The 71,245-nt window shown below is 48.3% G+C and overlaps 3 protein-coding genes, 1 non-coding gene and 2 pseudogenes across 4 annotated transcripts; 2 read left to right on the top strand and 4 right to left on the bottom strand.

Annotated features, from left to right (window-relative positions):
• Positions 1 to 2,928: 2,928 nt before the first annotated feature.
• LOC119923559 (olfactory receptor 1361-like) lies at positions 2,929 to 3,994 on the bottom strand. The gene has a single exon (XM_038742917.1). The coding sequence runs from the start codon at positions 3,991 to 3,993 to the stop codon at positions 3,028 to 3,030; it is 966 nt and encodes a 321-aa protein (XP_038598845.1). The 5' UTR covers position 3,994; the 3' UTR covers positions 2,929 to 3,027.
• Positions 3,995 to 10,959: 6,965 nt separating this feature from the next.
• Positions 10,960 to 11,652, bottom strand: LOC119923520 (annotated as a pseudogene).
• Positions 11,653 to 33,674: 22,022 nt separating this feature from the next.
• Positions 33,675 to 33,813, top strand: LOC119923583. Its single transcript, XR_005448894.1, has one exon. It is a non-coding gene; the product is annotated as a small nucleolar RNA SNORA7 (small nucleolar RNA).
• A 7,704-nt stretch (positions 33,814 to 41,517) lies between these two features.
• On the top strand, positions 41,518 to 49,070 carry LOC119923519 (olfactory receptor 1468-like). Its single transcript, XM_038742888.1, has 6 exons — positions 41,518 to 42,461; positions 44,021 to 44,074; positions 44,271 to 44,491; positions 45,369 to 45,476; positions 48,512 to 48,601; positions 49,045 to 49,070. Exons 1-6 carry the CDS (start codon positions 41,518 to 41,520, stop codon positions 49,068 to 49,070), a joined length of 1,443 nt encoding a protein of 480 aa, XP_038598816.1.
• Positions 49,071 to 49,189: 119 nt separating this feature from the next.
• On the bottom strand, positions 49,190 to 51,229 carry LOC119923518 (olfactory receptor 1361-like). Its single transcript, XM_038742887.1, has 2 exons — positions 51,220 to 51,229; positions 49,190 to 49,911 (listed from the first exon to the last, which is right to left on the bottom strand). Exons 1-2 carry the CDS (start codon positions 51,227 to 51,229, stop codon positions 49,190 to 49,192), a joined length of 732 nt encoding a protein of 243 aa, XP_038598815.1.
• Positions 51,230 to 68,677: 17,448 nt separating this feature from the next.
• Positions 68,678 to 69,799, bottom strand: LOC119923571 (annotated as a pseudogene).
• Between the last annotated feature and the right edge of the window lie 1,446 nt (positions 69,800 to 71,245).

Here is a 71,245-nt window from a genome sequence, read left to right as displayed (position 1 = left end):
GCCCCACGTGCCACGTGGGACCATCTGATCACCTTGTAACCTCCCCAGCGCTTAGAACATTGTTTTCCACATAGTAAGTGCTTAAGAAATCCCATCATTATGAGAAGCAGCGTGACTCAATGGAAAGAGCCCGGGCTTGGGAGTCAGAGATCATGGCTTCAAATCCTGACTCTGCCAATTGTCAGCTGTGTGACTTTGGGCATGTCATTTCACTTCTCTGTCTCTGTTCCCTCATCTGTAAAATGGGAATTAAGACTGTGAGCCCCACTCGGGACAACCTTATCACCTTCCATACTCCACAGTGCTTAGAACAGTGCTATGCACATAGTAAGCGCTAAACAAATGCCATCATCTTCCTAATTATTATTATTACCCCATTAGTTTCTCCTGCTAAATTGTAAGCTACCCGAAGGTAGGGATTGTATCTCCTATGTCTACTGTACTCCCCCAAGTGCTTAGCACATTGCTCTGCACTAGATTCTAACCTGGTCAATAAGAGAAATCTTGTCTATTTACTCTACTGTAATCTTCCAAACATTAGCAGTGTTCTGCACCTTAGTAAGTGCAAATGAAAAGTACACCACTTATGTAAATATCCTTACACTCTACTATTTCCCCTATCAGTAATTTTGTTTCATGTCTGTCCCCTCTGTAAACATAAGCTCCTTGTAAGGAGGAGTCTTGTCTACCTAATCTATCATATGGTACTGTCTCAAGCACTGAGTGTAATGTTTGGGACATGGTAAGTGCTCAATGAATAACATTGATTGATTAATAATACTAACAATAATAATAATAATAACAATAATGACATTTGTTAGGCAATAACTGTGTTCCAGGCACTGTAATAATAATAATAATTATGATATTTCTTAAGCACTTGCTATGTGCCAGTCACTGTACTAAGCGCTTGGGTGGACACAAGCAAATCAGGTTGGACACAGTCCATGTACCACATGGGGTTCACAGTCTTAATCCCCATTTTACGGATGAGGTAACTGAGGCTCAGGTAAGTTAAGTGACTTGCACAAGGTCACACAGCAGACAAGTAGTGGAGCCGTGATTAGAACCCACAACTTTCTATTGTACTAAGCACTGAGGTAGATACAAGCAAATCGGGTTGGAAAGAGTCCTTGTCCCATGTGTGGCTCACAGGCTCAATCCCCATTTCACAGATGAGGTAATCGAGGCACAGAGAATTAAAGTGACTTGCCCAAGGTCAAATAGCAGGCAAATGGTGGAGCGGGGATTAGAACCCATGACCTTCTGACTCCCAGGCCTGTGCTCTATCGACTATGCCATGCTGCTTCTCAAATGTGATTGACTGAGCTGTGACCTTTTACTTGCCCCTGTTCCCTGGGCTGGATACCTTCCTTCAGACTCACTGAGGGTCCTCCTGTCCCTAGGCACTAAGTCAACTTGGAGAAGGGCCTCAACCTGCTGGCTGTCCCCAAAACTCCCTACAGAAGGGCACCAGATCCAGGGAAGGGTCGGGAACCGGCCAGTGAGAAGATCCCTGCAGTAGAAACCACAGAAAGGTCCGAGCACCATTTCCCATATTAGATGGAAAGTGATGACCATCTTGCAGTTGCGCACCCCAAGGAAACGCTGTTCATCGAGAGGGACCACTGAGCATATGGAGGGTAGGGGGGCTCTGAGCACAGTGGAGCCCTGGTCCATGGATGGAGTCCAGTTTGTGTGGGGGTGTGGTGCATGATGACCGGCCACCCAGGGAGGAGCAGTTAGGGTGTCCCATGGGGAAGAAGAGGACACAGTGAAAGACAGAAGAGGAGAGTGTGTGGAGCTCCACCCTGAGGCAGGAGTCTGCATGAAAAACAGAGCGGGCCACTGGATTATCAGAGAGTTGGGATGATGGCCATCTGGGTTGGGAGTTAGGTGTGGGACTGTGGCAGGGGGCAGAAGAAGACCAGAGAGGCCAGATGAGTCGAGGAAGAGGTGCCCAGGAGGATATGGTGTAATGCCCAGTGAATTTCTAGGAAATTGTGCACTTTGGAGTCTTTGTGAAAGTTCCCTGGCTTCATCAGTGTTCACTCCCTGCAGAGAAGCAGAGAGCTCAGGTCCGGGCACTGTGGCTGGTTCCCCAGTGAACTAATGATAGCTTCAGATGGTCCTTCTCTTGCTTCCCCTTACCTCATCATCACCATCCAGAGGATATAATCCTCCACCCCCAAATTGAACCTTTGTTCAACCCCATTCCCCTCCCCATCTCCTGCAGGCCTGAAGCCACCAAGCCTCACCCCTCCTGAATATGGAGGGGAAAGGGTGAGACCCAAAAGGGAAATGTGATCCTGGGAAGGTGGTCCAAAACTCCAGAGCCTTTGGAAAATCTGAGATCAAAGCACCAGAGATCTAAATCCAGCTCCAGAGAAGCAGCACAGCTCAATTGATCAATCAGTCACGCAGACGATCAATCATTCAATTGTATTTTTTGAGTATTTATTGTGTGCAAAGGACTATACTATGCACTTCATTCAGTCGTATTTATTGAGGCTTACTGTGTTCAGAGCACTGTACTCACTTGGTGAGTATACTATAACAGAGTTGGTAAACACATTCCCTTCCCACAAGGAGCTTATGGACTATCAGGAAAGGCTAAATTAATATAAATAAATTAATTGCAGATGTGTACATAGGAGGTGTGGGGCTGAGGGTGGGGTGAATAAAGGTGAAAATCCAAGTGCAGGGGTGAAGCAGAACGGAGTGAGGGAAGAGAAAATAAGGGTTTGGTGGGGGAATGCCTCTTGGAGATGTGATTTTAATGGAATGAACTCAAGGCAGTGAGCACAGGATTGTGAATCACCAAGCCTGGGTTCTAATTTTTGCTGAAGCACTTAGCAGATGTGAGACCTTGGACAAGTCACTTAACTCCTTATGCCTCAGTCACTTCATCTGTATAGAGTGGATGAAATAGCTGGTATCACTTACCCCTTTAGACTGCAGGCTATTTTATTTACCCCAGTGCTTAGTATGGTGCTTGGAATAGAGTAAGTGCTTAACAAATACATTCTATTTAGGGGCCTGGAATCTCTCTAACAGGATAAAGGGCATTCCCTGGCCGAAGAGCTTGTTGAGGGCCCGGTGCAGGTCACGGTTGCGCAGGCTGTAGATGAAGGGATTGAGGAGGGGTGTCACTACTGCATACACCACTGCAGGTTGGCTGATCTCATCTGTGGAGCCAGGGTGCGAGGGGCAAAGGTACACACCAATGACCGTACCATAGAAGAGCAAGACCACAGCCAGGTGAGAACCACAGGTGGAGAAGGCTTTGCGCTTGCTTCCCGCTGAGGGCATTCTCAGGATAGCAAAGATTATGTGGGCATAAGAGCCCAAAATGCATGTTAGCGGAATTAAAATCACCATCCCGCCCATGGACATTAGCATCAGCTCATTGATGGTGGTGTCGGAACAGGACAGAGCAAAAAGCAGGGTCAGGTCACAGAAGAAATGTGGGACAGTGTGGTCAGCACAGAAGGTTAGCTGAGCTAGCAGGATTGTGTGTAGCAGGGAACTGAGTTGAGCAATGATCCAGCAGGTGGCCACCAGCAGGACACAGCGCCAGGGACTCATGGCTGTGGCATAGCCCAAGGGCCGACAGATGGCCGTGAAGCGGTCAAAAGCCATCACGGCCAAGAGGAATTCATCCAGACCTCCAAATAGAGATAGAAAATACACTTGGCTCAGACAGCCGGCATAGGAGATGGCTGGGTTGCCAGTCTGCATGTTGGCCAGCATCTTGGGGACGGTGTTGGAGGAGAAGCAGATATCAACCAGGGACAGGTTGGTGAGGAAAAAGTACATGGGGGAGTGGAGGTGTGAGTCGGCGCTGATGGCCAAGACGATGAGCAGGTTTCCCCCCACGGTGACCAGGTATAGAGTCAGGAAGAGCAGGAAGAGGAGCCGCTGCTGCCCGGGGTCGCTGGACAGACCCAGCAGGACAAATGCCGAGTCACCCGTCTGGTTTGCGGAACCCATGGCTGTGATGGTTCTGCAATGAGTAAGTCATGATTGAAAGCAGCGACATGTACATACATAGGCACAAACATGCATATGGATTACTGCATCAGCCTTCTCTCTCATCTCCCATCCTCCTGTCTCTCCCCACTTCAATCTATACTTCACACTGCTGCAGAAATCTTTGTGCAGAAATGCTCTGGGCATGTTACTCCCCTCCTCAAAAATCTCCAGTGGCTACCAGTCAACCTACGCATCAGGCAAAAACTCCTCACTCTCGGCTTCAAGCCTCTCCATCACCTTGCTCCCTCCTACCTCACCTTCCTTCTTTCCTTCTACAGCCCAGCGTGCACCCTCTGCTCCTCTGCCGCTAACCTCCTCACTGCGCCTCGTTCTCATTCATTCATTCATTCATTCATTCATTCATTCAATCGTATTTATTGAGCACTTACTGTATGCAGAACACTGTACTAAGCGCTTGGGAAGTACAAGTTGGCAACATATAGAGATGGTCCCTACCCAACAGTGGGCTCACAGGGTTCTCGCCTGTCCTGCCATCAATCCCTGGCCCACGTCCTCCCCCTGGCCTAGAATGCCCTCCCTCCTCACATCCGCCAAGCTAGCTCTCTTCCTCCCTTCAAAGCCCTACTGAGAGCTCACCTCCTCCAGAAGGCCTTCCCAGACTGAGCCCCCTCCTTCTCCTCCTCCCCATCCCCCCCGCCCTACCTCCTTCCCCTCCCCACAGCACCTGTATTTATGTGTGTACAGATTTATTACTCTATTTATTTTACTTGTACATATTTACTATTCTATTTCTTGTATTTTGATAATATATTTTGTTTTGTTGTCTGTCTCCCCCTTCTAGACTGTGAGCCCGCTGTTGGGTAGGGACTGTCTCTATATGTTGCTAACTTGTACTTTCCAAGTGCTTAGTATAGTGCTGTGCACACAGTAAGCGCTCAATAAATATGATTGAATGAATGAATGAATTAATATGATTGAATGAATGAATATGCCCATTCTTAAATACACAGGCATGTTCACATGCATATGCATAAATATGTTCACATATACACCTATAAATAATGTACATATGCATATATATGCTTTCACACATACTATTCATGTACATATATGCAACTATGCATACACATATGTAGATACCTAAGCATGCATGGATATATACACAAAAACACAAATGCATCTGCTTATATATACTCAAACATATGTGTGCCCATATACACCCCCCCCCCCCCCAGCTCTCTCTCCCTCCCTCCAGGCTCGCCTCTCCTCCTGCCTTCAGGACATCTCTATCTGGATGTCTGCCCACCACCTAAAACTCAACATGTCCCAAGACTGAACTCCTTGTCTTCCCTCCCTAACCCTGCCCTCTCCCTGATTTTCCCATCACTGTTGATGGCACTACCATTCTTCCCGTCTCACAAGCCCGCATCCTTGGTGTCATTCTCGACTCCGCTCTCTCGTTCACCCCTCACATCCAAGCCGTCACCAAAACCTGCCGGTCTAAGCTCCGCAACATTACTAAGATCCGCCCTTTCCTCTCCATCCAAACCACTACCCTGCTCGTTCAAGCTCTTATCCTATCCTGTCTGGATTACTCTATCAGCCTCCTCTCCGATCTCCCATCCTCTTGTCTCTCCCTACTTCAATCCATACTTCACGCCACTGCCCGGATTGTCTTTGTCCAGAAACGCTCTGGGCATGTTACTCCCCTCCGCAAAAATCTCCAGTGGATACCAATCAACCTACGCATCAGGCAGAAACTCCTCACCCTCGGCTTCAAGGCTCTTCATCACCTCGCCCCCTCCTACCTCACCTCCCTTCTCTCCTTCTACAGCCCAGCCCGCACCCTCCGCTCCTCTGCTGCTAATCTCCTCACCGTGCCTCGTTCTCACCTGTCCCGCCTTTGACCCCCGGCTCACATCATCCCCCTGGCCTGGAATGCCCTCCCTCTGCCTATCCGCCAAGCTAGCTCTCTTCCTCCCTTCAAGGCCCTACTGAGAGCTCACCTCCTCCAGGAGGCCTTCCCAGACTGAGCCCCCGCCTTCCTCTCCCCCTCCTCCCCCTCTCCATCCCCCCGCCTTACCTCCTTCCCTTCCCCACAGCACCTGTATATATGCATATATGTTTGTATGTATTTATTACTCTATTTATTTATTTTACTTGTACATATTTATTCTACTCATTTTATTCTGTTAATATGTTTTCTTTTGTTCTCTGTCTCCCCCTTCTAGCCTGTGAGCCCACTGTTGCATAGGGACCGTCTCTATATGTTGCCAACTTGTACTTCCCAAGCGCTTAGTACAGTGCTCTGCACACAGTAAGCACTCAATAAATACAATTGAATGAATGAATGAATGACCTTATTCACATGCACATGCATGCACAAATTCACACGTTTTATATATATATATGTACTGATCTTTTGATCTGCTGGGAGTGTCTTCTTCCTCTCCTCCCTCTCTTCTGTTGCCCACCTCTAGCCAGCCCTTACCTGCAGCCTCTTGGATACCATCTCTGCTTAGTTGGGTGCTTGGAATTGGGCGGGGTGGGGGACATTGGAAGAGGCTAAGTTTGTCTGTGAGGGTAGGGGGCCTAGCCAATTTTTCTTGTCCAACACCAGAGTCACTGAGAGAAGGACCTCTGTTACACAGCAGTCACTACATGTGGAAGGACACCGGCTGGGTCACTGACTATCACCCCAAACCCCTCTTCCTGCTCCCGCTCCCGGACACCAATCTCCTGGTCCAGGGTCGGGAAGATGCTCAGCTGCCAATGGAAATCTAGGCCAGCGACCCCTCTCCTCCTCTGCCCCAACTCCAGCCGCTGCTTTGCCAGGACCCCAGCCCCCAGTCATTCCCTCTCCCCATTTCCAGGGACAGTGTGCCTGGAGATTTGGAGCCCAGGACCAGACCCACACTGAATGGCTTATTGGAAACCCATTGCTGGCCAGGACTACTATCCCATGGACCCTGCCCCTCTCCATTGAACCTCTGGGGCCAGAGTGGGTAAAGGAAGAGGTTTGGGCAGCAGAGACCCAGCCTGGCACCATGGGCATCTGTAGACATTACTCGGTTGGGTTCTGCCCCTCTTCCATCTCCTCTTTCTCACCACCTCTGAAATGAAGACTAGGATTGAAAGTTTTTCCTGACACTCATGTCACCCCACCAACCTACCCTCCATGCCCTGCCCCATCCCTGCTGCTATCACCCCCAACCTTCCTGTTATTCCTCCACCCACACTGCCCCCTCCTTGATAGTTCATTCATTCAATCTATCTTATTTATTAAACACTTACTGTGTGCAGAGTACTGTATTAAGCTCTTGGGAAAGAACAAAACAACAATAAACAGTGAAAATCCCTGCCCACAACGAGCTCAAAGTCTAGTTTATACACTCTTCAGGCTGACACACACACATACAAACTCATGATCACCCAAACAATAACATAAACCTCTCAAGGGAATTCCTATTTTTGCTCTGGCCCACAGATCCTTTCCACCCCCTTTCACTATTCTCTTCCCTCCTTCACCACGCTGGCCCCCTGTCCCTTGAGCTCCACTATGGTCCCAGAGTCCAAATCCTGCTCTTGCCACTCCCCTAATGCACCTCTCACTCAGGATTCTGATGGGCCCGTTCCCTGACAGCTCTGTAAATAGATCCAGTGACTTTCAACCCCAAACTTCCTCGGAGGGAGCAGCAGGTTGGAAGCTGCCAGAGGAAAGGGGCTGCATTGGCCAGGTAAACCTGGAGTCCCTGTCCTCTACTCTGCTACTTTCTGGAATGGCCACTGTGCCCTGTCTGCTGTCCGAAGGATTTTGAGCATGACTGCCTGGGAGATGATGCCCACAGGAAGAGAGGCAGTTGGTTGTGGTGGAGAGAGGGCTGGGTTAGGAAACAGTCTGTGTGTGTGGGTGTGGGTGTGTGAGTGTGTGTGTGTGTGTGTGTGTGAGTGAGTGAGTGAGTGAGTGAGTGAGAGAGAGAGAGATATTTCCCCATTTCCCTTCCCATCCTTCATATGTGATCTCACTGGTCAGTCGGGATGAGCTCAGTGACCATCACGGAGGGCCCTGGCTCTGATGCCTCCACTCTCCCCTGTCCTGTGGACCAGCCAGCTGGGGTGGGGGAAACTATGTATCCCTGTGTGAGATACTTCAGTCACTATTCCTGCAGCTTCTATATGGCTGGTCAAAGCCACCAACCCGAGACCTGATTAAAACCACTGGTTCTCCTGCCTGATGCCATTTTCGATGGAAAATTCCAGACAAGGTGTGGGTCTAAGGAGGGAGACAAGAGATAGTTGAGCCTTTCCTCTAATTCCAGAGAACCAAGGAGCTGAGGGATGAGGTACATATGAGAGGAGAAATTGGTTTATGAAGGGGACAGGCACTGCACCTGAATCTGCATCTAATCCCCGATGCTCCTAATTAGGGCCCATCCTCAGTTTGTGCTCTGGGCTCTGCTCCTCTCTGGGGAGAACATTGCTTCAGGGAGATTTTGATCCAGGGGTGTTCCCATTCTAGCAACCTCCCTTAACATTTGGGTCTAGTGAAAGTCGTTCACATCTGGGGCCCCAGGGGCCGAGCAGTGGAGTTACTCTAGGGTCTCTGTCTTCCCAGTCCCCTCTTCTCACTACTTGTAATTCATTTCCTTGGCCATCACTCCTGCTAGATTGTGAGTTCCTTAGGGCAGGGTTTGCATCTACTAACTCTACTGCATTCTCCTAATGCTTAGTTCACTGCTCTGCACTAAAAAATTTGAAAGCTGCTCCATAAAAAAATCTTGTCTATTTATAGTAATTTTCCATTAGTATAGAGTTCTGCACCATAGTAGGGGCTTAATTTAAAGCACAGACATATAAATATCTTTATGCTCTACTATTTCCCTTATTGGGATTCATTTTAATGTCTGTCCTCCTCTGTAAACTGCAAGATCCCTGTGGGGAGGGGTCATGTCTACCAACACTATTACATTGCACTCTCTCAAGCACCTAGTACAGTGCTTGGTATACAGTAAGCACTCAGTGAATACCATTAATTGATTGGTTGACTGACTGAACTGGTCCCTCCTTGCCCCAGATCCCTAGGATGGATTCCCTCCTCCAGACTCACTGTGGATCCTCCTGTCCACAGACACTGCAGCAGGTGTTCAGGGAGAGCCATGATCAATGGCCCCTAACTTCCCTTCTGAAGGGTCTGAGGTGCTGGCAAGGGCCAGAAACTTGCTGGTGAGATTCCTGCAGTAGAAATCAGTCAGAAGTCTGCAGATGACCGGTCAGCAGCTGTCCATCCCCAGGAAACACTGCTGATTGGGAAGGACTACTGAGCCTCTATGGGAGGGGGGTGGGGGGGAAATGAGGTTCTGTGGGTGGGTGAGTTCCAGCCCCTGGATAGAACCCTAGCCACCAGAGCCTGGGGCACATTGACCAGCCACCCAGGGAGACGTAGTTGGATGCCCAGGTGCCTGGGGATGGGGTGTGTGATGGTGGCTTAGAAGAAGGTGGCTCAATAGCAGGTGTCAGGAAAAAAAACCAGGCCCGGAGTCCCTATCCCAGTGCATGTCTGCCTGTACTTGCCACAGGCAGGAAGGAAAAGGAGAAATTAAGGGTTCAAAGGAGGCTATGAAGTGTCTGTCCCGTTAGACAATGGAAGGACAAGGGCCCAGAGAGGTGGGGATAGAAGAGGACACAATGAGGAAAGGAGGAAAGGGCTGGTGTAGGGAGCCCTGCTCCAAAGTGGGTCTACAAGGGGAATAGAGGAGGCACTCATCTGGGGCCACTGAACCATCAGAGGAATGGAGGGTTGGCCAGGGCTGTGGGAGATGTGTGCAAGTGGGGAGAGCATCAGCAGAAGAACAGGGACACCGAGTGGGTCGAGGAGGATGGCCAGGAATGAGAAAGCCAATGGAGGCTGAGGAAATGGAGGAATACCTAACCAATTCCCAGGAATTGTGCACTTCAGAGTCATCATGAAAGTCCATGGTTTCATCAGTGCTCACTCCCTGTGGAGAAGCAGGGAGCTCAGGCCCGGGCACTGAGGCCAGTTTCCAAATGACCTCGTGATTGCTGTAGATGGTGTCCATCTCTGGCTGCTTCTTACCTTGTCATCATTCTCTGGGAGATACGATCCTCAACCTACAATTTCATTCTTCACTCCGTCCTATCCCCCAACCCATGTCCTGTGAGCCTGGAGCCACCGTCACTGCTGCAATTGGTTTCCTGAATGTGGAAGGGAAGATGTGGGACCTGGCAGTGTAATAATAATAATAATAATAATAATAATAATAATAATGGTATTTATTAAGTGTTTACTGTGTGCTTGGCACTGTACTAAGCCCTGGGGTAAGGACAAGCAAATGGGGTTGGATGCAGGTCCTGTCCCACATGGGGCTCACAATCTCAATCCCCACTTTACAGATGAGGTAACTGAGGCACAGAGAAGTGAGGTGACTTGCCCAAGATCACACAGAAAACAAGTGGCAGAGCTGGGATTAGATCCCACGACCCTCTGATTCCCAGGCCCATGCTCTATCCACTACACCACGCTGCTTCTCTGCAATCCTGGAGAGGTTTGCCAGCCTCTGGAGAGTTTAGAAAATCTAAACTGTAGTCCCAGGGTACGGGTCCCATTTGACGAACCAGAGACACAACATAGCTCAATGGAATGGGCACAGAATTGAGATTCCCGAGGCCTGGGTCCTAATCCTGACTCTGCTTTTTTTTTAGTTGAATACCTTATTCTCCTTATCTGTAAAATGGGGGTTAAATACCTGTTCTCCCTGCCCCTTACATTGTGAGCCTCATGTGAAATAGGGATTCTGTTTGATTGTAGTGTACTCATCTCAGCAGTTAACACAGTGCTGGGCATTTAGGAAATGCTTAACAAATACTACGATTATTATATTTTGGGTCCTGGAATGTCCATAGCAGGATAGAGGGAGTTTTCCCGCAGAAGAATGTGCACAACGCTCAGTTCAGGTCACGGTTGTGCAGGCTATAGGTGAAGGGGTTCAACAAGGAGGTCACCACCGCAGACAACACTGCGGCTAGGCCGCTTTCATCAGAGGAGCCAGGGGGTGAGGGGCCCAGGTACTCCCTGATAACTGTACCATAGAACAGCGAAACCAAAGGCAGGCGGGAACTGCCGGTGGAAAAAGCTTGGTGCTTGCTTCCCTCTGAGGGCATTCTCAGGATGGCAAAGATTATGTGGGTTTAAGAGCCTAAGATGCATATCAGATGAATTAAAATTCTCCCCCACCCATGGAAATTAGCAGCAGCTCATTGATGGAGGTGTCAGAACAGGACAGTAGCAGCAGCAGGGGCAGGTCACAGAAGAAGTGGGGGATGGTGTGGTCAGCACAGAAGGTTAGCTGAGCCAACAGGATGGTATGTAACAGGAAATTGAGCTGAGCGATGATCCAGTAGGCGGCCACCAGCAGGACACAGCGGTGGGGGTTCTTGGCCGTGGCATAGCACAGGTGTTGGCAGATGGCCCTGAAGTGGTCAAACGCCATCACAGCCAGGAGGAAGTCGTCCAGATCTCCAAATAGAATGGAAAAAAAACATCTGGCTCAGACAGCCGGCGTTGGAGATGGTGCGGCTGACAGTCTGCATGTTGGCCAACATCTTGGGGATGGTGGTGGAGGAGAAGCAGACATCAAAAGGGACAGGTTAGTGAGGAAAAAGTACATAGGGGAATGGAGATACGAGTCCATGCCCATGGCCAGGATGATGAGAAGGTTCCCCAAAACGGTGACCAGATACAGAACCAGGAAGGAGAAGCATGGTGGCTTAGTGGAAAGAGCCCGGGCTTGGGAGTCAGAGGTCATGGGTTCTAATTCCACCTCTGCCACCTATCAGCTGTGTGACTTTGGGGCAAGTCACCTAACTTCTCTGTGCCTCAGTTCCCTCATCTGTGAAATGGGGATTAAGACTCTGAGCCCCACGTGGGACAACCTGAGAACCTTGTATCTACTCCAGCGCTCAGAATACTGCTTGGCACATAGTACTTAAGAAATTCCAATATTATGAGAAGCAGCATGGCTTAGTGGCAATAGCCTGGGCTTGGGAGCCAGAGAATGTGGGTTCTAATCCCAGCTCCACCACTTAATAATAATAATAATAATGGCATTTACTAAGCGCTTACTATGTGCAAGGCACTGTTCTAAGCGCTGGGGGTATACAAGGTGATCAGGTTGTCCCACAGGGGGCTCACAGTCTTCATCCCCATTTTACAGATGAGGTAACCGAGGCCCAGAGAAGTGAAGTGACTTGCCCAAAGTCACACAGCTGACAAGTGGCAGAGCCAGGATTTGAACCCATGACCTCTGACTCCAAAGTCCGTGCTGGTTCCACTGAGCCACGCTGCTTCTCTAACCTGCTTCACACCACTTGTCAGCTGTGTGACTTTGGGCAAGTTACTTCACTTCTCTGTGCCTCAGTTACCCCATCTGTAAAATGGGGATGGAGACTGTGAGTCCCACATGGGACAACCTATCACCTTGTATCTTAGAACAGTGATTCGCACATTGTAAGTGCTTAATAAATGCAAACATTATTATTATTATTATTTATTATGCAGAGGAGCTGCTGCTGCCCGGGGTCTGTAGACAGGCCCAGCAGGACAAACACGGAAGCACTCGACTGGTTAGTCATCTGTGTTACCAGGATAAAACTTAATCTGGTGGGTAGAGATGAGAGAAAATGTATCACAGGCAAGAAGGATGCAGTAAAGTTTTACTCAGCTGGCTCTTTGATGTGACCTTAGGCTTCAAACGTTCAGTGGAGGAAGTGTTTCCAGTCAAAGTTCAGTGCATCAACTGATCCTGGCCCTTATCTCAGCACTTTGCACTAAATTAACCACTTGCAGAGGCACAGATCTCCTACTGTGAAAAGTTCATCTTCTTCTATGCAGTCCATGTTCCTCACAACATTGCATCAGCCTCCAGCTTCACCCCTGCCCCAGTCCCTCATACCCTCAATCCCTGATCACTTTACCCCTCTCAGCCCCACATCTCCCCTGCTCCACCCTTGCACCTCACCATAATAACAATAATAATGATGGCATTTGTTAAGCACTCACTATGTGCCAAGTGCTGTTCTAATCGCTGGGGGGAGATACACGGTTATCAGGTTGTCCCAGGTGGGGCTCACAGTCTTAATATCCATTTTACAGATGATGTAACAGAGGCACAGAGAAGTTAAGTGACCTGCCCAAAATCACATAGCTGACAGGCAGCGGAGCTGGGATTTGAGTCCACAACCTCTGACTCACAGCCCGTGCTCTTTCCACTAAGCCACACTGCTTCTCTACAAGATTCCACAAGATTCCCGAATGCTCCAGGAGTCCAGACCAGGGTAGCAGGTTGACCCATTGCCTCAGGAAAAGAAGTACCTAGGCCCTTATTCCAAAGTCCTTTATTGCAATGGAACTGAGGGGATTGAGACACGCCTCGGTCTCTTACCCCAGATCTTATTTCCTGCAATGATTTGTCCATCTGCTAGAGTAAAAGGAGAAAAGTGAGAGTAAAGTGAAATATGAGGGAGCTAAACTGAGTCTTCACCTGCTCTGTCCCTGATGCAGCCTCCTAATGAGTGGGACCCCTGTAGGTAAGGGGGTTAAGGAGAGAAATTTCTGTCTATTCCCCATCCCCATTCGTGCAGGTCTTGCTTTGTCCCTCTGCATATCTACACACACACACACACACACACACACACACACACACACACACCCCTCACACACATACAGTCCTTCCTTATTGCTTTCAAACATACCCAGGCATCCCCTATCCTAAAAATACATAGGACCTCCCTTGACTCCTTGGAATCAGTTTTCACCTCACCTTTCTCTTGACATTCCTTTCCAAACTAGCAAGCTGTCAGCAGTTGCTCCCTCCACTTCCCGTCCCTCATTTATCTCCTTCTCCCCTGCAACCTGCCTTTCACCCCCTTCACTCCATAGAAACTGCCCCTCTAAAGTCACCAGTGATCTTGCCAAATCCAACAACTTCTACTCCATTCTAATCTTCCTTGACCTTTCTGCTGCATTCTACCTGTATGCCATCTCTTTCTCCTAGAAACATTATTCAACCTTTGCTTCACTGACACTGTCCTCTCCTGATTCTTCTTCTTTCTCTTTTGCTGCTCCTTCTAAATCGATTTGACAGACCCCTCCTCTCCCTCCTATTATCTAACTGTGGAGGTGCCTAAAAGCTTAGTTCTGGAACCTCTTCTTTCCTACATCTACATTTTCTTCCTTGGAGAACTCATTCCCTCCCACGGTTTCAACGAATCATCTCTAAAGTGATGATTTCTCAACTCTATTTCTCCAGCCCTAAATTGTGTTCTCTGCAGTCTTGCATTTCCTCCTGTCTTCAGAACATCTCTATTTGGATGTCCCATCAAGACTTCAAACTTAAAAAGTCTGAAACAGAACTCCTAAGCTTCCCACCCAATCCGTATCCGCACTGTGACTATCTCATCACTCCTGAACGCAACACCTCCCTTCCTGTCTCAAAAACACATTATTCTAGCATTATCCCTGACTCATTTCTATCATTCAACCACATATTCAATCATTTCAATTCTACCACCACATCTTTAGAATCCGCCCTTTCCTCTCCATCCAAACTGCTGTTACACTAATCCTGACATGTATCACACCCCTCCTTGACTGCTGCATTAGCCTCCACCCTGACTTCCCTGTCTCTTGTCTCTCCCAACTCCAGTCTTTATTTCACTTGTTTCCCTGATAATTTTCTTAAAATAAATTCATCCCATGTATCCCCACTCCTCAAGTAACTGCAACTGTTTCCCACCCACCTTCGCATAAAATATGAACAGCTTATCACCAATTGTAAGGCACTCAATTAGCTATACCCCTCCTACCCACCCCATGGACTTCCTACTACAACCCAGTCTGCACTCTTCATTCCTCTCATGCCAATCGACTCTCTGTAGTCACCACTGACCCCTTGTCTATGTCCTCCCTCTGGCCTGGAACTCTCCCCTCTTTCATATTTGACAGATCACTACTCTCCCCACATGCATAGCCCTCCTCCTAGAGGCCTTCCCTGGTTAAACCTTCAGATCCTCTACTCACTTTCCCTTCTGCATCACCTATGTACTTGGATTCGTACACTTCAAGCACTTGATATTAATCCCACCCTCAGCACCACAACACTTATGTGCATTTCCTTATATCCTTCCATTTCCCCTAGGCCTGCAATTTCAATGCCTGCCTACTCCTCTAGATTGTACGCTCCTCGAAGGCAGGAAAGATCATTATCAACTCTCCCCAGCACTTAATACTGTGCTCTCCACATGGTACGTGCTCTCGATACAATTGATAGATACACTCTCAAATGCACGTAAACACAACAACTAGTGATTGAGGTATCTCCATCTCTTCCTTTCTCTATTGCCCTTTGACTTTGCCATCCATTTCATCAATCCTCCTGTTTCCAGGCAGCTCTGTCCACGGGCTCAGTACCCACTCAGCCCTACCTCCCTCAGAAGTAGCAGCAAGAGTGGAGGTTGCCAGAGGAGATGCCCCCAACCTTAAACTGGACCTCCAGGGGCTGCACTAGTCTGGAAAATATGAAGCCCCTGTGATCTTTCCCTTTGACCTTTGGGATGGCCACTGGGTCCTGGATGCTGTCCAGAAAGGAATAGGGAAGGATGACTTGAGAAATACTCCCTTTCAGAGTCTGGGCCTAGGCTGGGAGAGAGATGGATGGGGAATGGTTCGATTAGGTGAGGACCAATTACATGTGTCTTTGAGTAAGATTTTCCCATGTCCCTCCTTAGCATTGCTGACCTGTCTTGTCAGTCCAGCTGATTTCAGTGCCCTGGCTCTGCTTCCTCTAGTTTCCCTCAGCCTGTGGTAGAGGACAGCTGGGCTGGAGCGAAGCTGGGTGTCCCTATGTAAGATTCTCCAGTCTCTCTTTCTGCAGCACTGATCTGGCTAGTTAAAGCTGGCACAGGTGACCTGTTTCAAACCTCTGGTTCTGCTGCCTGCTGCCTTTTGGGATGGAAAATGCCTAGGAAGGCAAGGACCCAGGCCATGCCCTCCCTGAGATAAATTCAGGGGGAATAAGAGGCTGGAGACTGAAGATGGAGGAGCCATTTCCTCAGATCCCAGAGAACTGATTTTATGAGAGGAGAAAGTGATTTATGAAGGGAGCTGGAAGAGAAAGTGCCCCTGGCGTTAACTTGCTCTGGTACCTCTCCTCCATTCTTGATCCTAGGGTCTCGTCTCCACTCTCAAAGACAGGGTCCTCCACTCTTCATCCCCCTAAACAGGGATCCTTGCTCTCCAGCATCAGAGACAGAACCCCCCATCCCCTGCCCCCACCACCCCAGTCTCCAGCTCCTAAATCTGTGCTGTGCTCCCATCTCCCGTCTAAACAACTGGGCCTTTTGATCTCCAGCAGCAAAGACAGAGCCCCATTCAACAGAATCAAGGACAAAGTCCCCATCACCAGCCTCATGGACAGGCCTCTTCTATCTGCATCCCTAAGGGCAGTTTTCCTTAGTCTCTAGCACCAAAGACAGGGCACGCGGGTCTTCATCTCCTATTACAGAAAAAATAAATACGATTGATTACAGGGCCCCATTCTCCAATCCCAAGGGCAGCAACCCTAGGTTTTTATCTGGAAGAAAAGAGTCTTCTTTACTTTAGCACTAAAGAGAGGGCCTCATCTCCAGTCCTTCAGACAAGGCCTCGTTCTCCAGCATCAAGGGCAGTGCCCCTCAGTTATCCTCCCATTCCCCTTCAAAGCCTTATTTAAAGCACATCTCTTCCAAGAGGCTTTCTCCGACTAAGCCCTCATTTCCTTTTCTTCTTCTCCCTTCTGCGTTGCTCTGACTTGCTCCCTTCATTCATTCCCCCTCCCAGCCCCACAGCACTTATGTATGGTTAGACACACACTTGATTTCATCACCTCTAGCCACTTCACAGTCTCTACCCTCACCAACTCTGAAATCTCTCCCACACACCTCCTCCCTGTAAATCTGCACTTTTCCCCCACAGAGACCTCTGCTATTTAGACCCCATCCAATTTTCTCAACTCATAATGTCCCGCTTAGCCTCCATACCCAAACTACCTTCCCTTGATGACCAAACTTGATACTCTCAACACCACTTCTCTACTGAATTCAACTCACTCATTCCCCTATCCCTTCATCGGTCTCATACCGATAACCCACAACCCTGTATCACCTCCACAATCTGCCTCCTTTGCTCTTGTGCACGAGCCACAGAGAGATGTTTGTGGAAATCTAAATATCAGACTGACTTATTCCACTTCAAGTTTATCCTTGCATGCTTTAACTCTGCCCTCTCCTCCTCCTGGCAAAATTATTTCTCCACTCATATTGACACCCATGCCCATTGCCCTCACCAGTTGCTTCAGACACTTAACTCCCTCCTCAAGCCCCCTTTCCCCCCCGTCTCTCCCATCCCTTTCCCCCAATGACCTGGCCACCTACTTTATTAAGAAAATTGACACCGTCAGGCATCGTCACCCTAAAATCTCCCCCGCCCCCTCTTCAACTCTCTCATCTTTCCCAACAGTATCTCTAGAGGAGATCTCCAGCCTTCTCTCAAAATCCACCTCCTCCTCCCATGAATCTGACCCTATTATTTTGCACCTTATCAAGCCACTTGCCCTCTCCCTTCTCCCCTCTCTCTAACAGCCATCTTCAAGTGTTCATTTTCCAATGGCTTCTTCCCCACTGCTTTCAAACATGTCTATGTTTCCTCTTTCCTAAAGAAAACCCTCCCTTGACCGCACAGCTCCCTCCAATTATCACCCCATTTACCTTCTACCATTCATTCCTCTCCAAACTCTTTGAGCAGCTTGTCTACACCTGCTGCCTCAAATTCCTCTCTTCCTATTCTCTCCACAACCCCTTCCAATCTGGCTTCTGTCTCCTTTTCTCCACAGAAATTGACTACTCAAAGGTCACTAATGGTCTCCTTCTTGCCTATTCCAATGGCCTCTACTCCATCCTAATTTTCCTCAACCTCTCAGCTGTCTTCGACACTATCAACAACCCTCCTTCTCCTGGAAACATTATCAAACAATGATAATAATAATAATAGTAATAATTGTTAAAGCATTTGTTAAGCACTTACCATGCACCAGGAACTGTACTAAGCACTGAGGTAGATACAAGCAAATTGAGATGGACACAGTCCCTGTCCCACATAGGGCTCCTCGTCTAAATCCCCATTTTCCAGATTAGGTAACTGAGGTCCAGGGAAGTGAAGTAATTTGCACACAGCAGACAAGTGGATGAGCCAGGATTAGAACCCATGACCTTCTGACTCCTAGGCTTGTGCTCTACCCACTATGTCAGGCTGCATCTCTGGCTTCACTTGGCTTCACTGACTGTCCTCTCCCTGTTCTCCTCATCTCTCTGGCCTCTCATTCCCAGTCTTCACTGTGGGCTCTTACTCTCTCTCCAACCTCCTAACTGTGGAGGACTCTCAAGGTTCAGTGCTGGGTAATCTTCTATTCTCCATCTGTATCTACTCCCTTGGAGAACTCATTCACTCCCATGGCTCCAACTACCAACTCTATATGGATGACACTCAAATCTATATGTCCAGTCTCTCTCTCTCTCTCTCTCTCTCTCTCTCTCTCTCTCTCTCTCTCTCTCTCTCTCTCTCTCACACACACACACACACACACACACTCTCTCTCTCTCTCTCCAGTCTCAGATTTCTTCCTGCCTTCAAGACATTTCTCCTTGGATGTCCTCCTGCCACCTCAAGCTTTACATGTCCAAAATGGAACGCATTATCTTCCTTCCAAGACCCTGTCCTCCCCGTGACTTTCCCGTCACTGTAGACAGAGACAGTGTCACCATCTTTCCTGTCTCATAGGCCTGTAACCTTGGATTTATTCTTGACTCCTCTCTCTCATTCAACCCACATATTCAATCCATCACTAAATCCTGTACATCCCAGCTTCACAACATCACTAAAATCTGCTGTTTCCTCTCCATCCAAATGGCTACCACCTTAATACAATTACTTATCTTATCCCTCCCTCATTACTGTATCAGCCTCCTTGCTGACATCCCAGCCTCCTGTCTCTTCCCACTCCAGTCCATACTTCACTTTGCTGCCCATATCATTTTTCTTCAATACCGTTGAGGACATGTTTCCCCACTCATCAAGAAATTCAGGTAGTTGTCCATCCACCTCCCTGTAAAACAAGAACTCCTCACCATTGGCTTAATCACCTTGCCCTCTCGTACTTCATGGCGCTACTCTCCTATTACAACCCAGCCCACACATTTCACTCCTCTAATGCTAACTTTCTCACTGTACTTCAGTCTCATCTATCTTCCTGCTGACCCCTCGCCTATATCCTGTCTCTGGCCTGGAATGTTTTCCCTTCTCAGATTCAACAGACAATAGCTTTTCTACCCTTCAAGGTCTTATTGAAGGCACATCTCCTTCAAGAGGTCTTCCCTGTCTAAGCCCCACTTTCCTCATCTTCCACGCCCTCTGCATCACCCTGACTTGCTTCCTTTATTCAGCACCCCCTCAGCCCCACAGCATGTACATATCTGTAAATACCTGTCTTTTATTTATTTATATTAATGTGTGTCTCCCCCTCTAGAATGTAAGCTTGTTGTGTGCAGGGAATGCTATGTTTATTGTTATAGTGTGCTCTCCTAAGTGATTAGCACAGTGCTCAGCACACAGTAATTGCTCAATAAATATGATTGGATGAATATCTGTACTTTCTTTATATTATCTGTCTTCCCCTCTATCCTGTAAGCTTGTTGTGGAATGTGTCTGTTATATTGTACTCTTCCAAGCACTTAGGACAGTGCTCTGCAAACATTAAGCTCTCAATAAATACAATTGACTAACTGACTGATAATAATACTAATAATGATTATGGTATTTGTTAAGTGCTTACTATGTGCCAAACACTGTTCTAAGCGCTGGGGTAGATACAAGGTTATCAGGTTGTCACTCATTTATTCATTCAACCATATTTATTGAGCACTTACTAGGTGCAGAGCCTAGTACACTAGGCACGTGGGAAGTACAAATCGGCAACATATAGAGACAGTCCCTATCCAACAACGGGCTCACAGTCTAAGAGGGGAAGATAGACAGAAAAAACAAAGCAAGTAGATAGGTGTCAATACCTCAGAATAAATAGAATTGTAGCTATATACACATCATTAATAAAATAAATATAGTAAATATGCACAAATAAAATAGAGTAATAAATATGTACAAATTTGTGCAAATGCTGTCTGGAGGGGAACGGGGTAAGGCAGAGGGAGTGAGGGAGTTGGGCGATTGGGGGGAGGAGGAAGAGAGGAAAAGGGGGGGCTCAGTCTGGGAAGGCCTTCTGGAGGAGGTGAGCTCTCAATAAGGCTTTGAAGGGAGGAAGAGAGCTAGTTTGGTGGATGTGTGGAGGGAGGACATTCCAGGCCAGAGGAAGGACGTGGGCCAGGGGTTGGCAATGGGACAGGCAAGAACAAGGCACAGTGAGGAGATTAGCAGCAGAGGAGTGGAGTGTATGGGCTGGGCTGTAGAAGGAGAGAAGGGAGGTGAGGTAAGAGGGGGTAAGGGGCTCAGTCTCAATCCCCATTTTACAGATGAAGCAACTGAGGTATGGAGAAGTGAAGAGACTTGCTCAAGGTCACACAGCATGTGAGTGGCAGAGACAGGATTAGAACCCAGGTCTTCTGACTCCCAAGTGCATGCTCTTGCTGCTAGGCCATGCTACCAGTGCCCCTATCTCCAGGTCTGAAGACGGAGTCCCTGTCTCCAGTCACTTGGAGAGGGTTCCTTGGTCTCGAGCATTAAGGACAGGACCCCATTTCCCAGTCCCAAGGACAGGGCCTCTATCTCCAACCTCAAGGGCAGAGTCCCTGGGTCTTCATACTTATCTAAGGAAACTTTGTTCTTCAGAGCCAAGGACAGGGTCTCTATCTTCATCGTCAAGGACAGGGTCCTTCTGCCTTCATCCCCATGAACATAGTTCTTATGTCCATCTAAGAGCAGGGCCCATATATTCAGCCCAAGAACATGGTCCCATTGTCCAGCCCATGTCTAGCCTCAAGGATAGGGCCTCTCAGACTTCATCTCTAAGGACAGGGCCTCACTCTCTAGAACCAAAAGCAGGGTCCAATTAATCAGTCCAAGTACAAAGTCCCATTCTCTAAGAGAAGCAGCATGGTTTAGTTGCTTGGGAATCAGAGGTCATGGGTTCTCATCCCAGCTCTGCCACTTGTCGGCTGTGTGACTTTGGGCAAGTCACTTAACTTCTCTGTGCTTCAGTTACCTCATCTGTAAAATGGGGTTAAGGCTGTGAACCCCACCTGGGAAACCTGATAACCTTGTATCTTCCCCAGAGCTTGGAAGAGTGCTTGGCACATAGTAAGTGCGTAACACATATCATCATTACTATTACTATTACTATTATTATTAGAACCAAGGACAAGAGGCCCTTCTTCAGACCCAAGGTAAGAACCCCATGTCTAGTCTCAAAGCCACCCAGACTTCATTACTAAGGACAGGGCCCCACTTCTCCAGTACTAAGGGCAGGGTCCCATTCTTCAGCCCAAGGCAGAGGCCCAACACTAGCTTTAAGAACAGGACCCATCACTGTAAATTTCCAAGAATTTGACCCTATTATTTTTTTATTGTAGCTCACTGAGCTGAATACTGAAAGTTGTTTTATGAAGACCCGCCTCCTCCCACATCCTCCTGTAAGTAATCTAGGCAGTCTGGAGATGGAACCTGGTCTGGCCAGACCCTGGGCTTGATCCAAGCTGATTGAGTCCATATTCCAGACCTCACACACCTTCATTTGTGCCTGTGGTTACTGGGCTGAAAATATGCTTCCCCGGTTCTATTCATGTCTCCTAGGTCTACAGACTACAAATGCAATTGCGAACCTTCAACACAGAGGTAATAATAACATTCGCGGTATATTTAAGTGCTTACTATTTTTAATAGTATTTGTTAAGCCCTTACTATGTGCCAGACACTGTACTAAGCCTTGGGGTAGATATTAGCTAATCAAGTTGGACATAGTCCCTGTCCCACATAGTGCTCACCATCTTAATCCCCATTTTACAGTTGAGGTAATTGAGACACAGAAAAGTTAAATGAGTTGCTCAAGGCCACACAACAACACAAGTGGTGGAGCCAGTATCAGAAACCACGTACTTCTGCCTCCCAGTTTTGTACTCTATCCACTTGTCCATGCTGCTTCACCCACTAGGACAGGTTGCCTTGTTTACTATGTGCTGAACACTCCTACAGTTAGAGGGTGGAAGGCTGAAGAGGAACCTTTGAAAAAGACTCCTTCTCTATACAAAATAGCAATCCTCAGGCCTAACAGCTATGAAGTAGCAGTGACATAGCCTGGAAGACACACCTTCCCAATACAGAGGAGTAATCTCCTCTATGCAATGACACTGCATCACTAGCTTTAAGAACAGGACCCATCAGTGTAAATTTCCAAGAATTTGGCCCTATTATTTTTTTATTGTAGCTCACTGAGCTGAACACTGCAAGTCATTTTATGAAGACCCGCCTCCTCCCACATCCTCCTGTAAGTAATCTAGGCAGTCTGGAGATGGAACCTGGTCTGGCCACACTCTGGGCTTGATCCAAGCTGATTGAGTCCATATTCCAGACCTCACACACCTTCATTTGTGCCTGTGGTTACTGGGCTGAAAATATGCTTCCCAGGTTCTATTCATGTCTCCTAGGTCTACAGACTACAAATGCAATTGCGAACCCTCAACACAGAGGTAATGATAACATTCACCCACTAGGACAGGTTGCCTTGTTTACTATGTGCTGAACACTCCTACAGTTAGAGGGTGGGAGGCTGAAGAGGAACCTGTGAAAAAGACTCCTTCTCTATACAAAATAGCAATCCTCAGGCCTAACAGCTATGAAGTAGCAGTGACATAGCCTGGAAGACACACCTTCCCAATACAGAGGAGTAATCTCCTCTATGCAGTGACACAGCCTAGATGAAGTTCAAGCTCCATATGCAGGAGAGCCATCTCGGCCCCATCAGCTGTGAAGTGGCATTGTCACAAGACTAGAGGCAATTCATTTTGTGGGGGGCAGTCCAAGCTGGATTGGGGGCCATTGGTGTAGGATTTGCATGTGTATATGTGCGTGTGACGTTTGCTCTATGGGTATGTGTGCAATTATGAATATATATTGAGAAGCAGCGTGACTCAGTGAATCAATCAATCATATTTATTGAGCGCTTTCTCTGTGCAGAGCACTGTACTAAGTGCTTGGGAAGTACAAGTTGGCAACATATAGAGACATATAGAGACATATAGAGATATAGAGTGAAAAGAGCACGGGCTTGGGAGTCAGAGGTCGTGGGTTCTAATCTTGGCTCCGCCACTTGTGTCTTGCTGTGTGACCTTGGGCAAGATATTTAACTTCTCTGTGCCTCAGTTCCATCATATGTAAAATGGGAATTAAGACTGTGAGCCCCATGTGGGACAACCTGATTACCTTGTATCTACCATAGCACTTAGAACAGTGCTTGGCACATAGTAAGCACTTAACAAATGCCACCATTAGTATTATTATGGGTGCTGTGTGCATGTGTATAAACGGATCCAGCAGGGGAATTTCCTCTCCATGGTCTTACTTCTTTCCTAGATGACCTTCCAGCTATTTCTGTACAACCTAGCCTGCCCTTCCTGTCCCTTCAGCCACTTTCACACACTTCCCCCAGTGCTCCTGTTCCTCTCCCCTTGCTAGCAGATGCTGTCACAGTCCTGGTCCAGGAGATGGTGAGCCAGGCTCAGAGCCACCAGCTGATAGAAACCAGAAAGACTCATTGGGGGAGAGAGAAAAACATCTCCATGAAACAACAGCTGAGGGCGGGGTGAGAGCTCTGCTTGGGACCGCTGCCAGAACATGGGTGATTGCTGCATGCTGGTACACGCAGGGAAACTCTGGATCCCAGAGCTGGAATCGTTGGCTGAACACAGCTGGGAGATGGGGCGGGGGAAGGTTTAGCACATGGGGACAACAGAAGAGACTTTGGGGAACAGGGAAACACCAGAAGCTGCTAAGGAAACAAGAAACCAAAGCAACAAGTAACAGAAGCAGCGATAATTGGCAATTAAAATTCGTTTCAGAGTGTGTGAAGAAATAGTTGCCAAGTTAATAAGTTGAAGTTATATTAAGGATAGAAAAACAAGCCGAGATTGCTGTCTGTGAAGGAAATTCGCAAAGCACCTGAGTCATCGAAGGAGGTAGGAAGAAAGGAGGGAAACTGTGAGGGAGAGTGAGTGGGAGGGAACAATATTAATCTCAGGGAACCGACAACAACCGCGATCTGGCCTTCTGAGGCAGACCAACAGTGGAGTAGAACGTTGTTGACCTTGAGACAAATTTCGGGCACTCAGCACCACTGCCTGGCCTTTATTGTTTCTTCGTGCTGAGGCTTCAGGAAGGGGACAGGGGTTGGGCCAGAGGAGAAGGAGGTGGGCAGGGGCAGTCTCTACTTGGGTAGATTTGAGGGGGACCAAGCCTGAGTCAGAAGAAGGGATCAGTCACCTCAGTCCTGCTACCCCAAGGGTGGAAATGGGGGTAGGGACTCCCCCTTTTCCACTTCATCCCCTTGCTAGGTCTCCCCTCTGCTGCAACACCTAGGGAAGGGAGCGAGAAACTGTCAGGAACACGGGTAACAGATGGTGGGATTCAATCAGGATGGGGTGGATGGGCGCAAACTAGAGCAGGTTGGGGAGAACAGGGATCGAAACCCTTGAACATCATTGGACAATGCCCAGGCTGCTTGCTACCTTTGAGTTGACCAGGGGCTTCTTAGCACCCCTAGAATTAATCAATCAATCAATCAATCATATTTATTGAGCGCTTACTGTGTGCAGAGCACTGTACTAAGCGCTTGGGAAGTACAAGCTGGCAACATATAGAGACAGTCCCTACCCAACAGTGGGCTCACAGTCTAGAAGGGGGAGACAGAGAACAAAAGTAAACATACTCACAAAATAAAATAGAATAGATAGGTACAAGTAAAATAAATAGAGTAATAAATATGTACAAACATATATACATATATACAGGTGCGGTGGGGAAGGGAAGGAGGTAAGATGTGGGGGATGGAGAGGGGGACGAGGGGGAGGGGAAGGAAGGGGCTCAGTCTGGGAAGGCCTCCTGGAGGAGATGAGCTCTCAGTAGGGCCTTGGAGGGAGGAAGAGAGCTAGCTTGGCGGATGGGCAGAGGGAGGGCACTCCAGGCCCTGGGGAGGACATGGGCCGGGGGTCGATGGCGGGGCAGGAAGGCTGAGTAGGTGCGAATGAGGTTGTCGCTAATGTAACTTGGTGATAACAAGGGCCCTTTTCCCGGGGTGGGGTGGGGGAGTCATTGGCGTCTATGGCGGACCGGACCAGGAAGGGGAGTTTGGGGGCACTATAAGGAAGGTCAATTAAGTGGGTGGGGGTGGAAACAGGGGGTGTGTACGGTGGCGCTCGGAGAAGAGGAGCCTTCCGGGAGCAGCAGGAGCCACACGAGAAGGAGAAGAAGGAGAAGGGAAGTGTTGGGGCTTTCCTGGGGCATCCCTGGACAGGACCCCCCAAAGCAGGCAGGAAGGAAAGGAAGGGAGGAGCCCAGAATAGGTCTTCCCATCCACCAGGTGCTGGAGAAAGCAGGTTCTGTGTGGGGAAGGGGGTAGTTCTGGATCCACAGCCAGGATTCCTGGGGGGCAGAGGAAAGGGAGCAATCTGAGCTACTGTGGAAATGAATTAATAAATCAATAATATATATTGAAAGCTTACTGTGTGTAGAACACTGTACTAAGCACTTAAGAAAGAACAATACAACAGAACTAGCAGACGTGTTCCCTGCCCATAATGGCCTTACAGTCTAGAGGGGGAGACAACCATCAATATGAATAAAAGTAGGTAAGAATACTATCAATGGAAGAAGTCAGACCCGAAGGGAACCTTCGAGAGACGTAGGCACTGGTGCAATGGTAAGCAGGAAAGTCGAGCCGAGGCCAGAAACAACCTGTCCTGGGCAGTACGTCAACCTTTGCCATCACACAGTAGATCTTCCTCAGGGTTCCAGAAAGAGGTGCCACAAGACCCTCCCCATGACCCAAGTGTCGCCAGGGGATACCAATTAATCAATCAATAAATGGTATTTAGTGAGCACTGACTTGGTGTAGAAAACTGTACTAAGCTCTACCACTTGTGTCTTGCTATGTGACCTTGGGCAAGACTCTTAACTTCTCTGTGCCTCAGTCCTGTCATATGTAAAATGGGGATTAAAACTGTGAGCCCCATGTGGGACAACCTGATTACCTTGTATCTACCCCAGCATTTAGAACAGTGCTTGGCTCATAGTAAGCACTTAACAAATACCACCATTTTTATTATTATAGGTGGTTTCTGCATGTGTATAAACAGATCCAGCAGGAGAATTTCCTCTCAGTGATCTCACTTCTTTCCTAGAATAATAATAATAATAATAATTTTGGTATTTGTGGAGCGCTTACTATGTGCCAAGCACTGTTCTAAGCGCTGGGGGAGATACAAGGCAATCAGGTTGTACCATGTGGGACTCACAGCCTTAATCCCCACTTTCCAGATGAGGCAACTGAGGCACAGAGAAGTGAGTGACTTGCCCAAAGTCACACAGCTGATAAGTGGCAGAGGCAGGATTAGAACCCATGACCTCTGACTCCCAAGCCCGTGCTCTTTCCACTGAGCCACGCTGCTTCTCAAAAGGTACTTCTGACCCCAAAAACAAAGGAAACAAAAACAAAACAAAACAAAAAACCTCTTCCTACTGAAATGGGCTTGAGGTTGTTGAAATTTATGAAGACTCTTTATTTTGAGAGTCACCTAGGAGCTGCTGTTTTGCTAATGACTGAACTATATATATATATATATATATATTCATTCATTTGTTCAATCGTACTTATTGAGCGCTTACTGTGTGCAGAGCACTGTACTAATCGCTTGGGAAGTACAAGTTGGCAACATGTAGAGACGGTCCCTACCCAACAGTGGGCTCACAGTCTAGAAGGGGGAGACAGAGAACAAAACAAAACATATTAACAAAATAAAATTTTATATATATATATATATATATATATATATATAATATATAGTATATATATATATATATATATATATATATATATATATACACACACAGGGAACAAGATAACCTGAAGTATGGCGGCAGTGAACAGTCTGCCCTGGAGAAACCTTTCACAGAGGGAGTACAATTAAGCCAAATAATAAAATCATATACTTTACAGTAATTAAATACGGTCCTTGATGGGAAATCTCATCTGTTAAGAAGCACACTGGGAAAAAGAACTCTGCTGACTTGCCCCCTCCTACAGAAGCACATGATGGATGCAATCGGAATGGGGCTCAAGCCCCTTTCAATCAGTGGCACTAACAGTGCAGAGCACTCTTCTGAAACCAAAAAAAAAAAGGTTGGTATTTCTTAAGCGGCTACTATGTGTCAAGCCCTGTTCAAAGTGCTGGGGTAGATACAAGCTAATCAGGTCAGACACTGCCTCTGTTCCACATGGGACTCATAGTTTAAGAGGGAGAGCAGGGATTGAATCCCCATTTTACAGATGAGGAATCTAAGGTCCGAAGAAATTGAGCAACTTGCCCAAAGTCAAATCAGGTAAGAGGTGGAGCAGGATTAGAACCCAGGTCCTCTGGTTCCCAGGCTTGTGCTTTATCCACTAGGTGAAGCTACATCACCACGAGAGAGGGGCTGCAGGGTCTCAGGACTCTATCGCCACATCAGTGTCCAAATCCCATACTGCTGCACAAACTTCCCAAGCACTCAGTACAGTGCTCTGCACACATTAAGCGCTCAGTAAATACTACTGAATGAATGAATAGGTGAGGAAAATGTAGAAGCATGGCCCAAACCAAGTCAAGATATGGCCCTCGGGGAAAAGAGGTTTGGTCGCCTCCGCCCTTCCAAACCAAAGACTTCCATCAGCATCTCCACATTAAATTCCGTAAACCAGGCAATAACGCACAGTAAGAACTGCAAATCAAATCGAGAAAGCCAGCAGGTCTCTTGGGAAATTCACCCAGAGAATGGGGACAGTGAGGCAGCAATCAAAATTCTCTAGCAAAGACCTGAAACAGGACTGCACTCCCATCGTAGACCAGGCTCTCTATGCCAATGAGATAGGTAATTCATTAAAAGTTTTCCCTAACGTGGCACTTTAAAAGCTTATTTTGCTGTCTATAATGAAAAGCTTAAGCCGCTAGCAACTAGTTGATAAACGAGCTCAAAACTTTGCTGTCCCCATGGAGAGAAAACCTCAGATCGGTTTGAGATTAGAATAAAAAGGGTTAGAATATAATTGAAACTAGTGAAATTTTCCTCTAGACTGCAAGTTCGTTGTGGGCAGGAAACATGTCTTCCAACTCTACCATACTTTACTCTCCCAAGCACTTGGTATTGCTCTGCAAACAGTGTGTACTCCATAAATATGGCTGCTTGATTGATTTAGGCAATTTCAAACATGTGACCACAGACTGTTATGCCGATTAGTCAACCTCTGCCAAGAATCACTCAATTCTGGCTCAAATCTCAGAGGACTCAGTTCCTGTGAGCAGATTGTCCATGGGACTAATTTTACTGTAGAACATTAACAAAATGGAACTTACAAGGCAATAAAAAAATACAAAGATATTAACAGAGTTGTGCACCGTTCCTTCTCACAGTTCGGCTGTGCCTTGATGTGATGACACATTTTAGTTCGGTCTGATACAAAACACTCAACCCAAACCCACCCAAAAAAGAGAAAGCAGCCACCAGACAGGTGATTACCCAAGGCCACATATTTTCATCTACAAAACAAAGCTGGCATACCACCACAATGACTTCATTTCTCAACAATCAATTGTTGGTATTCACTGAGTGTTTACTGCATTCAGTGCATTATACTAAGTGCTTGGGAATGCATCATAGTTGGTAGTTGTAAGCTCCTGCCCAAAAGGAGCTTGCAGACTGGGAAGGAGAGAGACATTAATAAATTAATTATGAATATGTATTTCCCCTATCTCTAATTTGAGCAGGGCATCTCCCAATTCTATTATATTGTGTTTTCCCAAGCACCTTGATATACAGTGAATATTCATTAAATACAACCAACATTGACCATTATGGACACTGTGGATGACTTGAATAGACAGTGTTGTCTACAGAAGAAGTCTTATAGTCTGCGGGGGCGGGGGGGAAATAAGCCTCAGGATAAAAAAGAAACCCCTGAGCATTGCCAGTTGTCAGCTGTGTGACTTTGGGCAAGTCACTTAACTTCTCTGTGCCTCAGTTACCTCATCTGTAAAATGGGGTGAAGACTGTGAGCCCCCACATGGGACAACCTGATTACCTTGTATCTACCCCAGCGCCTAAGAACAGTGCTTGGCACATAGTAAGTGTTCAATAAATACCATCATTATTTATTATTATTACCATTATTTCTGACTGAAAAAGAGCATCACCACTACAAGACATCCCTCTATCAATCAAAGTTTGCGGAAATGCTCCCGGTAGAAAAGCTGGTTTCAAAGTAGATACAGTTAAGGTGCTATCCAAAGGCCAAACTAAGAGGTCACCGTTATCTGTAAACAAGGAAGATGGGCCACGACCTAAGCCAGAGTTCCCCTACTTGTTTGGTTCTCGTTGTGGGCAGGGAATGTGTCTGTCAACGCTGTTGGACTGTACTCTCCCAACTGCTTGGTAGAGTGTTCTGCACAAAGTAAGTGCTCTAGAAAGGCACGGATTAGAACTCAGGGTCTCCGACTCCCAGGCCCCTTTCCACTCGGCCACGCTGTTTCCCTTAAAAATCAGAAACAGAAAAGTTGCTCCTAACTGGCGTTTTGAAAGGATCACAGGTATAATAGAGGTGAGGATGGCTTAGGCACTAAAAGGTGAGGAGGGTGGCTAAATGTAATGGAGATAAAGGCAGCAAGGGCACACAGGTAACTGGACCCTCCAGCTCTTTCTGTACAACCTAGCCTGCCCTTCCTGTCCCTCCAGCCCCATGCACACACTTCCCCCGGTGCTCCTGTTCCTCTCCCCTAGCTAGCAGATGCTGGCACAGTCCTGGTCCCGGAGATGGTGAGCCAGGCTCAGAGTCACCAGCTGATAGAAACCAGAAAAACTCATGGGTAGAGAGAGAAAAACATCTCCCTAAAATAACAGCTGAGGCGGGGAGAGCTCTGCTTGGGACCACTGCCAGAACATGGGTGATTGCTGCATGCCGGTACATGCAGAGAAACTCTGGATCCCTAGAGCTGGGATCTCTGGCTGAACACAGCTGGGAGATGGAGCGGTGGAAGGTTTAACACCCGGGGACAACAGAAGAGACTTTGGGGAGCAGGGAAACACCAGAAGCCGCTAGGGAAACAAACAACCAAAGCAACAAGTAACTGAAGCAGCGATAATTGGCAATTAAAATTCGTTTCAGAGTATGTGAAGAAATAAGTTGCCAAGTTAAGAAGTTGAAGTTATATTCAGGGTAGAAAAACAAGTCGAGATTGCTGTCTCTGAAGGAAATTCCCAAAGCACCTGAATCATCGAAGGAGGGAGGAAGAAAGGAGGGAAACAAGTTGTGTTGCCAACTTGTACTTCCCAAGCGCTTAGTACAGTGCTCTGCACACAGTAATCGCTCAATAAATACGATTGATTGATTGATTGATTGTGAGGGAGAGTGGATGGGAGGGAACAATATGAAGCTCAGGGAACTGACAACAACCTCGATCTGGCCTCCTGAGTCAGTCCATCAGTGGAGTAGAACTTTTCTGACCTTGAGACAAATTTCGGGAACTCAGCACCACTGCCTGGCCGTAATTGTTTCTTCTTACTGAGGTTTCAGGAAGGGGACAGGGGTTGGGCCAGAGGAGAAGGAGCTCGGCAGGAGCAGTCTCTGCTTGGGTTGATTTGAGGGGGACCAAGCCTGAGCCATACAAGAAAGGATCAGCCCCCTCATGCCTGCTGCCCCAAGGGTGGAGATGGGGGTAGGGACTCCCCCTTTTCCACTTCAACCCCTCAACAGGTCTCCCCTCTGCTGCAACACCTAGGTCAGGAAGAGAGAAAGTGTCAGAAACCCGGGGAAGAGAAGGTGGGATTCAATCAGGATGGGGTGAATGGGCGCGAAGTAGAACAGGATGGGGAGAACATGGGTCGAAACCCTTGAACATCACTGGACATTGCCCTGGCTGCTTGCTCCCTGCGAGTTGACCAGGGGTTTCATAGCTCCCCTAGTTGGAGAGGGAAAGTGTTGGGGCTTTCCTGGGGCAGCCCTGGGCAGGACCCCCAAAGCTGGCAGGAAGGAAAGGAAGAGAGGAGCCCAGAATAGGTCTTGGCATCCACCATGGGAAAGGCAGCTGCTGAAGAAAGCAGGTTCTGTGTGGGGAAGGGTGTAGTTCTGGTTCCACAGCCTGGAACCCTGGAGGGCAGGGGAAAGGGAACAATCTGGGCTACTGTGGTAATCAGTTGATAAATCAATAATTCAATCAATCATATTTATTGAAAGCTTACCGTGTGTAGAACACTGTAGTAAGCACTTGAGAAAGAACAATACAACAGAACTAGCAGATGCGTTCCCTGCCCATAATGAGCTTAGGTCTAGAGGGGGAGACAGACATTAATAGGAATAAATGTAAGTAAGAATAATATCATTGGCAGAAACCAGACTCAAAGGGAGTCTTGGAGGGAAGCAGACATGGGTGCTATGGCCGGCAGGAAAGTCAAGCCCAGGCCAGAAACAACGTGTCCTGGGCAGTGCTTCGACCTTTGCCATCACACAATAGCTCTTCCTCAGGGTTTCAGAAGAAGGTGTCACAGGGACCTCCTCATGACGAAGGTGTCTCCAGGGGATACCGATTAATCAATCAATAAATGGTATTTATTGAGCACTTACTTGGCATAGAACACTGTACAAAGCTCTTGGGAGGGTACAATTCAATAGAGTTGGTAGACAAGATTTCTGCACCCAAGGAGCTTAAAGTCTAGTGGAGACAGCAGCAGCCCTGGACAGAATTTCCAGATGGGAGACAGGGGAGGAATGGCCTAACATCACAGCCACAAAGAAACTCACAATCGCCTCCTAAAACTGAGCTCATAGTTTTTAATGAGTGCTTTAAAGCCAATGGTTAGGTGTTCCTGGTTCAAGCTGAGAGGAACGGGCAATAATTGGAGGTTTTTGAGAGTTTTGTGGGGAGATGTAGATAAAATGATGGTACAGAAAAAATGATCAAGGTGGCAGACTGAAGCATGAACCAGAGAGGGGAAAGACAGAAGGCAGGGAGATCAGTGATGCGATAGCCAATCCAGGATCTAAGAAGCCAGGACCAGCACAGTGGCAGTTTGGCATTGAGGAAGGGTGGATCTTACAAATGTTATGGAGGAAAACCCAACAGTATTTGGCAACAGACTGAAAATAATAATAATAATAATAATAATAATAATAATAATAATAATGGCGTTTATTAAGTGCTTACTATGTGCAAAGCACTGTTCTAAGCACTGGGGAGGTTACAAAGTGATCAGGTTGGTTGTCCCACGAAGGGCTCACAGTCTTAATCCCCATTTTACTGATGAGATAACTGGGGCACAGAGAAGTTATATGACTTGCTCAAAGTCACAGAGCTGACAATTGGCAGAGCTTTTTGGACAATTGGAATATGAGGATGGAAGAAGAGAGAGAAGTCAAGGATGACTCAAGGTTGCAAACTTGAGAAAGGGAGAATAGTGATGCTGTCCATTATGAAGGGAAAGTTGGTTGGAAAGAAATATTTTGGAAGGAAGTGGAGGAGTTCAGTCTTGAACAAGTTGAGCTTGACCTGTCAGTGGAATATCTGTGTAGAGGTGTCCTGGAGGCAGGAGGAGAAGTTAAATTAGGCTACCAGGCTCAAGGCTAACAAGACACTCAGGATTTTCAGGGCTCACAAGATAGATTTAGGGTGATCTCTGAACTGGACTACCAATCTCACTCATCCCAGATTTCTGACGAGACAACTTTCCAATCAAGGCTGAAAAGACCCAAAATGACGGTCTGCTGTTTGCTCTTTGAAGCCTACCCTGTCCTAGTTCTCATCCTCATAACCCTCTTCCATCTCTATACTCACAATTAGAAGTTGGAATCTATATTGCCAGTACAGGGTGGGCACAGAGCCCCCTCTGGCCTTTTGGGGAACACACATTGATAAGCACTTTGCACTGACCACTCCCAACCCTCAAGTCAGAAAATCAGTCAGTCAGTCAATTGTATTTATTGAGTGCTTACTGGGTATAGAGCACTGTATTAAGCACTTGGGAGAGTACAATATAACAATAAACAGACACATTTCCTGTCCATTCATTCAATTGTATTTATTAAGCACTTACTGTATGCAGAGCACTGTACTAAGCACTTGGAAAGTACAATTCAGCAACAAATAGAGACAATCCCTGTCCACAATGGGCTCACAGTCTGAGCTAACAGTTTGAAGGGGGAGACATGCATTAATGCAAATAATTATTAATATATTAATATAAATATATAACAATATAAATAAATATTAGCATATCAATAGAAGTAAATATTAGTAGACATTATTATAAATATACTTATGTACATATCCTGTTTCCCTTCTCAGGGTCGCACCTGGAGAGTTTCTAGTACTCTTACCAGTCTCAGCTATGAGAGGGAGAGTCAAGCAGAGGCATACCCATTCCATTCCTAGCTTGGGCAGTGGCTAGCTAGTGGAATGCAATCTGCTACAAGTCAAAATTCACCCATGCTGGGCAGCAGCAGCATTGGGAGATAGTCGAGGGCAGAGAGTCGAGTTTACTGTGCTGAAGGCAGCAATAGTAAACCACTTCTGCATTTTTACCAAGAAAACTCTATACGCTACCAGTATGATTGCAGATGGAGAGCAAGGCTTTCTGGGAGAGATGTGTCTATGGTGTTGCTATGGGTGGGAAACAACTCGACGGCATAAGACAAGACATACCCTGTTGCTTCCACCACTCTGTAATGTTTTTTAAATCTCAGTCTCCCCCTCTAGATTGTAAGTTCCTCAAGGGCTTGGATTGTGCCTACCGACTTTAATATATTGTCCTAAGCACTTAGTACAGTGTTCTTCAAACAGTAAGTACTCAATAAATGCTATTTATTAGTCGATTGAAGGTTGGGCATCTGAGTCTATCTGGTCTACCCAGATCCTATGAACTCAGCCCCAACCCCCAAGTTGCTGATTTACAGAACTCCTGCTCTGCTAATGTTAACTGTTTGAGAGGGAGTGAGTTATGTCCAGGCGATACGTCGGGGGCTGCTCCTACATCCGGGGGTCTGTTAGGACCTGGGATTTCCTGGGTTCCCCCAATGCAAGGAGTGGAGACAGAAAACTCAGTCCTGCCTGGCCTAGAGCATAGGCCGGGAGACAGAAGGATGTGGGTTCCAATCCTGGCTCTGCCTCTTGTCTTCTGTGTGACCTTGGGAAAGTCACTTAACTTTTCAGTGCCTCAGTTACCTTATCTGTAAAATGGGGATAAAGACTGTGAACCCTTTGTGGGACAGGACTGTGTCCAACCCAGTTACCTTGTATCTACTTGAGTGCTTATCAACAGTCCCAAGCATATAGTAAGGACCTAACAAATGCTCTTTTATTATTATTATTATTTATTATTATCTTTCATGGAGTCATGCCAAAGGGTTGGCAGGACTCAGCCCCACTCACCTCAACTGAGACTAATTACAGTAATTGTGATATTTGTTAACTGTTTAACCTGCCAAGCTCAACTGTTGTGTAGGTACAAGATAATCTGGACACATAGGGCTAACAGTCTAAGGGTTAGAGAGAACAGGTATTTAAAACAGGTATTTAATTCCCATTGTACATATGAGGAAATGGTGACACAGAGAAGTTGAGCGACTCACCTGTGGTCTTATATCAGGCAAGTGGCAGAGCTGGGTTTAGAACGCAGGTCTCCTATCTTCTAGTCAATCAATGGCATTTATTGAGCACTAACTTCTTGTATCACATTTTTCTAAGCACTTGAGAAAGGATCACATCAGTAGCGTGGCCTGATGGATAAAGTATGGGCCTGGGAGTCAGAAGAAGCTGGGTTCTAATTGTGCTTCTGCCATTTGTCTGCTATGTGACTTTGGACAAGTCACTTCAGTTCTCTGAGCCTCAGTTACCTCATCTGTGAAATGGGAATTAAGACTGTGAGCCCATGTGGGACGTGAACTGTGTCCCACCTGATTACTTCTAAGCACAATGCTTGGCATATAGTAAATGTATAACAAATGCCATAAAAAATAGAGTTGATAGACCTGAACCCTACCCAGAAGGAGCTTACATTAAACTAAATTACAGGTGGGGAAATAGTGGAGAATAACGATATGGACAAAGGTGCTTAAAGTCAGGGTAAATACTGTGCTCTTTCCTTTCTGCCTCATTGCATTCTACCCACTAAGGGGTGAGCAGGGAGCAGAATCCACCAGGGGTCCCAGAATGGGGAGTGGAGGGCTGGGGGAAGCCAATGAGCTTGGAGATGCTTGGACAGAGATTGGGTCTTTGTGAGAAGAAGAAGGAGATTCTGGTACTACACTTGACGAGGTACTTAACAGGCCCGTGATCATGGCTTAGTGGAAAGAGCACGGGCTTGGGAGTCAAAGGTCATGGGTTCTAATCCCGGCTCTGCCATTTGTCAGCTGTGTGACTTCGGGTAAGTGACTTAACTTCTCTGTGCCTCAGTTCCCTCATCTGTAAAATGGGGATTAAGATTGTGAGCCCCACGTGGGACAATTTGATCAGCTTGTGTCCCCCCAGTGCTTAGAACAGTGTTTTGCACATAGTAAGTGCTGAACAAATGCCATCATTATTGTTATTATTTTTATTGTTATTAACAAATACCGTAATTATTATTACAGAATTGGGCAGTTTGGTAAGGAAGTGTTCTGATCTCTGGTGGCAGAGAGCCGAGGTCCCCAACCTTCTCAGCATCGACCCAGACTGCTTTGCGTTTACCCACACAGTGGGGTGGGGGACTCCCAAGCCTGGAAGCAGGCTGGAAATCCTCTCCCCACCCAATGCAACCCAAATATGGAACGTCAGTGCTTTCAGCCCCACTCCCCACTTCTTGCCCAGACCCCAGGGAGCCCCAGGAGAAGCTGGACGATTATCCACGTTTGGAGTAGGAGCTGTGGGGGTTGGGTCCCTGGAGTCCCCAGCCCTGTAAATAGTTGTGGGGAGCCATGAAGCCAGGGAGAACACAACCATTTCAGACAGCCCATTCATATCTGCCAGAATCTAGAGGCTTCACCTGGATCCTAGGGGTGGTAGCAAAGGCTTAGAAGCAAAAACACAGCTGCTTCCTCTCCAGCCTGGTAAGTGCTTTGGAGATTCTCCTAGCCAAGCAACCAGTCACTGAGGTTGTGGAGGGGGCAGGGAGGCCATTTGCCCTCATATCCCTGTCCCTCACAGGAATCTGGGGAATGGCGAGGGGTCTCCCAGGTCTTTTGGAGTGTGCGGTGTGGGGCGGTGATGGTTGTGGTTGGGGAGGGGGGATTGTCTTCCCCACCTGAGTCCAATTCCCACTGAAGGATCCAGGAGGGAAAATCATAGCTGTTTCCAACTGCCTGATTCTACTCTGGCCCTGGGCCCTGGCCCCTGGCCTAAGAACATTACTCTTCCTTGAAATCAAACCCTTCCCCAACCCCAAAAGAAAATGACCATTTCTTTCATGGTATTTGTTAAGCACTTACTGTGTGCCAGGCACTGTTCTAAATATTGGGGTAGGTACAAGTTAGTCAAGTTGGACTATATCATGTAACACATGGGGCTCACAGCCTTAATCCCCATTTTACAGATGAGGTGACTGAGGCACAGAGAAGTGAAGTGACTTGCCCAAGATCACATAGCAGACAAATGGCAGAGTCAAGATTGACTCCCAAGTCCATGTTCTATCCACTAAGCTATGGCCTTCTCTCTTGTTACTTCTCCATTTCACAGGATCTGGGGGTTGTTGATCCTGTGGGCAGCTTCCCTCACTGGCACACATCTCTGCTGCATTGTCACCCTCTGAAACCAGAGGAGGACTCCCTCCTCCAGCCTCCAGACATGGGCAGGGCTGCTCTGCCTTCGTGGCAAATAAAGAGGCAGGAGTAATAGTGATGGTATTTACTGAGTGCCTTCTGGTTGTGAATTACAGTACTAAGAACTTGAGAAAATTCCAGTGAAGCATGAGATATGTTCTCTGCCCTCAAGGAGATTTCAGCATAGAAGGAGAAACAGACATAAACATATTTACAAATACAGCAATTATAGAATAAATAATCATAGGTTCAATTACTTGAACCTTCATTCAAGATGGCCAAGGAGGGATATAATAAATATGTAAGTGGTAGAGAAAACTGTTGGGTTGATACCCCTCCGGCTGTTGGGAGGTGATCGGGGAAAGTTTGTTGGATGAGGTGGGATTTTAGGAGGGCTTTGAAGGTAGGGAAATTTGAGGTGAGGTGAATCTTTTGTTGGGGGTGGGAGTCCCAAGGCAGGGAAGCAACATGAGCAAGAGGTTGGAGTGGGAGGAGATAAGAGGCGGGAACAGTTGGAACGTGAACATGGGCAGAGCAAAGAGTGATGGCTGGGGATTAGTGGGTAGAAAGAACTGAAACTTTAGAGTGGGGGGAGCTGGAGGAGAAATGTGAAGCCAATGGTAAGGAGGACTGTTTGATGCAGAGGGAGAGGACGACCACTGGAGGAGTTTGGGGAGTAGAGACAAGTGTGCTGAGCAATGTTTCAGGACGATGATCCGGCCAGCAGGTCCATGTTGATCGAAAAATGAGAAAGACTGGAGATGGGGATTCTAGTGAGGAGGTTGATTTGTTATTATCATTGTAATTATTATGATTATAATTGTATTTGTTAAGCACTTACTACATGCAAAGTACTTTTCTACACGCTGGGGGTGGTTACAAGGTAATTAGGTTGTCTCGCATTGAGCTCACAGTCTTAATCCCCATTTTACAGATGAGGCAACTGAAGCACAGAGAAGTTAAGTGACTTGCCCAAAGTCACACAACACACAAGTGGCGGAGCAGAGATTAGAACCCAGGACCTCTGACTCCCTAGCCTGTACTCTTTCCACTGGGCCACACTATAGTTTAATCATGACATGATGAGTTCTTAAACCCAAGTGGTGACAGTGTGGATGGAGAAGACCATGGATCTAGACCATTTTTCTGAGGAAAAATCAGGAGAGTTTCGAGGTAGATTGTGTAAGAAGAGCAGAACAACAATGATGTCATCCAGTTCATCAGTGGTGTCATCTAGGATAACACCAAGGTTGCAGGCTTCAGGTACAGAGATCTTTTTCATGGTTCTTGTGAAGTGCTCTCTATGTGCCAGGTACAGTACTAAGCACTGCGAAGCAGCGAGGCTCAGTGGAAAGAGCACGGGCTTTGGAGTCAGAGGTCATGAGTCTAAGTCCTTACTCCAACGATTGCAACCTGTGTGATTTTGGTAGAGTCACTTCACTTCTCTGAGCCTCAGTTACCTCATCTGCAAAATGGGGAATAAGACTGTGAGCCCCCTGTGGGACAACCTGATCACCTTGTAACTTCCCCAGCGCTTAGAACAGTGTTTTGCACATAGTAAGCACTTAATAAATGCCATCATCATCATCACTGAGGTACATATAAGATAATAAGGTTGGACACAACTCTGTCCCACGTGGAGCTCACTATCTAAATTGGAGGGCGCATGATTTAATCTCCATTTCACAGATGAGGTAATTGAGTAACCAAGAAGTTACATGACTTACCCAAGGTAAGTTAATTGTTACTTCACTGTTAAATGACTTACCCAATGTCCTACTCAAGGTAAGTTAAATTACTTACCCAAGCAGACAAGTGAAGGATTTGGGATTAAGACCCAGATCCTCTGACTCTCAGGCCCATGCTCTTTCCACTATTTATTTTATTTTGTTAGTATGTTTGGTTTTGTTCTCTGTCTCCCCCTTTTAGACTGTGAGTCCAATGTTGGGTAGGGACTGTCTCTATACGTTGCCAATTTGTACTTCCCAAGCGCTTAGTACAGTGTTCTGCACATAGTAAGCGCTCAATAAATATGATTGATTGATTGATTGGTAGGCCATGCTTCTTTCTTGTATTTAGTAGAGAAGGGAAAATTGGAAGGAAAGGAGGGCTTTGGAGGAAAGATGGGAAGTTCAGTTTTGAGCATACTGAGTTAGAAGTATTATGCTTGCCATGTGGAGATGTCTTGGAGGCAAGAGGAGATGAAAGATTGAGTAGCTGGGGAGAAGTTAGGGCTAGAGATAGATTTGGGAATCATCAATGAAGAGGGGGTACCTGAAGCTATACAAATGAAGACAAGAGGTAGGCCAAGGACAGAGCCTTGAGGGACACTCACCAAGAGGGGATGATAGGTATAAGTGGAGTTAGAAAAGGAAACTGAGACCCAGTGGTAGGAGAGTACAGAGTCAGCAAAAGAGAGATTAGAAATAATTCTAAGGAGAATTGAAGTTGGCCAAGAGGTTGAATTTTCTGTAGGCCAGTGGTAAAGGGGGACAATGAAGGGTGAACCCAGGGGCTTCAATCACTTCTCTTTCTGATCTTCGGGGAAGGCTTCCTGAACTAGATGGGATCTGAGGGGCCAAGGGCTGGATGAGGAAGGAATCTTGTGCTTAATGACATGAACCTTAGACCACCGGAGGCTCACAGCCTAAGTGATGGGAAGACAGACAAACAGGGAAAGGTTTATAAGGGTCAAGTCCATAAAGCAGCAGCGATTCAACAACAGAACCAACAGCAAGAGAAGATGTTCCATTGCTACAGGGGGAACACTCCTTGGGTTCCATTCGATTCCAGGCAGAACAACTCCTGATGGAAACAGTCAGAACCTTCCTAATGTCCTAACAGTCATCAGAGGAGGTCCTACCCCCTCCACATCCCATCTTACAGGGAATTCAGGGGCCCCTCTATTCCCAATTCATTAATTCATGCATTCAATTGCATTTATTGAATGCTTTCTGTATGCAGAGCACTGTACTAAGAGCTTGGGAGAATACAATACAACCATAAACAGACACATTCCAAGCCTACAATGAGTTTAGAGTCTAGAGGGGTGGAGACAGACATCAATACAAACAAATAAATGAGTGATATGTACATAAGTCCTGTGGGGCTGGGATGGGGAAAGAACAAAGGGAGCATGCCAGGGTGATGCAGAAGGGAGTGGGAGGAGAGGAAAGGGGGAGATTATTCTAGGAAGGCCTCTTGGAGATGTACCTTCAATAAGTCTTTGAATCAGAGTAGAGAAATTTGCTGTTGGGTTTGAGGAAGGAGCGCATTCCAGGCCAGAGACAGGACATAGGCTAGGGGTGGGTGGTGAGATCGTCAAGATTGAGGCACAGTGAGAAGGCTAGCATTAGAAGATCGAAGTGTGCTAGCTGAGTTGTAAAAGGAGAGTAGTGAGGTGAGGTTGGAGGGGGCAAGGTGGTGGAGTACTTTAAAGCCAATGGTGAAGAGTATTTGTTTGATGTGGAGCTGGGTAGGCAACTACTGGAGTTTTCTGAGGAGCAGGGTGACATGTCCTGAATGTTTTTGCAGAAAAATTAACTGGGCAGCAGAATGAAGTAAGACCTGCAGTGGGAAGAGACAGAAGGCTGGGAGGTCAGCAAGGAGGCTGATGCAGTAATTCAGGCAGGATGGAATGAGTGATTATATGAACACAGTAGCAGTTTGTATGCAGAGGAAGAGGTGGATTTTAGCAATGTTGTGAAAGTGGGACTGACAGGATTTAGTGATGCATTGAATATGTGGGTTGAATGGGAGAGAGCAGTCAAGAATAGCGCCAAGGTTATGGGCTTGTGAGACAGGGAGGGTCGACATAGGAGATTCTAGCCTGCCTCTGCCCCCCCCCCCCCCAGCACATACACACACAGAATCAAAACATTCCCAACATTTTAACGGTCATTACACAGGATTCTGCCTCCATTGTGCACAGTTTAACAGTTGGTATAGGGAATTTTATTCATCCATTCCCCACATCATTGAGTTCTGCAGTCTCCAATCTCCACGTTCCAACAATTTTCACAGGGGATTGTGCCTTTCCATTCTCAGTAATCTAACAATGGTTACAGGGAATGCCATTTCCCAATCTGTACATTCCTACATTCACTAAGGTATTCACTAAGCCTTGTCCCCGGGCTTCTCCATGGTGGTGGTGAGTGGGACAGAAGGAAGGCCTCATCCTGTCTTTGGGCAGTCTGGCCCAGATCCCTGTCTCCGGTGGCAGGGGCACCCAGAATTCCCTGACTCCTTGGCTGTCCTTTCTGCACTCAATCTGCGACTTCTAGTTCCTCCCCCATGCCCAACCCCAGGGCTCAAGGGCATCCCTGCTCCCACTAATGTCCTCAATCATGATGATTGCATTTCCCTCTCACAGCTGGTCCAACAGAGCATGGAGATGGAGAACCAGAGCCACATCACTGAGTTCATCCTGCTGGGGCTACGCACCCCGCCAGGGCAAAAAGAGCTGTGCTTCATGCTGTTTCTAGCTCTGTACCTGGTCACCATAGCGGGGAACCTGCTTATCATCCTGGCCATCGGCAGTGACTCACACCTCCACTCCCCCATGTACTTCTTTCTTGCCAACCTATCCTGTGCTGACATCTGCTTCTCCTCCATCACTGTCCCCAAGATGCTGGTCAACATGCAGACAGACAACCCAGCCATCTCCTACACTGGATGCTTGAGCCAGATCTTCTTTATCCTGTTATTTGGAGATCTGGACAATTTCCTCTTGGCTGTAATGGCATACGACCGCTATGTAGCCATCTGCCAGCCCCTGAGTTATGTCACAACCATGAGCATCCGGCTTTCTGCACTGATAGTGGTCACCTGCTGGGTCCTAACTGCTGTCCATGCACTGCTCCACACCCTCCTGGTGGCTCGGTTGTCCTTCTGCACAGACAGGGTGATCCCCCACTTCTTCTGTGACTTATCCACTCTGGTGCATCTCTCCTGCTCTGACATCTCTGTCAACAAACTGGTCATCATCACTGTAGGGGCAGCAGTGGTGGTGGGACCGTTCTTGGGTATCCTGGTCTCCTACACCCACATCTTCTGTACAGTCCTGAGAGTTCCCTCTGCCCGGGGTCTGCATCGAGGCATCTCCACCTGTGGCTCCCACCTGGCCGTCGTGTCCCTTTTCTACGGGACTGTAATTGGCCTTTACCTGTGCCCGTCCCCTAGCCACTCAGCGGAGCAGGGCACTGTGGTGGCTTTGCTGTACACGGTAGTAACCCCATTGCTCAACCCCTTTATCTACAGCCTGCGCAACCGTGCCCTGCTCCAGACACTGTGCCGGACCCTGAGCACATTCTGCCGAAGGAAAACTCACTGGTAATTCAGTAGCCCGGGGACATCACCACTTGAACATTAATGTTCAAGCGGAGAGTAGAAAAGCTTGGCTGGACACTCAGGCCTGGGCTATGTAGCAGCTGCAGAAAAGAGGAGAAATTAGTTACCAGTTAGTTATCTATTTCCCGCAGAGGGGCAAGTCGTTCGCCTACTGATTTGGACAGGAAATCTAATGCGGAAGTCAGGTACACATCCATTGTGCTTGTATGGTGGGACCAGGAGGAATCACACAGAAAATCACACAGGAAATAGCAATGGTGAACAATGAATGAATGGACAATGCATAAGTAGAAGAAACAAAGCTGTTGTTCAAAGAAGACACCATTAATTCACCCATGGAGGTTCGTGGGCTTGCAAAGATCCACCACTTGTCTGCTGTGTGACCTTGAGCAAGTCACTTTATTTTTCTGTGCCTCATTCATTCATTCATTCAATGTACGATTGTATTTATTGAGAAGTTACCATGTGCAGAGCACTGTACTAAGCGCTTAGGAAAACAAGTTGGCAACATATAGACACGGCCCCTACCCAACAACGGGCTCACAGTCTAGAAGGGGGAGACAGACAACAAAACAAAACATGTAGACAGGTGTCAAAATCATCAAAACAAATGGAATTATAGCTCATTTACCCTATCTGTAAAATGGGGATTAAGACTATGAGTCCTATGTGGGACACGGACTATCCCACATGGACCTGATCATCTTGTATCTGCCCCAGAGTTTAGTACAGTGCCTGGCACATAAGTGAGCAGTTAACAAGTATAAAGAATGGAACCGACAGCCCCACAACACTGTGCACTCAAACACACACACACACACATACACACACACACACACACACAATCGGCTCCTATGGCTGAGGTGGCACAGACACGGGAGGTGGTAGTTAGCTGGCGAATTCCCCTGCACAAAGTGGGATTTCCGGGATTTCTGGTGGGAAGAGAGGTGCTTTGGCGGGTTTCTCAGGAGCCAGGGGAAATTTCAGGCAGGGTAAAAAGGTGTGAGCCAGTAGGATGGAGGCAGGAAAGGTGGAACAAGGGACATAAGCCCCTTTTGCTAGGGCTCAATCCAGTACCCGAAATAATCCCAGAAATAATCATTGCTCAATTGACTTCTAGTTGCTTTATCTGCTAGGAGTACAATTGCAACTCTGCTCTGCCTCAGAGCCTACTCAGACAGCCCTTAGCTACCCCAGGCTCCTCCTTGTGGTCCAGACAGGGGGTCCCTTGGTGTAACCTCTAAGGAAGTGAGGCTCCGCTTTCTATGTCTGGCCAAAGTTTCTTCTGCTCTCCTGGATTATGCACCACTTCTTCTGGCTTCTAGTCCACATGGAGGCCTTCCAAAGATAAGGCCTGGCACATGACAGGAGGAAGACTAGCCTGGTGTGTGTCCAAAGATGTGTCCTGGCATTTGATTCGCAGGCAGGGACATGCACAAGATTTATGTTATTCCTTCTGGGGCTAGTGTTCTTGTGGCTATTCTTCCTGAAGGTCACCACAAGCTCATGACCACATTTACTCCTGTTTACTCTATGCTCAGTACTGGTGGTCTTCAAGCAAAAAGGGCTGTGAACTGCATGGTTTGCTATGCCCTGTAAGTATCATTTTAGTGCTCCTTTCTGGGCTCTTGGCTGTGTCCCTTCCTGCTATCAGAACCATACACGTTTGCCACGGGAACATAATGGGTGTTGGAGGTAGGCCAGACTCCTTTGGGAGCCAAGAGAGCCCTGGCTCCGAAGATCTGAGGATTCTGACCCCGAGATTCACCCAGCCATAACTGCTTCTTTGAGTACCAAGGTGGGTGAGGGTCTCCTGAACAGCTGGACCTACATTGCTCAACGGTCCCTCTGGGATGTGAACCCAGATCACTTCTGTTTTGACCAGGAAGAACCTCCAGCCCAGTTGAGCCCTCAGACACTGCTCTCTTGCACCAAGGGAGGGATGGGTGGGCCACCCAACAAGATCACACTGAGGTGTGACATCACAGCAAACAGGAACAAAATTCAAAGTGGTTTGTTCCTCACTGGGTGGAAATTGGGACCACTTTACTGAATCCCATCGAACCAGGGCTAAACTCTCCAACAACTCTTTCTTAATTAGCCCCCAGAGCCAAGTCACATCATCTCATCCGGCATCTCTAGTTTATTCATATCTATTTATTTATACTCTCCATTATCACTTATGAACACAGCAAGATTGGGGATTGTAGCAACAAAGGATCTTCTTTAGCCATGGGGCTCAGGCTTTAGGTTTTTTTGACCCCCACATTTGATGACCACATTTGTAGATATTTTTATGTTTGTCTCTCCAGTTAGAATAAGAACTACTTTGAAATGTGCTTCGTGTTTCTGTTGTACTTTCCCAAGTGTTAAGTACAGGGCATCACACCCAATGTGCAGTCAATAAACAACTACTAACTAATAATTACTATTGCTACTACTCTCTACACATCTTCTGCCCCAAGGGATCAGCACAGGGTTGGCGATGCCCACGCTTGGGGACTGACACAGGAGCTGGCTTCACTTTTGGCACAGGGTATCTACTGGTGGCTGAGTAGCTGTACAAGAGTCAGAAAGAGACCCACGTTGTGCATCTCGGGGAACAGGGCAGTCACGATGAGTTGAGAGCCATAGATGGAGAGACCTAGAGTTTGGTTGAGAGGTAGTAGACTTAGCAGATGGAGACAGACACAGACGCAGGACACTGGTGTGTGGGGTGGGGTGGAGAACGCAAAGTTTTTGACACTCAGTGTTTCTACTTCCTCTTCACCAACCATCTTCTTCATTCATTCCAAGGATTTGGGACCACTTAGCTCAACTGAGAGTTTTGAGCCTCTCCAAGACCTAAAAGTCTCTACTGTGTTCTAACCCCCCTTGACCTTCTGACAGCCTTTGATGGAGTGAACCACCTGCTATGGGAAAGCTTATTTTTGGTGGCCATAGGCTCCCACAGCCGTCTCTTCTATAGCCCCAAATCCCTAAAAGATGAGCCCCATGGTTGGTTCAAGAATACCCTTGATTGCTACAATCCCCAATCTTACTTAGAGTGTCTAGTGAAGGGAGTCACCCAACCGGTTAACCCAACAATAAGCTGTTTTGATGCTTCATCCCCTGCCCTTTTACTTTGGGCAGACTTCGAAGGGAGCCTCTCAACCTAACCTCCAGCCAGCAAGAAGACTTGATACAGGGTGAATGCTTTTTTAAGCACTCCTAGACCTTGGCTCCATGGCAGGGTGGTGTTTCATGGATTTTCTGATAGGTTTTCCATTCTTCCCAAAGAAACAGGACATGGAGAGTCAGGCAGTTTCAAAGGTAGTTGAGTTGTTCCCCTTCATTGGTCCTTGTCTTCTGGTGTTCTTGTCTTTTCACAGCACTTGGCCCTTCACCTATATTGCAAGTCTGACCTTTCTTCTTACACACAGCCATTACATCTTGCTGCACCCTTGGTTCTGCATCTGACCTTCTGCCAAACATCTTATCTGTGTTCCCTGATTTTCATCTTATATCCTTTTTTTCAATTTGGCCTTCTACCTTACATTCTATAGTCCTATTGGGGCCAGGCAGGATCCAGCATCTATGGTCACCCCTCTTTTTGGCAAGATCGTGTTTCCTTAAGTAACACCACACTCTCCACCTCGAAACTCTTTCAGGTCTTGGTTTTGAGGCCATGGTACTAACCTGGTTCTCCTCCTACTTTTCTTACCCCTCTTCAGTTTAATTTGTTGGCTGGATTTCTGCCCCACAATTTTTAACTGTTTTAGGTTCTCTGCTCTTCTTGCTCGAACCTTACCCTCTCAGGGAGCTCATTCACTCACAAGGCTTTAGGTACCACCTCAATAAGGATAATTCCCAAATCTGCCTTTCTGATCATAATGAGAAAGCACTCCATCATCTTGCCCCCTTCTACTTAACCTCGTTTCTCTCCTTCCACAACCTGCCCACAGACTTCGCTCCTCTGCTGCTAACCTTCTCTCTGTGCCCCGATCTCTCCTGTCTTACTGCTGGCTCCTGACCAATGTCCTACCTCTGACCTGGATCACCCTCCCTCCTCAAATCTGCCAGACAATTACTCTCCCTGCCTTCAAAGACTTACTGAAGGCACATCTCCTCCAAGAGGCCTTCCTAGACTAAGCCTCACATTTCCTCATCTCCCACTCCCTTCTGCAACGCCCTGACTTGCTCCCTTTGCTCTTCCCCCATCTCCCTGCCCCACAGCACCTGTGTATATATCTTTAATTTTATTTATTTATATTGATGTCTGTTGAAGGACAGACAAGGGTTCCAAGGGCTAGGGACAGATGTTGAGGGGTAGGGCAGACATCAGAAGATGAGGACTGTTGCCAGAAAATTGGGATGGATGCTGGGAGACTGGGATGGAAGTTGAGGGATGGGGAAGAATGCTGGGAGATTGGCTCGAATACTGAGGAATAGGGATGAGTGCAGGAAGATGGGGATGAATGTTGGAGAGCCAGGATGGATGCTGGGGGAGTGGGATGGATCCTGCGGTAGGGGGATGGATGCAGGGGGAGGGAGATAGATGTCGAGTGATGGGGACAGATGCCTTGAGGTTGGGATGGATGTTGAGGAGTGGGGACAGGGAGCTAGGACATTGGGATGGATGCTGAGGAATGGGGATAGATGGTGAGAGATCAGGGTGGATGTTGAGGGATGGGGACAGATACAGGGGGATGGGGATGGATGATGAGGTACAAGGATGGATGCAGGGAAATTAGGATGGATGCTGAGGTATGAGGCTGGATGCAGGTGATGGGGGTGGATGCTGAGGGATGGGACAGATTTTGGACAATAGAAGCAGGAGAAAGAGGTTGGTGCCTGGGATGGGGCATAATGGAGAGGGTGATAGATATCCATAGCATGTGATAGATACCCATAGCATGCCACACTGTCCCGGTCTGGGAGACATTATCCTCAGCAGCTGAGGGCTAGGTAGTCAGAATAAGAGTTGCTTTTAATGACAATTGATAATTATGGTATTTGTTAAGTGGTTACTATGTACCAAGCACTATTCTAAGTGCTGGGGTAGATACAAGGTAATCGGGTTATCCCTAGTGGGGCTCGCAGTCTTAATCCCCATTTTACAGATGACGTAACTGAGGCCCAGATAAGTTAAGTGACTTGCCCAAAGTCACACTGCTGAAAAGTGGTGAAGCCAGGATTAGAATCCACATCCTCTGACTCCCAAGTCTGTGCTCATTCCACTAAGCCGCACTGCTTAATAGGCAGAAGGTGGTCAGCAGCATCTCAGGGACAGGATCTGTGTCAATAGTCCTTATTTAGCACTTATTACATGTAAAGTACTGTGCTAGGTGCTGAGGTAAATACGAGGTAAATGAAATAGCCAGGGTCCAGCTCCACATGGGGCTCCCAATCCAGGCCCAGAACAATGCCTCTAGACTATAAACTCGTTGAGAGCAAAGAATGTGCTTTTTTATGGTATTGTACTCTCCCAGTCACTTAGTACAGTGCTGTGCACACAGTAAGTGCCCAATAAATATGATTGAATTAATGAATGAATGAAAACAACAGCAACAATAATGGCGAAGGTAACAATGCAAGATAATAGGAACATGACACAAAGTAGCATCAACAGATTTTGGAGAAGGAATGCTCACACTCTCCTCGACACCACCTGTCATCTTGGGTCCAGGTTCAGGTGTGGCTTCAGTTGTGGTGATGGTGTGAGGCCAATGTCAATGACTTACAGTGGAGAGGAAGAGATGCCCCAGGGTGTGGATGTCGAAAATGGTCAGGACGATCACAGTCGGACTGTCTGCAACACTGATCCAGACCATTGGGAGATAGAGAGTGAAGGTCGACCCCTGGAGACTGCCGTGATTTGTGCTGGAGAGATGCACCCTTCCCTCTGCCTGCAGGGTGGAGAGGGTGGGAAAGACCATCGTCGTGATCTGCAGGCTTCTGAACCCTGTAGCTGTCAGATGTAGCAAACCCACCCAACTCCCCATTTGGGGATACAATTCCTGTCCTGTGTCCATCGTTTTCCCACCATCCAGGACATTTCCTGACCAGTGAAGACCTGCCAGATTGTGGGTGCAAGTGCAGAGAGGAGCGTATTGTCAATAAAAATGTCAGAGACCCGTCAGGTAGCTTCTCTGTTGGGCTCATGATCTAAGTTCCTGGTCTTCGAGTGGGGATCCCCAAACAATGACCCGGCTGTCAAGGGCAGGGAGTACAGGGTCCAGGGATGCAGAGTTGGGGGCACAAGTTTGGGGGTGCAAAGCAGGGGATGCAGAGCTAGAGTTACAGGGTCTGAGAGCACAAGGTTTAGGGCGCAGGATCAGGTATGTAGGGTCAGAGGCACAGACTGGGGATGAAGGACTGGGTTTGGAGGCACAGGGCCCATGTCGCCAGGTCCAGACTAGGGTCTCAGGAACCTGGGGACCAAGGGCAGGGATTCAGGGTCTGAGGGCACAGGGCCAGGAGCTCAAAGCCTGGTGTAGGTCTCTGTTACGCAGGCTGTAGATAAAGGGGTTCAGGAGTGGGGTGATGGTTGTTTAAATGACTGCGGCTATGGTGTCCCGCTCAGAGATATTGGATGATGATTGGAAGTAGACCCAAATGACAGTGCCATAAAAGAGTCCGACTGCAGCCAGGTGGGAGCTATAGGTGGGGAAGGCCGTGTGCTTCCCATAGGCCGAGGGCACCCGCAGAACAGCGGGGATAATGTGGGCCTAGGAGGCCAGGACAATCAGAAGGGCACTGTTGACTATGGAGGCCCCTTCTGTGTACACCGCAAGGAAGTTGATGTGGGGATCGGAGCAGGAGATCTTCAGCAGGGGTAAGATGTCACAGAAGTAAAGAGGAATTTCACGGGAGGCACAGAAGGTCATCTGGGTCATCAGGAGGGCGTGCAGCAGGGAGTGGGGGTGAGGAACCAGCCAGCAGGCGACCACCAGCAGGACACAACACTGAGGGCTCATGACCACCGAGTAACTCAGCGGATCGCAGCTGGCCAAGTAACGATCATAGGCCATGGCAGCCAGAAGGAAATTCTTGGTGGCTCCAAAGGCAATGAAGAAATACATCTGAGCCAGGCAGCCACCGTAAGAAACATCCTGGTGTCCAGTGAAGAGTGTCCCCAGAAGGCTGGGCACAGTGGTAGAGGAGAAGCAGATGTCTACCAGAGACAGGTTGGCGAGGAAGAAGTACATGGGGGAATGGAGGCGGGAGTTTGTCCGGATGGCCAGGATGATGAGAAGGTTCCCCACCACGGTGACCAGGTACAGACCCAGGAAGAGCACAAAGAGGAGCCGCTGCTGCCCAGCGTTGGCGATGCTTTGGAGCGTGAATGTGGAGCCGCTGGTCTGGTTTCTTGTCTCCATGGGGAAATGATAGAGCTGGAGGGCAAGGAGCACGAGAAACAGATCTGCAGAAGCCGGATCACCATATACAGCTGGAACGGCAGGGGCACCAGAAGCAACTAAAGACTAAGGGGCACTGGAAATAACTAGAGGAAAGAGGTACAGGAAACAATTGGAAGGAAGGGGCATGGGAAACAGCTGGAGGGAAGAGGCACGGGAAACAGACTTTGCCCCCTGGATGATTCCTGATGGCGGGCAGGGGTCACAGAGGGGAAGTGCACCACCCCTCCCCACCAACACACACAAGCACGTGCGCACGCGTGCACACACACACACACACACACACACACACACACACATCCTTTAGGAACGTCCCCTCCATTTAGCTATCCAAACTTCCTGGAACCACCTGTTCATTTCACTGCACAGGTTGCTGGGTGAGTCAGGGGTGCTGGATGGTCCTTACTGGGTCACTAGAGGAGTCTCAGAGGTGGAGCGTGAGAGTCAGAGGGTTTGTATGGACCGTGTTGAGTCACTGGGAGGAGAGTCAGGGATGGAGAGGGGACAGAGAGGGTAGAGGTGTGGCCCACCCCTAACTCTGAAGGGTGGTGTCCAGGTAGGCAGCAGCACATGGTACCTCCCAGCATCCCTGTCAGAGACAGCATCCTGAGCTGGTTTACCCCTGGTCTGGGGGGACTCAGGTCATTCAAAGCCCCCATTATAAGGTCACCTCCTCCAGAAAACGTTCTCTAATTGAGTCCCACCTTCCTCATTCTGTCAACTCATCATGGGACTCTCTCTAAGGTCACCAGTGACCTTCTTCTTGCCAAATCCCGAGACCTCTAGTCCCTCCTAGTCTTCCTCGACCTTTCTGCTGCCTTCAACACTGTCCATCACCCACTATCCCAGAAACATCCAACCTTGGCTTCACTGACAACGTCCTTTCCTGGTTCTCCTCCTATCTCTCTGGTAGCTCCTTCACAGGCTTCTCCTCTGCCTCCCAGTCTTTAACTGTGAAGGTGCTTCAAGAATCAGTCCTGGATCACTTTCTCTTCTTCAGCTACTCCCATTCCCTTGGAGAACTCATTCACTCTGACATCTTCAATTCCATCCCTATGTGGATGATTCCCAAATCTACATCTCCAGTGCTAATCTCTATCCTTCTTGGCTTTCTCACATTTCCTCCTGTCTTCAGGATAACTCAAATTTAATGTGTCTAAAACAAAAAGCCTTATCTTCCGACTCCAACTGTAGACAGTACCACTATCCTCTCTGTCCCATACCTTTGGTATTACCCTTGACTTAACTCTCTGATTTTCTATTACAACACAACCCACACTCTCTGCACTCTAACACCAACCAATTCCCTGTACCTCAGTCTCATGTATCCCACCACTTACCATTGCCCATATCCTTCTCCTTTTGGCCTGGAACTTTCTCCCACTTTATATCAGACAGTCCACCACTGTCCCCATTTTCAAAAACCTCCTAAATTCACGTCTCCTCCAGAAGGTCTTCACTGACCAAGCCCTCATTTCTCTTATCTGCCCTCCCTTCTTTGTCACCCAGACACTTGGCTGTGTACACCTTAAGCACTTTGATAATCACCTTAGTCCCACGGTACTTATGTACATATCGTTATACTTTAATATTTCCCCTATCTGTAATTTACTATAATACCTGTTTCCTTCTATAGATGGAAAGTTCATTGTGGGCAGAGAACATGTCTACCAACTCTGTTGTAGTCTCCCAAGTCCTTAGTACACTGCTCTGTACAGAGTAACTGTTCAATAAACAACATTGAATGATTTATTGATTGTTGATTGATTGGGAGTTGATAGAGCCCTCAGTGAGGTGTTGAGTTTCCTAGAGGGGAACCAGGGATTTATAGGCCTCATGTCTCATCCCCTGCTCCTTCTGCTCCCCATGACCCTCCAGATCAGATTTTCCCCAGCAGCCAGCAGAGCGAGGCAGAACATGGGCACAGGCATCCAGGCTTCAAACGAGGACCTGGGGCCAAGTGGATGGGAAGCAGCAAATGCTCTGCCCATTCATGGGGCAGCAATTCTTTCCTTCCAGCTGCCCCTGGCTCCCCTTGGAGGGTGGCTGGTCTGAGTGGTTACAGCCACTGGGCAGTACCTTCTGTCCTCAGCCCCGTGGCAGTGCCAGCCCTACCATGTCCACCGGCTATGAGGACTGAGCGGCCAGAGTAACCTCGCAACATGGACAATGGCGAACTTGGCCCCCTTCTTCTTTCACATTCTCTGCTCCACTCTGCAGGGACGATTTCCCCAGTCTCCCCCAATCTCCTTAGTATCTCCCGTTTTCCCCAGTTTACCCAGGTCTCCATAGTCCCACAGTTTCCCAAGTGTTCCTGATCTTCACAGTCTTCCCAGATCTCCCATCTCCTCTCAGATCCTTCCAAGTATTCCCAATCTTCTCACTCACCCAAGCTGGGGTGAGCTAGGTACTTCCAGATTGAGGATAAACTTTGTCTCTGGAAATCAGGGAAGCAGGGAAAGACTGTTCATGGCTTGGAGAACAGGAGTAGAATAGAAGTCCTTGTGTTTCTTATATTCTCCCTCGGAGAACTCATTCGCTCACACAGCTTTAACTACCACCTCTATACAGGTGGTACCCTAATCGACATCTCCAGTCCTGATCTCTCTCCCTCTCTGCAGTCTTGTATTTCTTCCAGCGTTTCAGACATCTCTACTTGAATGTCCTCCTTCCTGAACTTCTTACCTTCCCACCCAAGCCATGTCCTCCCGCTCAGTTTCTCATCACTGTTGGTGACACCACCTTTCTTACGTCTCATAAGCCCCTAACCTTGGCATCATCCTTGACTCCTCTCTGTCATTCAACCTACATATTCAAACCATCATTAAATCCTGTCAGTTCTACCTTTACCTCTCTAAAATCCACCCCTTCCTTTCCATTCAAATTACTATGGCATTATTCATTCACCTATTCATTCAGTTGTATTGAGCACTTACTGTGTGCAGAACACTGTACTAAGCACTTGGGAGAGTACAATACAACAATAAACAGACACATTCCCTGCCCACAATGAGTTTACAGTCTGGGCAGTGAGACAGGCATGAATACAAATCAATAAAACAACAGATATGTGGGGCTGGGAGGTGGCAAGAATAAAGGGAGCAAATCAGGGTGATGCAGAAGGGAGTGGGAAATGGGGAAAGGTGGGGCTTAGTCTGGAAAGGTCTCTTGGAGGAGATGTGCCTTCAGTAAGGCTTTGAAGTGGGGAGAGAGTAATTGTCTGTTGGATTTGAGGGGGTACGGCATTCAAGGCCACAGACAGGATGTAGGCTAGAGGTTGGCAGCAAAATAGGTGAGATCAAGGTGCAGTGAGAAGGTTAGCACTAGAGGAGCAAAGTGTGTGGGCTGGGTTTAGAAGCAGAGAAGTGAGGTGAGGTAATATGGAACAAGGTGGTGGAGTGTTTAAAAGCCAAAGGTGAGGAGTTTTTACTTGATGTGGAAGTAGATGGGCCACCACTGGAGTTTTCTGAGGAGCAGGATTATGTGTCCAGAATGTTTTTGTAGAAAAATGATTGGGGTAGCAGAGTGAAGTATGGATTGGAGTGGGGAGAGGCAGGAGGCTGGAGGGCAGCAAGAAGGCTGATGCAGTAATCCAGGAGGGATCGGATGAGTGATTGTATTAACATGGTAGCAGTTTGGATGGAGAGGAAAGGGCAGATTTTATCTATGTTATGAAGGTGAGACCGACAGGATTTAGTAATGGATTGAATATGTGGGTTGAATGAGAGAGGAGTCAAGGATAACACCAAGATTATGAGCTTGTGAGATAGGAAGGATGGTGGTACAGTCTATAGTGTTGGGAAAGTCAGGGGGAGGACAGAGTTTGAGTGGGAAGATAAGGTGCTCTATTTTGAAAATGTTAAACCTGAGGTGATGGGAGGACATCCAAGTAGAGATGTCTTGGAGGCAGGTGGAGATGTGAGACCGGAGAGAGGGATAAAGATCAGGTATGGAGATGTAGATTTGGGTATCGTGCATAGAGGTGGTAATACAAGCACTTACGCCTCCTTGATTACCGTATCAGCCTCCTTGTTGACCTCCCTTCCTCCTATCACTCCTCACTCCAGTCCATACTCGACTCTGCAACCCAGATCATTTTTCTACTAAAATGCTCAGGACATGTCACCCTCCTCCTCAAAAAACTCCAGTGTTTGCCCTTCTATCTCCACATCAAACAAAATCTCCTCATCATTGGCTTTAAAGCATTCAGTCACCTTGCCCCTTCTACCTCACCTCACTGCTTTCCTACTACAACCCAGTCTGTGCTCTTGGTTCTTCTAATGCTAGCCCTCTCACTCTACCATGCTCTTGTTTATCTTACTGCTGACCTCTCACCCACATCCTGCTCTGGCCTGGACCGGCCTCTCTCCTGAAATCAGATGGACAACTGTTCTTCCCCACTTCAAAATCTTATGGAAGGCACATCTCCTCCAAGAAGCCTGCCCTGACTAAGCCCTCCTCTCCCACTCCCTTCTGCATCACCATGACTTGCTCTCTTCATTCATCCTACCTCCCAGTCCCAGAGCACAGATGTATATATCTATAATTTATGAATTATTCACTTCTTTATTTATGTATATTAATGTCTGCCTCACCCTATAGACTGTGAGCTCACTGTGGTCAGGGAATATGTCTATTTGTCATTATCTTGGACTCTCCCAAAGGCTTAGTACATTGCTTTTAAATTTGATTGAATGAATGCATTGAACCAATGAATGAAAATTTGTTCCTCCAAACTCCAGACCCTGGGAGCTTAGAGATTCTCACCTGGGGAAACTGAGGCGGAGGGAAGGAAAGAGGAAGAAAGAGACATAAGCCTACTCAAATCACCACTCTACGCACCTAGGCTGTGCCAACTGCCACTTATGAGAAACAGCATTCCCTAGAGGATAGAGCATGGGCTTGGGAGTCACAAGGAGCTGGGTTCTAATCCCTATTCTGCCACTTATCTGTTGTATGATCTTGGACATGTCACCTAACTCTCTGTGCCGCAGGTACCTCATCTGTGAAATGGGGATTAAGACTGTGAGCCTCATGTGGAACAAGGACTGTGTCCAACCTGATTAGCTTGTGTCTACACCAGCGCTTAGTACAGTGCCTGGCACACAACAATTGCTTAACAAATACCATTGTTATTTTTAATCCATCCATCAATCAATCAATCAATCATATTTATTGAGCGTTTACTGTGTGCAGAGCACTGTACTAAGTGCTTGGGAAGTACATGTTGGCAACATATAGAGATGGTCCCTACCCAACAGTGGGCTCACAGTCTAGGAAGGGGAGACAGAGAATAAAACAAAACAAAACATATTAACAAAATAAAATGAATAGAATAGATATGTACAAGAAAAATAAATAGAGTAATAAATATGTACAAACATATATACATATATACAGGTGCTATAAGGAAGGGAAGGAGGAAAGGCGGGGGGATGGATGGGGGAGGGGAGGGAGAGGAAGTAGGGGGCTCAGTCTGGGAAGGCCTCCTGGAGGAGGTGAGCTCTCAGTAGGGCCTTGAAGGGAGGAAGAGAGCTAGCTTGGCCAATGTGGGGAGGGAGGGCATTCCAGGCCCAGGGGATGACGTGGGCGGGGGGTCGACAGCGGGACAGGCGAGAATGAGGCATGGTGAGGAGATTAGCGGCAGAGGAGAGGAAGGTGCGGGCTGGGCTGTAGAAGGAGAGAAGGAAGGTGAGATAGGAGGGGGCGAGGTGATGGAGAGCCTTGAAGCCGAGGGTGAAGAGTTTCTGCCTGATGCGCAGGTTGATTGGTAGCCACTGGAGATTTTTGAGGAGGGGAATAACATGCCCAGAGCGCTTCTGGACAAAGACAACCCGGGCAGTGGTGTGAAGTATGGATTGAAGTGGGGAGAGACAAGAGGATGGGAGATCGGAGAGGAGGCTGATACAGTAGTCCAGAAGGGATAGGATGAGAGCTTGAACAAGCAGGGTAGCGGTTTGGATGGAGAGGAAAGGGCGGATCTTGGCAATGTTGCAGAGCTGAGACCGGCAGGTTTTGGTGACGGCTTGGATGTGAGGGTTGAACGAGAGAGTGGAGTCGAGGATGACACCAAGGTTATGGGCCTGTGAGACGGGGCGGATGGTAGTGCCGTCAACAGTGATGGGAAAGTCAGGGAGAGGGCAGGGTTTGGGAGGGAAGACAAGGAGTTCAGTCTTGCACAAGTTGACTTTTAGGTGGCGGGCAGACATCCAGATGGAGATGTCCTGAAGGCAGAAGGAGATGCGAGCCTGGAGGGAGGGGGAGAGAGCAGGGGAAGAGATGTAAATTTGGGTGTCATCAGCCTAGAGATGATAGTTGAAGCCGTGGGAGCGAATGAGGTCACCGGGGAGTGAGTGTGGATCGATAACAGAAGGGGACCCAGAACAGAACCTTGAGGACCCCCCACAATAAGGGGATGGGAGGGGGAGGAGGAGCCTGCAAAAGAGACTGAGAACGAACGACCAGAGAGATAAGAGGAGAACCAGGAGAGGACAGAGTATGTGAAGCCAAGGTTGGATAGCGTGTTGAGGAGAAGGGGGTGGTCCACAGTGTCGAAGGCAGCTGAGAGATCGAGCAGGATTAGGATAGAGTATGTGCCGTTGGATTTGGCAAGCAGGAAGTCATTGGTGACCTTTGAGAGGGCAGTTTCCGTGGAATGTAGGGGACGGAAGCCAGACTGGAGGGGGTCGAGGGGAGAGTTGGTGTTGAGGAATTTGAGGCAGCACGTGTAGATGACTCGTTCAAGGAGTTTGGTAGGGAATAGTAGCAGGGAGATAGGGCGATAACTAGAAGGTGCGGTGGGGTCACGAGAGGGCTTTTTTAGGATGGGAGAGACATGGGCATGTTTGAAGGCAGATGGGAAGGAACCAGTGGAGAGTGAGCAGTTGAAGATGGAAGTTAAGGAGGGGAGAAGGGACAGAACGAGAGATTTCATGAGATGAGAGGGAATGGGGTCATAAGCACAGGTGGCTGGAGTAGCACTTGAGAGGAGGAAGGAGAGCTCCTCTGAGGATACTGCTGGGAAGGATGGGAGAGTAGCAGAGAGCGCTGAGATCCGGCGTGTTGGAGAAGGTGGGGGAGTGACTTTGGGGAGGTCAGACCTGATGGACTTAATTTTAGTAATGAAGTAGGAGGCCAGATCTTTGGGGGTGAGGGAAGGAGGAGGGGAAGGAACCGGGGGCCTGAGAAGGGAGTTGAATGTACGGAAGAGTTGACGGGGATGATGGGCATGGGTGTCAAAAAGGGAGGAGAAATCGTTTTGTCTGACAGAGGAGAGGGCAGAGTTAAGGCAGGAAAGGATAAATGCGAAGTGAACAAGGTTGGCATGGTTTTTTAACTGAGCTAGATGGACCAAGGCTCATCGGGTCTCTGGACTAGCCTCACCACTTCTGGCAGCCTGGATATGTTCTGCCACCCACACCTGGTGCCCAGATGTTCCTGGAATCCTGAGTGGTTTTAGGATATTTGCTTGGAGTGGGCAAGAGCCAGAGTAGCATCCCCTGCTTGGTTTGCTAAGCTCTTCACTGCAATAACCTTCCTTGATTTTCAAATTTGCTCTTACTGCTGCATCTCCTTGTTGTTCAAATTTTCTGTTACTGTCCCATGCGTTTTTGCTTCCCTACATAGTGGGTGAGTCCCGTTGGGGCAGAGGCCATGGTGAGGCAGGCCACTTGTCACTCACCACAGCACTTAGCATAATGACTGGCACCGAGTTAGAGCTCACAAATATCACTACCGACCGACTCAAGTGACCCAGTGTGAGTATGCATAGCTGCTGTTGGGTAGGGTTCATAGGGATAATGGAAAGATCCAGTCCACCCATTGTCCCCAAACCACGGTTGGATGCATGTGTGTACATGCATATACCTGTGCAAGTGTGCATGCATGTGTATGTTTTGTCTATGTGTGGGGTTTGGGGAGGGGAGATGGATGTGCCCAAGTATCTGAGTGAGTCCCTTCCATCTGCCTCCCCAACATTACTAACCTGGCTGGTCGGACCAGCAATCACCACCGCTGCCACTGCAGGCTGGAATCTACTGTCTTCCCTGAGCTTCACCTGCCTGGATGGTGAACCCTCAGAGCAGGGTTCAATCACTAGGATTGTTTACCATGGTTCAGGGCCACTGGGATATGCAGCTAGGAGTGTCCTCCACCCTCCCCGGTGTACACCCTGAGTCATGGTCCCCCAAGGCCAGGACCCCGGGGAGGAACAGAAGAAGCTAGGGATCTTCCTTCCAACTAAAATCCCTGCTGGCCTCCCTGCCTCCCCGCCTCTCCAGCTCCCTGGCCTAGGACTTGAGCTAACAAGGAGCTGTGCTCTCGAGGGGAGCGTCCACACCAATGTGTATGGTTCTGTACAAGTGCTGGCCCTAAAAGGAGGCAAGGATTCTAGTGAGGGACAGTGAGGGACAGAATTAACCGACCAAAAACCCCTGCTTTGGGTGTGTTCAGTGCTGACTGATTCAGCTGATTCACTGCTGTTCTCTTTAAGACACATGGGGAGAACGGGTCTCGGACTCCAGTTGACCCAGCCTTGGGGTCCATTGGTCTCCTTCTCTTTTTCACCTCCTCCCCCTGGCCCTGCCCTTGCCTCATCTAGGCATGGCCCAGCCCGGGGTACTTTGCCAGGGAGGGCACCCTTTCCTCCTAAAAGATGCCTGCAGGTTGGCAAAAAGTGGGGAGAGCTGACCACATCCAGATCCACTACTCAGGAGCAAAAGTGCATCAGAGCATCAGAGAAAGGCCTGAGGTATAGGGCACCTGTGCTATAATTATTAACAGTTATTATCACGATAGTTGTTAAATGTTTATTATGTACCAAGCACTGTTCTAAGCACTGGGGTACGTATGAGGTAATCAGTTTGGACACAATTTGATAGCAGGTTCCCCCTGCCCTCCGACAGCAACCAGCTACAGACCCAGGAATAGCACATAAAGGAGCCACTGCTGCCCTTTGCCTGAGTGAGCTGGATTTGAGAGAAGGAAAATCAGGAAATCTGATGCTGGACTGATTAGGCTGTAGACATTACAGGCGATTGAACTCTGTAATGAGGCTCTATATCTACGTTGCTTGGACCTGGGGGATTTGGGAGACAACCTCAAATCCCTAGTTATATGAAACACATGAAAGCATAAACTATTTCTCAGTGATTGCCACTTCTCAGCGTTCGACCAGTAGGTCCAGAGGCACATAGCATTGTCTGGACAAGGGCTGGGGTGGAAGGCCAAGGTCTGTTCACCATATCCATGATTCTCCATCACTCTTTCGCCCAAACCGACCCATCTCCCTCGACTTTGCCTCTGACCGAGGGACCTTCTTCTGGAGGCTAAATCTCAGCTGTGCTGTGCTGCGCTGCTGGGGTTTCAGCTGTTCAAAATTGTCAAGAGGCTCAGATAGTTCTCACTGTCTCCCTTCCTGGCCTAGTCCCCATTAGGCTGGAAGCTCACAAGGCTAGGGATCTTGTCTTTCTCTAAATTTCACAGAGCAGGTACCTGACGCCCACCATCCTTCCTGTAGCTGGGCCTGGCCCTGGGCAGTCCTGTCCAAGAACCCAAGACCTGTTCATCCCTTCTCCCTTGGAGGAAACAGCAGGGGTGGGTCTGCATTGGGGAGGGACCCCATGCTAAACAGGACCCCTAGAGACTGTGCTGGTTTGGCAAATCTGGAATCCCTGGATTCTGCCCCTCTGGTCTCTGAGACTGTCACTGGGTCCTTGTCACTTCCAGAAGGGTTTGGGGCAAGTCTCTTGGGAGATGCTGTCCAAATGGCCCTGGGGCTGATCTGGGAGACTGTGGGAGTTTGCATGTGTACATGTGTGTGTACATGTCCCTAGGTGTGTGTCTGTATATGTGTTTGTGCATTGTGTGAGCAAGACTTACCCATCTGCCTCTCCAGTATTACTGATCTAGTCCATTGGTACAGTGATCTCTGACACAGTCACCACATCCAATGGCTCTTCTATCTCCATTCTCTGCCCATTTGAGTGGACTCACAACACAGAGATGGCTGGACCTCCAGGGTTCGGCCTCCCAGATGTGGAGCACAGCCAGAGCCAGGGGCCAGGATGCTCCAAATCTGTTCGTGTACCTGAGACCAGGTTCTAAATTCTGGGACCAGGCCAATCTGAAGAGAATCTGAGCCCTCACAATGGAGATTTCAGCTTCCCATAGGTCGACTCCACCAAGCCCCCTCTTCTTTCCTTTCTGTATGGCTTCCACTAGGTGTACCCACATTGACTTTGTATCACCCCCTGTGTGCCTTTGCCTCACCACGTGCTCCTGTGTCTCTGGCCATGGACCATTGTCTGAGGGTGGCTTAGCAGTAGCTGCCCTTGGGGCCATTGGTCCTGCTTGGGGGAAGGGTCAGGGTCATTCTGGGGGGAACAAGTCCTATGTGTTGGTGTGGTCCAGGGTGGAGAGCGGTGCGATGGTGGCTGTCCACAGTCTCTAATCTCTCAATCTCTGGCTCGAGGTTGTGGGTGGGGTGAGAAGAGGAATAAAGTCCGGAGAGGATGATTAAGAGGGTAGGTGAAATCCTGGAGGACGTTTGAGGGGTGCTGGGCTGGAGACAGGGAGGTGGGGGTGAGGCAGGGCCTGGGGCCTGGGGGCAGGGGCACTGGAGGATTTGGAGTTGGTATGGCTCAGGTAAGATGCACTCTCATTCCATCCTGATTGGCTCTTTCTCCATCCACCCTGGAAACTGAGGGAACAAAATAAAATCTACTGCTCAGAGTGCTGCACTTGGTGCCTGCTGTGTGTAGAGCACTGTACAAAGCACCTCCTGTGAGCACAGTGCTGTATTGGTGTCTCCTGAATGCAGACCCTTGTACTGGAAGCCTATTGGTGCAGGGTCCTCACCAGATGCAGTGCACTGTCCTGGTGCTTATTGTGTGCAGAGCGCTGTCCTGGATGTTTGCTGTGAGGAGCTTTTCATAAAAGTAATTTTATCACCATCAATGGTATTTATTGAGCTTTTGCTATGTGCAGAGCACTTTACTAAATGCTTGGGAGAGTACAATACAAGAAAGTTCCTAGACAAGTTCCCTGCCCACAAAGAGCTTACAGTCTGCACTTAACTAGGTCCTGCCTGCTCCATTCAGGCCCTCTCAGATGCTGGAGAGCCGAGAGGATCGTGGGAGACTGACAGTTTGGCTTCTGCCTGGTCCTCTCAGGCTACCTGTCCTTTCAGGCAGGATCTGTGTGCTTCCTGGTAGTTGGGCAGCCACAGGGTTCTAGGATGGCAGCGATGCCATCCAAAGGCAAGAGGAAATGATACTGCAGGGGCTCCGGGAGATGGCACCATGAGGTCCCAGGAAGATGGCATGCCAGAGGTTGGGGAGATGGCATCCTGGAGGGCTCAGGAAGATGGAATGCGAGAGGCTCAAAGAGATAGCACCCTGGGGGCCCAGAAGGATAGTATTCCAGGGGCTCGGGAAACCTGGGGGCTTGGGGAGATGGCATGACTGGGGCACTGGGAGATGGCACTCATGTCATTGTTCATTCATCACTCCTGCTGTACTTATCCTACTGTTTCTTTTCCAGGAGGATTGCCGCGACTTAGATCGGGAACCCCTACAGGCCAAGAGCTAGGCCTCAATGATCATGTTGGAGCCTTTTCCCAGTGCGCAGGGCTTGGCCCACAGAAAGGCTCAGTAAATGAAATAAGTAATAACAACACTTACTTCACTTCCAACTTGAACTTCCCAAGCGCTTAGTACAGTGCTCTGCACACAGGAAGTGCTCAATAAATACGGTTGAATGAGTGAATGAATGAATGAACAATAGTCAATGTCTGACTAATCAGAGACAGTCCAAGGCTGAATATTAATAATAATAATAATAATTGACATTTGTTAAGCGCTTACCGTGTGCAAAGCACTGTTCTAACCGCTGGGGAGGATACGGGGTGATCAGGTTGTCCCACGTGGGGCTCACAGTCTTAATCCCCATTTTACAGATGAGGTAACTGAGGCCCAGAGAAGTTAAGTGACTTGCCCAAGATCACACAGCAGACATGTGGCGGAGTCGGGTTTCGAACCCATGACCTCTGACTCCAAAGCCCATGTTCTTTCCACTGAGCCACGCTACTTCTCATACTAGGAGAAGAAGCATGAATACTAGGAGGAGGGGCAAGGAGGAGAGGGAGCAAAATGGAATTAGGTCAAACGCTTGCACTGCTTACTTGGTCCACAGCCAAGAGTCACACAGTTTACCAATTCATGTCGTGATGGCAGCAGCGGTGGTGGTGGTAATAGTGATGTTTCTTGAGCCGACATTAGGCGTCATGCCATTCCCTTCATATCTATTCCAACCTCCTGTCCATTCGCCCTTGACAATTTCCAGGGAATGTTCATTGCTCGCTGTTGTTTGGGGTGGGTTCTTGGGGATTCACCTTCTTTCACAGGGAAATGACTTCCTGCAGGAGCAAAAAGGACCTGAAATCCTTGCAATTTTCCTCCCTGCCCTGGTGGGTGACAGATGGACATGGTCAGCTCAATTGAAGGCCATAGACCATGAATTGCTCATCTTTACATTAGTCTGAAATAATGTATTTCTGAAACTGGAGTGTACACACGTACCAACGCACATGCACACCCTGGTGATTGTGCAGTATTTCCCAGTCAGCAATGGATGTAGCAGTTTTCAGTGGGTACTGAGACAGGGTGGGTCTCCTTGTGGGTTCTTGCAATATCCCCTCTAATTTGGGGAGCACATCTGCTCCCATGGCTTCCACTACCACCTCCACCCGAATGACTCCCAAATCTACCTGTCTAATAATAATAATAATAATAATAATAATAATAATAATAATAATAATAATAATGGTACTTGTTAAAGACCTACTATGTGCCAAGCACTGTTCTAAGCACTGGAGTAGATTCAGGTTGATCAAGTAGGATGCAGCCCCTTTCCCACAAGGGGCTCACACTCTTAATCCCCATTTTACAGGTGAGGTAACTGAGGCACGGAGAAGAGAAGTGACTTGCCCGAGGTCACACAACAGAAAAGTGGTGAAGCAGGTATTAGAACCCAGGTCCTTCTGACCCCCCAGGCCCAAGGTCTATCCACTAAGCCATGCTGCTTGTAAAGCAGCTTGGCTTCTCTAGCTCTAACGTCTCACCTAACCTACAATCCCACATCTCTGGCCTCCAGATCATCTCCCCATGGGTGTCTGGCTGGTACCGCCACCTTAATATGCTGAAAACAGAATGACTCATTTTATCTCCTAAATCTCCTAATCTGTCCTAACAATTTATCTTCCTTACTTTCCAATCTCAGAAATTAAAACCCACGATGCTCTCCATCCCAGAAGTCCATAACCTTGGAACTCTCCCGGATTCCTTGTGTCTTCCAACTCCCACATTCAATCTACAGCCCAAACCTGCCAGTCTTCCTCTCAGATTTGTTTGTTCCTCTCCACCCAAACGGTTGCGCTCCTGGTGGAAGCTCTGGTTATATCACCCCTAGACTATTGCAGCAACTGCCTTGTGGATTACTCAGCCTCCAGCCTCTTCCCTCTCCAAATTATAGCTCAAGCTGCTGCAAAGATCTTCTTCCTAAGAGTCCCTTGGCACATCCCCCCTCTCCTCAAACCACCCACTGGCTCCTTGAGCCCTTCTGTATCAAACAATTCAGTTTCAAAGTTCCCCACCAATCCACCCCATTTTACATAACTTCCCTCATCAAACCTCTACTCCTCTACACACTCTTCATTTTCCTAAGATAACCTTATAATTGTTCTTCACACTAGATTCCCCTGCCCCCATCCTCGTGTTTATGCGTGGTTTCTCTATCCAACCCCAAAGCCAACAGACCACAAGCTTCCCCATATTCAAAGTCCTCCTCTTCCGACAAGGCTTCCCCAATTAATTCCCGGCATCCCAAGTCAAATAAATTCATCAGGCATCTCTAACACCTATATATTTACTTATGTCCTACCTCAGGCATTCAATCATTTATTTTGATTACTCCATAAATGCTTATTTGTCTGCTTACCCAAAGAGAACATAAGCTCCATGTGGGCAAGGAGCATGTCACTCTGTTTTGAACTCCCCAAGCTTTTAATAAGATATATTGCGCACAGTGGCACTTACTAATCACTATTACTGCTATTATCTCTCCATCAGTTGATGTTTGACACATTTCGCTGAGCCCCTCCACATGGCTTAGTGCCACCTATGTCTGTCTGATATCACCAAGAGACTGCTTGGGCCTGGCTGAGGGGTGATTTTGGTATTTGTGGATTTGATGCCGGTAGGGGTGAAGGAGACTCTAGAAGCTGAGGGGAGGCTACCGGCAATAGTGGGGGAGACTTCCCTTTGGGGAATGGGGCGGGCCCAACAACAATAGCTGAACTACTAGGGCCACAGAAAACTTGTTGAGGGAAGGGCCGGTTTAGGGGAAGGCTCTGTCGGTTCAGAAGTGGTTTCCTGGGCAGAGAGTCTTTTGCGTTTGTCTTTTCCACCAGGGTTGATCTCCTCCTCTGGGCTGGGGTCTGCAGCCACGTTGCCTCTGAATAGAATTCCTGGGGCTGCCATGAGGTCAGCATTTGGATGGTGGGAAAGGAGTGTCAACAATTAAACTTTTAACAGTATCAGGTGGAGGAAGCTGAATGTGTGGAATGAGAAAGTCCATTTGGCCTTCTCTTGCCCAGAGACAGGGAGGGAACAAGGCGAGGGTGGGAGACAGACCAGAGAAGGAGCATGGGCAGGGGAATGGGGGCTGGGAGGGACCGTGGGCAGGGAAAAAGCATGGCCAAAGACAGAGAATGACCAGGGAAGGAGCAAAGATAGGGAGGGAGCATGTGCAGGGAGGGAGCATGGGCAAGGAATAAGTGTAGGCAGGAGACAGAATAAGCAGTTTGAGAGCATGGGCAGGAATATGGGGAATAGCAATGGGGAACATGGCCAGAGTGTAAGCATGGCCACTAGCAGGCCTTGGCCTCTGACATTTCCCGATTGTGGTCTTGGAAAGTCCACCTCTTCCATCTTCCTGACCAGAATAATGGGGGCTTTTTATGAGGTGGGTGGGTGGTCAATCGGACAGTACAAATCAGACCCCAGCCCTGTGGCAATCCAGCATGATGAGGAAACCTCTTATCTCTCTGGCTGTTCATTTTCAGTCTCCTTTGTGGGCTCCTCCTCCCCCTTCCATCCCCGTACTGTAGGGGATCCTCAAGGGGGAGTTCTTGGTCCCCTTCTGTTCTCTATCTACACTCCCTTGGTGAACTCATTCGCTCCCAAGGCTTCAACTATCATCTCAACGCTGATGACACCCAAATGTACATCTCTGCCCCTGCTCTCTCTCCCTCCCTTCAGGCTCGTGTCTCCTCCTGCCTTCAGGACATCTCCATCTGGATGTCTGCCCGCCATCTAAAACTCAATACGTCCAAGACTGAACTCCTTATCTTCCCTCCCAAACCCTGCCCTCTCCCTGACTTTCCCATCACTGTAGGTGGAACTACCATCCTTCCCATCTCACAAGCCCACAACCTTGGTGTCATCCTCGACTCTGCTCTCTCGTTCACCCCTCACATCCAATCCATCACCAAAACCTGTCGGTCTCACCTCTGCAACATCGCCAAGATCCTCCCTCTCCTCTCCATCCAAACTGATACCCTGCTGGTTCAATCTCTCATCCTATCCCGACTGGACTACTGCATCAGCCTCCTCTCCGATCTCCCATCCTCCTGTCTCTCCCCACTTCAATCCATACTTCACGCCGCTGCCCGGATTGTCTTTGTGCAGAAATGCTCTGGGCATGTTACTCCCCTCCTCAAAAATCTCCAGTGGCTACCAGTCAACCTACGCATCAGGCAAAAACTCCTCATTCTCGACGTCAAGGCTCTCCATCACCTCCTACCTCACCTCACTTTTTTCCTTCTACAGACCAGCCCACACCCTCCGCTCCTCTACCGCTAACCTCCTTACTGTGCCTCGTTCTCTCCTGTCCCGCCGTCGACCCCCGGCCCACGTCCTCCCCCTGGCCTGGAATGTCCTCCCTCCTCACAGCCACCAAACTAGCTCTCTTCCTCCCGTCAAAGCTCTACTGAGAGCTCACCTCCTCCAGGAGGCCTTCCCCTCCCTACCTCCTTCCCTTCCCCACAGCACCTGTATATATGTTTGTACAGATTTATTACTCTATTTTTACTAGTACATATTTACTATTCTATTTATTTTATTTTGTTAATGATGTGCTTCTAGCTTTACTTCTATTCATTCTGATGACTTGGCACCTGTTTACATCTTTTGTTTTGTTGTCTGTCTCCCCCTTATAGACTGTGAGCCCGTTGTTGGGTAAGGACCGTCTCTATATGTTGCCGACTTGTACTTCCCAAGCCCTTACTACAGTGCTCTGCACACAGTAAGTGCTCAATAACTACGATTGAATGAACGAATGAATGAGTGAATGAATGAATGAATGAATGAATGAATGAATGAATGAATGAACCATATTCTCACTGCAACGTGGCCTCCTGGAAAGAGCACAAGCCTGGGTGTCAGAAAACCTGAGTTCTAACCCTGGCTCTGCCACTTCTCTGCTGCGTGATCTTGTGGAAATCACTCAACCTATCTGTGCCTCAGTTTCTTCAACTGTAAAATGTGGTTTAAATCTTACTCTTTCCTACGTAGATTCCCTCCTACCTAGTCCAATCAGGTTATATTGTATCTGCCCCAGTGCTTAATTCAGAGCTTGGCACGTAGTAAGTGCTTACCAAATTCCATAATTATTATAAATTATTAGCGGGAACAACCTGATGAAAGCAGAATCCCTACTGTCCTTGAAATAAATGTTTGCTGGTCCCTGCTGCTGGGTTGATTGGTTAGTTGAACTAACTAACATTGATTAGTTAGTTCGGTATTGGATGCTTATTGATGTGCCTACGGTGCCTGAACCAGTAACCAAAGATGTTACAATGTGTGAATGACTAACCAAGGTGGTTATGGCATCTGGACCACTAACCACAGTGGCTTGAAACCATAGCCACAGTACGAGGATTCTCCCCTTGTCATCCACCCCGTGTTAGTGATTTCTGAGGGACTGCTTTCCTCAATATCCAGCCTGGGATACTGCAGGACCTCTCTTCTCATTCTCCACCCTAGGTTGATGATCGCTGCAGAGCCTATATCCTTGATGTCCACCCTGGGTTAATGATCAATGCAGGTCTACTCTCCTCGATGTCCACCCTGGGCTGGTGATCACTGCAGAGATGCTACCCTTAATATCCACCCTGGGTTGGTGATTACTTCAAGGCCACTCTCCTGGATGTCTGGTCTGACTGCCCCCCCCCCCCAACCCCTGAAAGAGACTGAAAGAGACTGGGTGTTCGCAAGGGCTGACCGGTGGGGATTGAGCTTGGGTCGGCTCTGGTCACTGACTTGTCCAACGAGTCAGGTGAAGGCATATTTGCATATGGCACTAAGCCGGGCAGATGGAGGATAGTTACTTGTGGGCAGGGTTTTGCTAGGAGTTTGGTTTCCTCACGAGTGGTCTATCTGGACCGGAAAATAGCCCTAGTTGTCCCCAAATGGAATCTTGGGACAACTTAGAGATTGTGCAACCAGGAAACCCAGGGAAGAAATTTCCATCCCATAAGCCTGGTGAGGTGGTGAAACACAGGCTTACCACTAAACGATCAAAGGTTTCAACTTGATGACAAGCTGAATTTGCTGGGATGGAATTCCCAACAGAGCCTGGCGCTACGGCAGGCTGGCGTGAAATAGTTTTAACATGATACATCCATGCTACTCTAGAAGGAGATACAGGAGGGAGTGGTATGATCTCCATTCTCAGAAACCAGAGAACACATTCTCTGCCTCGATGGGATAGCCGTTCACTGGAAAAGTACTACTGCATAGGGAGTGTGTCACCTACTTTCTTTGAGCTTCCCAAATAGTACAGTGCACCACACCAAGTGGGTACTCAGTACAGTGCCTCTCACAGAGTAGGAGAGCACTACACGCTATTGTTCGGTGTTAGGGCGGTTTGGGGACTTGTCCAGATATGGGCAGGTGATTCTACTCTGAGGACTCTTGGCAGAAGCCCTGCAGTCCAGTTAAAGAGCACTGGATCCTTTCCCTCCTCAACAACCACCCATTTCCTCCTAATTATCTCACTCCCTATCTTCTGAACGACTAGGGTTTTGCCTTTTACTATTATTTAGCTCCCTCATGTGCCCAGCAAAGTGCTCCGAATGAAGTAGGCACTTACCGCAGCACTCTGCATACAGCAGGGGTCCAATTCAGTGCTTTTCAGACAGGAGACAGGCAGTACAGTGCTCTGCACTGAATAAGTACCAGCTTAGACTGTGTCCAAATTGAGTACTTGTGTACTTAGTGTGTACTTAGTACAGTGCTTGGCTCATAATAAATATTTAGCAAGCACCACAATTACTATTATTTTTAGGTGCACAGTACAGCACTCTAGTACTGTGAGTGCCCAGTACAGTTCTATGCCCACAGCAAGAGTCCAGTGCAGCATTCTGCACACAGTAGATGCCCAGTAAAATGGACTGAATAGAATAGATGCCCAGTACAGTGCTCTACACACAGTAAGAGCTCAGTGCAGCATACTACACACATCTAGAGCTTAGAACAGTGCTTTGCACATAGTAAGCACTTAACAAATGCCATTATTATTATTATTATTATTATTATTATTATGTGCCTAATCCAATGGTCTACCCATAGTGGTCACAGTACCCTGGTCCATACACAGCAAGAACCTATTACAGCATGCTGTACACATTTGGTGGCCAGTACAATAATCTGCACAGAGCAATAACTCACAGCACAGGACTCTGTATGTCGTAGGAAAATAGAACAGCCCTCCACACCTTGTAGACATCCAATATAGTGCTCTGCACACCGTAGGCACCCATAATGGCTCTCTGCACACAGAATCTCCCAAATAAAAGTTATCAGTGATACTGTGTTCTCTGGTGGCTTCTCTGTCCAGAGAGTGGGTGAGGGAAACAAGCCTCTAGATGCTGGAAGCTGCCCTCTTGGAGGTCAGCCTCCTTAGGGCACCCTGGACCTCGTGGTTCCTCAGGCTGTAGATGAGTGGGTTGAGCATGGGCGTGACCAGGGTGTAGAAGATGGCCACCTGGCGCTCCCGGCCCTCAGAGGCACTCGCTGCTGGGCGCAGGTACATGCGCATGCCTGGGCCGTAGAACAGTGTCACCACCAGCACATGAGAGCCGCAGGTGGACATGGCTTTGTGCAGCCCCGCGGCTGAGTGCAGGCGTAGTACAGCAGCCCCAATGCGGGCATAAGATGCCAGAATGAAGAAGAAAGGCCCCAGGATGATGGCCGTGCCCTCGGTGAAGATGAGCATCTCATTAAGGAAGAGGCGGCTGCAGGAGAGCTGGAGCATGGGCGTGATGTCGCAGAAGAATTGCAGGATGCGGCGGGAGCAGAAGGCAAGGCGCGCCATGAGCACAGTGTTGAGCAAGGCACTCCCGAGCACCACGAGTCCCGAACCCACGATGATACGGAGGCAGAGGCCGCGGCTCACCAGTGTGACGTAGTGCAGTGGGTCACAGACGGCCACATAGTGGTCGTAGGCCATGGCGGCCAATAGGTAGCCCTCCATGGGGCCAACGAGCAGGACAAAGAAGAGCTGGGCCAGACAGTTGGTGAAGGAGATGGCCTTGCTGGTGGAGAGGAGGTGGGCCAGCATCTGCGGGATGGTGATGGAGGCGAAGGCCATGTCCACGAAGGACAACTGGCCGAGCAGGAAGTACATGGGGGTCTGCAGCTTGGGGTCAATCAGGGTGACCGTGATGATCAGGGTGTTACTAGTGACTGTGAGCAGGTACATGGCCAGGATCAGCCCGAAGATGGCCAGCTACCACTCTCGGCGCTCAGACAGACCCAATAGGATGAACTCAGTGACCGGGATCTGGTTCTTAAGGGCCATGGGGCTCAGTCCCAGACTTGTGTCACCTGCAGGCGGGGGAGGAGAGGGATGGAGAGGGGGAAGAAGGGGACCAGAAAGTGCGGGAGAGGAGGGAAGGGTACAGAAAGAGAGGAGGGGAGAGAAGGATGGAGAAAAGATAGGGGAGGGAAGATAAGAAAAATCATAGGGAAGAGAAGAGCAGAAAAAGAATAGGGGGAAAAATCCTGAAGAAATAGGGGAAGAGACAGAAGGCATGAGAAAGGATAGGGGAGAGAAGATCAAAGAAAGAAGAGGGGAGAAAGGACCGAGAAAGGCAGGGGGGAGGGGAGAGAAGAGCAGAGAAAAGTGAAAAGGAAGGAAAGGCAGAGAAAGAGAGTATGGAGGAAGGAGAGAGAAGGGGAAAGAAGGGCAGAGGAGAGGAAAGGGGAAGAAGGGTGGAAAGAGTAAGAGAAAGTCATAGACAGAGTAAAGTAGAGGTGAGGATAGGTGAGTGGCCCGGGCACCATCTAGAACACTGCCACTGCCACCATCTAGGACACTGGCCTCTAGGATGCCAGCCATGAGCATCCCATGGTCCTGATATCCCCTGCTGTTTTGGATGACATTGCCTCAGTTTCTCCTTGTGAATTCCATTGGCAGACTTGTCTAGCAACCTGAATAAATGGAAAGACATTCTCATTGCCCTTTGCCCGAATAACTACCTGGAGAGCTTCCAGGCAGGACAGATCCCATTCCCCATTCCTGGATTCCTTTAGCACCAGAGTGGAGAAGGGGGAAGCTCATCTGGGACTTCCATTCAAATGGAGAATGGAAGAGAGCCCTGCCCACCACCCATGGGTAACATGCCCAGGATCACAGACCACCCCTCACCTCCAGCCTGGCCTGGATGCAGGGCCCAGTCCAGCCCAGTAGTACATGCCTGGGGCTTGCGGCCAGCCAAGGACAGGGAATTAGGTCTGGGTTCTCTGAAGTCGTGGTGCAGCTGTGTCCCCTGATACTGACCTTAGCCCTAGAGCTACCCAGCTTTTAGGCCTGGGCTGAGCTACATCTCAACTGACACTGCCCACCACTTCCCTGTTGGACCCTCTTGTTCGGGGTGAATCTGAAACAGCCCTGGCTCTGAGCCACAGACCAATATGGGCAGAACCAGACTAAACCTGCTAGGGGCTGAAGTGAGTGTGTCATACCCGCCCACACTGGGGGTATTTATTTTGACCAGAGCCCCTAGTCCCCAGATCCATCTCACCTCCCCGCCCCCCCCCCCACCACACTTTCTCTCACAGCATGTTGTATGAGCACAGCTCCTAGACTACTGCCCTGCCTGCTCCAGATCCACATTCATCCATCTGCACTGGGCCCTGCAGGTTGGAGCTCTCCCCGTGCATAGCATCCCCAATACCTCCTCCCCAAGACTTGGCCCTTCCCTCTAACCTTAATCACTTCACCCCACTGTGTGGTTCCTGTCTG

This window comes from Tachyglossus aculeatus, unplaced genomic scaffold (assembly GCF_015852505.1).
Source record: "Tachyglossus aculeatus isolate mTacAcu1 unplaced genomic scaffold, mTacAcu1.pri scaffold_1_arrow_ctg1, whole genome shotgun sequence".
Lineage (NCBI taxonomy): Eukaryota > Metazoa > Chordata > Mammalia > Monotremata > Tachyglossidae > Tachyglossus > Tachyglossus aculeatus.
This window is presented reverse-complemented; position numbering and strand designations above follow the sequence as displayed.

Bases quoted from the DNA above. Each gene is read 5' to 3' on its own strand.
- LOC119923559 (XM_038742917.1), bottom strand. From the start codon at position 3,993: ATGGGTTCCGCAAACCAGACGGGTGACTCGGCATTTGTCCTGCTGGGT.
- LOC119923519 (XM_038742888.1), top strand. From the start codon at position 41,518: ATGGAGATGGAGAACCAGAGCCACATCACTGAGTTCATCCTGCTGGGG. The intron at 42,462-44,020 runs GTAATTCAGTAG...CTCTATGCTCAG, and splicing joins TGCCGAAGGAAAACTCACTG to TACTGGTGGTCTTCAAGCAA. The intron at 48,602-49,044 runs GTAGCTTCTCTG...TGTCCCGCTCAG, and splicing joins AAATGTCAGAGACCCGTCAG to AGATATTGGATGATGATTGG.